General features: G+C 42.7%; 1 protein-coding gene across 2 annotated transcripts; it reads left to right on the forward strand.

Moving 5' to 3' along the window:
- The first annotated feature begins 21,712 nt into the window (after nt 1-21,712).
- Nucleotides 21,713-41,024, forward strand: LOC139568672 (E3 ubiquitin-protein ligase TRIM39-like). Of its 2 annotated transcripts, none has more exons than XM_071390668.1 (4): nt 21,713-26,936; nt 29,610-29,690; nt 32,542-32,628; nt 37,199-41,024. In XM_071390668.1, the coding sequence occupies exon 4, from the start codon at nt 37,201-37,203 to the stop codon at nt 38,875-38,877; it is 1,677 nt and encodes a 558-aa protein (XP_071246769.1). In that variant the 5' UTR covers nt 21,713-26,936; nt 29,610-29,690; nt 32,542-32,628; nt 37,199-37,200; the 3' UTR covers nt 38,878-41,024. The 2 variants fall into 2 exon arrangements, with proteins under 2 accessions (XP_071246769.1, XP_071246770.1); XM_071390669.1 differs by having other exon boundaries at nt 32,559-32,628.
- The last annotated feature ends 31,065 nt before the right edge of the window (nt 41,025-72,089 follow it).

Genomic DNA, 72,089 nt, shown 5'->3' on the forward strand with positions numbered 1-72,089 from the left:
AACAAACTGTTTTTATTTATCTTGAAACGGAAGAATATATATTTATTTTTGATCATGTTGACTGGTCCATTGCATTGTTCAATAGGAGGCCTGTCACAAATGTATCTCATATTGGTTGAGGTGTTCCCCCTCATTAACAGAAACCTTAGTAGTCTGGTAGTTGTGCTGTTTTAGGTATCCCTAGTCAGCATGTGTTCAATATACACTGGGTGTACTAAACATTAGGAACACCTGCTCTTTCCATGACATGGACTGAACAGGTGAAAGTTGTACGCACATATCGATCTCACTTGTTATACCCACTTCAATCAGTGTAGATGAAGGGGAGGAGACGGGTTAAAGGGTTTTTAAGGCTTGACACATGGATTGTGAATTGTGCCATTCAGAGGGTGAATGGGCATGACAAAATATTTAAGCGTCTTTGAATGGGGTATGGTAGTAGGTACCAGGCGCACCGGTTTGTGTCAAGAAGTGCAACGCTGCGGGGTTTTTTCATGCTCAGCAGTTTCCCGTGTGTATCAAGAATGGTCCACCACCCACCAGGACATCCAGCCAACTTGACACAACTGTGGAATGTTTTTAACGCCTTGTAGATTCCATGTCCTGATGAATTGAGTCTGTTCTGAGGGCAAAACGGGAGTGCTACTCAATATTAGGAAGCTGTCCCTAATGTTTGGTACACAGCATACTGCACAGGTGATATCTGAGCAAGGCTGGCTGTGCGTGCATACGATAAATGACCTTGTTTGCATCTTAGATCTAAAACACAATAGATGTTTAGGAGATACAGGATGTAAAATATTTTAGAATCAAAGAAACACGGGGAATACCACTGGGCAAACCAGACAACTGTGTTGAATGTTGATCTGTCTCTTGTTGCCAAATGCTGCCCTCTGCTGGAGTTTGTCTGCTGCTGCAATTGTGGCCAACCTCACTCTCAGTACGAGTGATCAAAATACGCTGACTAAATAAGAGTTTACTGTCAGAAGGGGAATAGATGCTCTGGGATATACCCCTAAATAAGAACCTCTCTCCATATCTCATCTGGCCCTTATGCCACGTTCACGTGCTAGTCGGAACTAGGAAACAAAAGAATTGTCAAATTGCTAACGGGTTGGATTTGTACACGTGCCTCGATCATCCAGTTAGCATGTTGAAAATGTCTGTGAACGCTCCATTAGTATGGGGTCCAAAAGTTATCTACACACCCATCTCACCCTCTTGGGCTAAGTGCATTGTTTCTCCTAACCTTTGGGGCCAAACATTTAAACAAGGTTTTTTGGGAGGCTTTTCCAGTCTGCCCACTTTTCTCAAATAGTCAATTTAAAGCCAGCGCTAGACGGGGTCTGTGCATTTAGTGAGACAGGTTAAAAATGCCCTCTGTCAAGACTGGAATATTACATACACACCACACCTTAGTCACTGAGGAACCTAATAGTTCCTCATGACAGGTGTACTTGGTTATAATTGGGGCTCCTGAGTGGCCGTGATTGGGAGTCCCATAGGGCGACGCACAATTGGCCCAGACTGACTCAATCTGAAATACATGTCAGCTATCAGTGTAATTCTCATATAGACATTAACACTCTGCATGCAAAATGCTTCAGTGGTCCCTGTATGTGGTTATTTGAAAGTCCACCTGATTTTTTTTAATGTACAGTCAATTTTTAAATGTTATTTAACCTTTTATTTAACTAGGCAAGTCAGTTAAGAACAAATTCTTATTTACAATGACGGCCTACACCGGCCAAACCCGGGGGACACTGGGTCAATTGTGGATTCTAACCAGGGTTTCTGTAGTGGCGCCCCTAGCACTGAGATGCAGTGCCTTAGCCTGCGCCACACGGGAGCCCCATTAATAACAATAATCATCATCCAATTCCATTAGTAACCGATGTTATCAATGTACATTAATGTCTGTGTGTTTTCGTTCTCAACTGTGGGAAAGACTTGGTGCTATCGAATTCAATGTTTCACATGCAATAAAACCCTAAGCTATTCAAATTAAGACACTATCATCATCATGATAAATGATGATTTACACTGCCGACTAAACTCCACGGTGAAGGAAGTTTCTGATGAACTTCACCAACGGCGTGGAGCTGAGACCAGGCTTTGTGGAATCCAGCTCCGTCAACACTTCAAAACGTTTCAATTAAGGAAACGCCCACCTCGTACCTATGTTTGTCGTCTTTGGTTGCTGAAATCTATACTTTTACGATAAATCAAATACCACCACTAACTGTTTCCTTGTTGAGATTCAATTGGCACGTGCATTTGCCCTGAGTTGCCATCTCAGAGCAAAAGCAACGTGCAAACAATAAATGGCTGTATTTGATTAACGTTTATTGAAAAAGTATGGATTTCAGCAAACAAAGAAACGCATGCAACTACAGAGGAAAAACATAGGTACAAGTTGGGCGTTGCGTCATTTAAGTATTGACCTTGGGCGAATCGATGTAGTCAGAGCTAGATTCCACAAAGCCTGGTCTCGGCTCCACACCGTTGGTGAAGTTCATAAACTTCCTTCACCACGGAGTGGAGTTTAGTCCACTACTACTGGAATGTTTGTCTTTGTGGTTAATTTCTGTTCAGAGTAGGAGCAGCATTTCACCCACTTCCCCTTTCCACCACAAGAGGGGGAGAGTGACACACTAACTATGAGAGATCGCGAGTATCGGTTTGCCTGAGAAAATTCAACCACACAGTGTACCAGTGTACCAGGACTGCAATCCTCTTACATATAGGCTACGTACCAAATGGCACCCTATTCCCTATAAAGTGCACTATGTAGTGCACTAGTGAATATTCACCATTTCATCTCTTAGCCGTGATTAGAAAATGCCTCAGGAGTGCAGGGAGAGATGGAAACTAACATACCACAGAGGAATCATTTCAGGCAGCATGTCACACACCCACATAATGGCCCCCCACCAGTGGTGGCTGGTGGGAGGGGCTATAGGAGGACAGGCTCCATTACAGCAATTACAATAAGCCTGTGCTCCTATAGCTCCTCCCACCAGCCTCCACTGATCCCCACAGTACCACGGGGGGGCCTATTCAATCAAAACTAGTAACTGGTTTCCAGGTTTCCAGGTTTAAAGAGAACGTCTTCTTGAGTGCGTGAGAACACCTTTGCAGCATGCTGTAAGAAGGATGACATGTTTGACTTGACATGGATACTTGTAAACAGAGATTTGGATACTTACAGAGTTTGATTGGAAAGAGCTCCTGTGGATGCATGTCATCCTACAGTACGTTACCATGACAAACCACTCACTGTGATTTGACACGGGGATAACCCCCTTCCTCACTATCGGAAATGTCTCGCTTGTCTTGTTACATCACCACACTAGAGTTTGTTTGAAGATGTTCCGGATCCCTCTCTTGAAAACGCTACAAACCCAAGCCAGCAGAAAAAAAGGTGGAGTGAGAGAGTTCAGAAGTGAAGTGGTTAGCCATAGGAACTCTGATCTCTGTCTCAAAACACGCACGCATACACACACACACACACACGCTCTATCTCCATCCCACACACACCCAACCCAGGGAACAAAGTGGGGAATGCAGCCCCGTTGCCATGGGGACCAGAAGCCCTCTGATGCCTCTCTGCCACACGCGCACACACACAGAGAGTGTTCCTCTCCCTGGCCAATTAGTCTAGCCACTGTTATCTCCCCTCAGAGTGGTTTACATTACAGCCTTGACAGCCTGCTGGCCAATGGTCAGGTGAGCTGTCCTATCCACAGCTGGCCATATCAACATGGTGAGGACGGCCATTCTGTCAACACAGGCCTGGGATTTATGTAAAGAACAGGTAAGTGGGTTACCTAACGCTAAAATGGCAGTTGGCTTTGGGACTAATTGCTTTGGGAATAAATAAAAGGGAGAAGTGACATTTATTTGTTATTGTAAATGGGCCTACATCATGACACAGTTTCTCTCCAGATTATTAACGCCTTCAAAGACAAAAAAGTCAAAGTTCAATAAAAGGGCATAATGGAAATGGGGAAGGTTTTATGTTGTGAACCTCATAGGGATAGATATACTTTATTATGTGTACTCTATGCAGACGGAATGAGAATTCGATATTCCGTGCTTATATAACGCTATAGCTCTGGAAATCAATAATGTGAATAACATGGCAGAACGGAGTCATGCGGGAGCTACTTTGATGTAAACAGCAAGGCGTTGAGGCTCTAGCTCTGCTTGACACCGGAGGTTGCAGTATAAGAATCGGGAGGAAAGTCTTCCATCAAAGCGAAAAGCTTCATTGTACTGAACCCTCCGTGCTCTGTTGACACCATTCTCCCTCTTATCGTTTGACATAATCCAGGACGAGCAAGATTGCAAAGTCTTTTGAAGATACAGAAACAAGACCAAAACAAGTGCGTAAGACTTGTGTAACAGACACAGATGGCTACATCTCCTCACCACAAGCGGCGCCACCAGCTTCCAGAGTGAGGACAGAGGAGAGGCGCGCAATACGCGAAGGGCAATTCTCTTTCACTTTCTCATTTCCGATGGGACAGTGGTTCATTTTACAGAAGAACCATCAGGCGCGACAATGTCCGAGCACCATGTAGCTGTACCATAGGGCCAGAAGCAGGAGACCTGCCTAATGAATACCACACAGAGGGACTGTCGACAACATTTGGCACAAGCTGTTTAAAATCCTGAATTTCACCTCCACTCAACTCCCAGAATAAGTTGATGTACCAGTGCACCAAGTCATACCTCAAACCCCCATTCACACCAAGCTGTCTGAGATTGTTCTCGTTCCCTCATTGGAACAGAGAGGTTTGTCCTAGTCTGGTTGCCACGCCCATTTGAACCCATCTATATAATTTGGATCAGAGTGTTAGGCGATAGAATTACAACTGGAGTTCCGTGGTGTGAGTGGGCTGTCAGGTTGTACAGTACATGTACAGCATGTACATTTGTGCTTTGTTGCCACGGGAGACAACACACGGTTGGCCAAACTGTAATGTGGGGTTGATGATACTGCTCTGTCTGCATTTTTCATCTGGTATGTAACATGCATATCCTTCTATAAGCATTTTTTGTCATGTGACGGTTTAAAGCACCCATGCAGTCTTTGTAATTGTATTTTTAAATCATGTCTAATAAACCACTGTGTGTCGATTTAATGAAAATTACTCAAAAATATATTTTGAATCATTTATTTCCCTGAGCCTCATTTGGCCATTGAAATGCTTTGTCTGATTGTGTGGGTGTTAGGAAACAAATGTGAAGATATTTACATATGCAGCCCTGGTTGGCTGATAGGATGATCTAGAGCCCATCCCCTTACCCAGATGAACAATCCTTCATCTATTATAATCAGATCACTTTGTGATGTGATGATGTGGGACAAAAGTTCCCTCCCACCTGAACAGGCTGAAATTCCAGGTATTTTTTTTCCAAACAGCTCTTACACAAAAAGGGCATTATCATCATTTTCACAATTTCATAGTGTTATTTCGACCTCATAGTGTGGAAATATCTTCTTCTTTTTTTACCAGAAAAATCACGTTTTAACTGAACTGCCCCTTTAAGAATGACGCAATTGAGATAACGCCAATGAATTGTCTGACTGTTGACAATATAGTGCATTAGCTAAAGTATAGTTCTAGGATTGTGTTATTACATTGAAGTTTCTCATCTACGGTGACTGACATGTCAACACCACAGCGTGCCTTGCAACGTGTTATGATTCATTTCTGCAGCAGCTGGGCACACATGGCATGATTCAGGTTAAGTGCCAGGCTGAAGGATGCCCATCATGCCAGGAGGTCAACACCAGTAGTATCCACACTGTCCACACACTAAAACACGGACAAAGTAGACTAAACACTGTCCAAACACTGTCCATAAAACAAGCACACCAACACAATAACACTCCCATGAGTGCAAGTAGGACAACACCAGTATACACAGTGTCCACACGGACGCTACCCCTAACATCACTAACAGTTACACTAACACTAACCTACTTACACAATAACACACTGGAAGACAGAAGCCCAGAATCCACTGCAGTTTACTGGGAGCAAGTCATCATTCAAATCTGTTTTTAGTTAAAGAATAGTTGTCTTGTGTAAGGAAATATGTATTTCTAAACGAAAGGATTTCCATCTGTTGTCCTTGGATACGGACCAAATTGTCATATACTCAAACCTTTTACGAGAGAATCATATCCAAATCTCTGTTTACAAGTCCAGCTGTATCATTCCACGTGTACCCCACCTGCTAATGCAATGAATGCTCCTGTCTTTTCTGTCGTCTATCAAACTGTTTTGATCAATGCGATACAGATCACAGGAGGTTGGCGGCACCTAAACTGGGGAGAACACGCTCGTGGTAATGACTGGGGAAGAATCAGTGGAATGGTATCCAATCCATCATTATGACACGCTGATGCAGATATATGATTTAATATAAATAATGAAGAAGCTTATTGCGTAATTGTGCAGAACGCGCATGGCAATGACTGAGTCCTGCTCGTTTGCACCAATAAACAGCAAGCCTCGTGGTTACAATCTCGACGTATGCATTAACCAAGGCGGAATCAAGCGCCATTCAAATCAAATACCTAGGCTGCATTGATCCCGTATGAATCGATACACCTGCTCTGCACACTAACACACAGACCCTTGAGAACACGGGCACACGGGCTCTCACAGCAAGATAGACAATTAATGAGCTCATATCAAACAGCATCTCGCTACCGCTCCATTGAAGAGCAAACTTATAGATTCATCTTGCCTCAACAATTCCTCGCTCCAAGAATAATTGACCAAACTATGAAGAATCTACAGTAATGTATGTCTGTGGCTTTCTGCTCCTTCAAATCAAAGTCCTCCTCATGTGGGCAGATGAGTCAATAGTCCTGCCGGTGCTGGCTTGAATGGGGACATGTGGCCAATGTATACACAGAGTACACAGAGAATAGGGCTGCAGATGGATCTCATTAGAGAAGACCCCCCCCCCCCCCCCCCCCCCACACCTTTCCCATGCACCACTGCTTCGGCCATTTCCTCCTCATCAAAGGGGGAGGCGGTTAAGTAACCTATGTTGCTGTGTTGATGTAACGCCTGGCAACCCAGCCCTCCTCCCCCTCCTCACATTCTAGGTTGTCTTGGGAGCACTGAGAGCATATTCCTCTGGTATTGTTGCATTTATACTCCAGAGTCTCCTCCATTAGGCCTGAGTGCTCTGCAGCACAACATAGGACTTTGAAGGGCGATAGGGTATGAGAGAGAGAGCGAGAGAGAGAGAGAGAGAGAGGACTGTGTCAGTCACTATTATAAAGAGTAAGTGTGACAGGCCTAGATAGATAGACTTCAGCCTGTTTAGAAACTGGGAAGCCAGTTATCAGACCGATGAGGCCAACCCTGCAGACTTTGGCCCAAGGGCTGAGGGCGATACACATGCACACACCCTCACACACAGTGTGTGTGGTGTTTGGTTACTACTGTAGGGCAAATACAGTGGGAGGCCCCTTTGAAGAGCAGAGAGTCCCTGAAATGGATTGGAAGGGCGTGAAGGGATTGGATGGGCGTTTACCCTCATATTCAACTCCTTATTAGGCATGGAGTCCTCTATCTTGCTGGGCAAATGGGGGGGAAGAGGCAGTAACAGTCACTTAGAGTTTCTCAACCTCTGAGTGCTCCAATGGTTGCATAATTTTGTTCCAGCCCAGCACCAATGCACATGATTCAATTAATCAAAGGCTTGAAGATTAGTTGAGTAGTATAGCCTACACTAGCAGCCAATGTGTGCTGTTCAATGTAGGCCTAAATTCCATGAGACTTTGGAAAAAAATATGCAGGACTTGACATTAACCTGTTTATCCACTTGTCCTTCAGACAAGGAGGTGACTGAAAATGTTTTTGTGTTGTTTGATGCAAAAAAAACACTTTACAAAATAAAATGCATTATTATTCGCATACCATTATTATAGAGAATCTGACAAATTATGCAAACCTCTGCCTATTGGCTACTTAGCTTATTCAAGCCTGTCTCAAAATACAACACTGCCCCTTTAAGACAAAAAAAGCTCTTTACCTGACTTACTTTTCAAAGATGTCTAGGAAGCAATTACTCCCCTATTGCTGACTACAAATGATATATAACTGGCCTAATAACTCACTAACTAGCAAAGGATATGAACAAAATGTGCACGCATCTATTCAGGACCACAGCTGTAAACACAGTCCAGTTCAAAATAAATGGCACAGATCCATATCTGGCAATGGTCTATTTGCATATAGGCCTACTGCAGCTCTGGTTTTGCCACACAGGTCTGTGTAGAGTAGGGGCTGAGTTATGCACAATAGAATCGTACTGCGATGCGTTCTGCCCACAACAAAATCTCTTGCATAGTTTGTTTTGTTTTGGTACGTTGCATTGAAATGTGCTAATATTGCGTTGATTCAGTCACATTTGCCACAGTAAAGCGACACGTTGATAGTGTTAACTAACAGGGAAAACTCTAGAAAGTTGAGGGAAGTTCAATCTCCTGCGTCTCTCAGTGGTCTGATAGTTCTTCTGTGCTCTGTGCAGAGTTACTTGGCAGTCTCAGGCTGCTGCTCGCCCGTTGGAAGCAACTGCCTGCTATGTACCCAGAACATGGACACACCGTCTGTTCCTTTTGACACTGGATTTGTGGAAACACAGACACTTTAAGCCTTCCTACTCTCTGCAAACACAGACTAAAAACGCACAATGCGTTTGGAAAGAGAGACAACACGAGCCAGCAAGGCGCCAGGAACCCAAATCTGGTTAAATCAATATTCCCACCGGACCAATGAGAACCAATCTAAATATTGATCCATCATTTCGGTTGTTGTCTCCTGTTCCAAATATGTACAGGACCGGGCACAGTGTCAATGCAAATCGACTTCCTCATGGTCAAATATCAAAAGTTGACATGAAGTAATATTGGTCCGGGTATGAGATAATACATGTCTTTAGGGAGACGGTGAAACCAACATCAGTCGTGAGTCTTCGTTTGATCCTTGGAAAGAGTGAACAGCTGAGAGAACAGCTGACGGCCTGTATCTCAAGCCTTTGTCTCAACTGTTATTCAGTTCCAGTGTTATTTTGTCATCTCACGTGCTGACTGAGAATACGTAGGCATGAGCATTGTACAGCAAAAGTAACATTTATAAATCAATAAATATGTTATTCCAAAAAGTGTGAATACATATTATTGATGGCTGAGCATAAACTGGATTAAAACAGATATCATAGATAGTGGATGTTGATAATACTAGTACCAAGGGTTGAGTAGCTATAGCTTAGCTTGTTTATTAACCATCTGTACTACAGTACCGGGCATTGTACTGGAAGTTAAAACGAAGGCACACAGTCAGGAAAATGACAGACTGCTTAATCCTGCATTAGTTGAAGCCTTACATGGATAGATACATTGGGTGTTTTTCAAGTGGCACCCTATTCGCTGGATAGTGCACTACTTTTGACCAGGACCCATAGGGACTAGGATGCCATTTAGGACCATCAATGTCCTAAAAGGACTAGAAGCAACAAGCCCCAATTGATTGGAACAAATAAGGACATACGGTGCCATTGGGAGCATTCAGCCTGTAGGCTGGGCGACAGCTAAGGACAGCTGAAGGAGAGCTGGGGGGGTTTCTGGTTAGTGGGTCGCAATGACCGTCTTCAAAAACGTTTGAGGCACAATCAATCAATCAGCACCCCGCTCCTCTTCCTCAAAATAGTTTGAAGCAATCAGATTGAATTAGAGAAAGGCATCGGATAGGAGAGCACACTCAAAAGATCGTAGCAACAACAAGCTGTTCTTTCAGCATTTTTTTAAGCGAGATCTCAGCAGTGCTCACTATTGAGTTTTATTGACAGTTGACGTTCAGCTCAGCAGTCAAATGTGACTGATCTTTTAGAAAATGCACAGTGATGGTGGGTGGATAGGGGTGTGCGAGTTTAAAAAAAATATATATTTCACCTTTATTTAACCCGGTAGGCTAGTTGAGAACAAGTTCTCATTTGCAACTGCGACCTGGCCAAGATAAAGAAAAGCAGTTTGACACACACAACAACACAGAGTTACACATGGAATAAACAAACATACAATCAATAATATGGTAGAAAAATCTATATACAGCATGTGCAAATGAGGTAGGATAAGAGAGGTAAGGCAATAAATAGGCCATGGTGGCGAAGTAATTGTCAGGAGGTCTATGTGTAGCTGGTGTATAGGAGTCAGGCGCAGGACAGCAGATATGAGTAAATAAACGTATTTACTCAACATATAATAAATGCAATACAAAAACAGAGCCCACAATAACGGACCTTCCTACATAGAAACAATCACTCACAAACAAACATGGGGGAACAGGGGGTTAAATAATGAACAGGTAATTGGGGGATTGAAACCAGGTAAGACAAAGACAAAACAAATGGAAAATGAAAAGTGGATCGGCGATGGCTAGAAGGCCGGTGACGTCGACCGCCGAACTCCGCCCGAACAAGGAGAGGGACCGACTTCGGCGGAAGTCGTGACAGTCATTACAATATAGCAATTAAACACTGGAATGGTAGAATGTGCAGAAGATTAATGTGCAAATGGAGATACTGGGGTGCAAAGGTACAAGATAAACAAGATAAATAAATTCAGTATGGTGATGAGGTAGATTTGATGGGCTAATTACAGATGAGCTATGTACAGGTGCAGTGATCTGTGAGCTGCTCTGACAGCTGGTGCTTAAAGCTAGTGAGGGAGGTAAGAGTCTCCAGCTTTAGTGACTTTTGCAGTTCGTTCCAGTCATTGGCAGCAGAGAACTGGAAGGAGAGGCGACCAAAAGAAGAATTGGCTTTGGGGGTGACCAGTGAGATATACCTGCTGGAGCGCGTGCTACGGGTGGGTGCCTCTATGGTGACCAGTGAGCTGAGATAAGGCGGGGCTTTACCTAGCAGAGACTTGTAGATGACCTGGAGCCAGTGGGTTTGGTGACGAGTATGAAGCGAGGGCCAGCCAACGAGAGCATACAGGTCGCAGTTGTCTTGTCTTTGGCATCATTAAACTGAAGACTGTTATTTTATCAAATCAATTCTCTAATTATTATTACGTGATTAAACTAATCACTAACCAAGGAAAATATTCAGATTACAAAGTTCTAATTTTCCTAATATAACTTTCAGATATCTGATCAATTAGTCTTCTAATTAATGAATTATTCTTTACCTCACGTTAATCTCATTCATTGTTGGCACGAACCCAGTCTTCACTATGAATCATCCATACATCAGTTGTCTCAATCATTTATTTATTAACTGACTAAATAATCACAGAAATGCATAAACAAACAGTAGTACACATGGTTACAAGGAAATGATAGGGGAGGTTCCCTAGTGGGATAAACCAATATTACGGCTTGGTGAACAAAAGGGAAGTGGGTGTAGACTGAGAAAGGCGGGAATTACGCAAATGAGTCACTACACACCTGATAATTATATTCATTGAAATGCTCGTCCTTTGGACGATCACTCATACGGGAATAATTGCAATCAATATATATATTTACGCTCAGTGTGCCGTCGTGATCTCGGTTGGAATCGTCCGTCCTTCTGTTGGAAAGTTATAGATGTTTAGACGTTAGATAGATAGATGTTTCGGCGGTTGTCGGTCCTCGCATTCACAGGTACATAATTTCTAGCTGCAGACTAGTAATTAGTGTCGAAGAGTAGCTCTTATTCTGTCGGATCGATAGTCTCAGAGTTTAACCACGTGGTATGGTTAAAAGATTCAGCAAACATTACAACCTTAGCTCCCTCGATGGTCGAGGTACGCATGGTCTCTACTCAAACCTTAGCTCCCTCTGTGATCGAGGTACTGGTTTGCTAGGAAATTCCCAAGGTGGGGGTTATATCCAGAACAGTATGAAAGGGTTGTCCCATGACGCCAGATCAATGTCTGTGCTCATGGGGCGGGCCTATGACTTAGTTAAACTCCAAAGGGAATTGGAGTTTCCTTCATTAAACAGTTTAAAATCACATTACATAATTTCACAAATAGTTTCATCTTTACTCATTCATTTTATACAACAATTAGATGCAAGCCTCACAACTGAGACTCTTGTATAAACAGAGTTATGGTAATGTAACTGTATTGTCTCATGAGTTTCACAAACATTAAACGAAATGGATGGGTCGTAGCTGGATTCTCCCCCGACCGTGTACACATTCTCACATTGTTCAGTTCTCAAGTTCTGTGATGTGGAAGATGTTCCTTTTGTTCTCCTGTGAAACTCTCTCTCTATATACTACATGGCCATGAGGAGAGAGACTCCTCTAGGAATGTATGGCCTGCTATAACAGAGCCTGGGTGTAGGGGGAAGAGAGAGGTGGTGAGAGGGAGAGAGAGAGGGGGATGGTGCTCGCTGTACCCAAAGAGGGCCACGTCATGACACAGTGGTGGGTAGTATATGGGGCTTTGGTGACAAAACGGATGGCACTGTGATAGACTGCATCCAATTTGTTGAGTAGAGTGTTGGAGGCTATTTTGTAAATGACATTGCCGAAGTTGAGGATTGGTAGGATGGTCAGTTTTACGAGGGTATGTTTGGCAGCATGAGTGAAGGATGCTTTGTTGCGAAATAGGAAGCCGATTCTAGATTTCATTTTGGATTGGAGATGTTTAATGTGAGTCTGGAAGGAGAGTTAGGTATTTGTAGTTGTCCACATATTCTAAGTCAGAACCGTCCAGAGTAGTGATGCTGGACGGGCGGGAAGGTGCGGGCAGCGATTGGTTGAAGAGCATGCATTTAGTTTTACTTGCATTTAAGAGCAGTTGGAGGCCATGGAAGGAGAGTTGTATGGCATTGAAGCTCATCTGGAGGTTATGGTGTCGTCTGCGTAGAGGTGGATCAAAGATTCACCAGCAGCAAGAGTGACATCATTGATGTATACAGAGAGAGAGTCGGCCCGAGAATTGAACCCTGTGGCACACCCATAGAGACTGCCAGAGGTCTGGACAACAGGCCCTCCGATTTGACATACTGAACTCTATAGAAGAAGTAGTTGGTGAACCTGGCGAGGCAATCATTTGAGAAACCAAGGCAGTTGAGTCTGCCAATAAGATTGTTGTGATTGACAGAGTTGAAAGCCTTAGCCAGGTCGATGAATACGGCTGCAAAGTAATGTCTCTTTTCGATGGCGGTTATGATATCGTTTAGGACCTTGAGCGTGGCTGAGGTGCACCCATGACAAGCTACGGTGGGATCCGAAATGGTCGGTAATCTGTTTGTTAACTTGGCCTTCGAAGACCTTAGAAAGGCAGGGTAGAATAGATATAAGTCTGTAGCAGTTAGGGTCTAGAGTGTCTCCCCTTTGAAGAGGGGGATTACTGCGGCAGCTTTCCAATCTATCGGAATCTCAGACGATACGAAAGAGAGGTTGAACAGGCTAGTAATAGGGGTTGCAACAATTTCGGCAGATAATTTTAGAAAGAGAGGGTCCAGATTGTCTAGCACGGCTGATTTGTAGGGGTCCAGATTTTGCAGCTCTTTCAGAACATCGGCTATCTGGATTTGGGTGAAGGAGAAATGGTTGTGTACATGTAACAGGGTGCATTCCGTTCTGCCCCGGGCAGGAATTGAACCCGCAACCTTCTACACAACAACTCAAAGCCAATTGCTTAGCCAGGAGAGCAAGATACTTGTCCATTACTTTGTGAGTGACCGTTGGCTTTAGATCACGTGAACACATACACTACCAGCTCTGACTTACCTACCGCACCACTCATGACTCGTTCTTTCTACGTGAGAGTCATGAACATAATTTATGACGTATGTTTACTAACTCAGAGGTCAACAGTGGTCAACCACAGGAGGTTGGTGGCACTTTAATTGGGGAGGATGGGCTCGTGGTAATGGCTGGAGAGGAATTAGTGGAATGGTATCAAATACATCAAACAAAAATGAAATAAATAAAAACACATAGTTTCAGCCTCCCGAGTGGCGCAGTGATCTAAGGCACTGCATCGCAGTGCTAGTTGTGCCACTAGAGATTCTGGGTTCGAATCCAGGCTCGGTCTACCGGCCGTGAACTGGGAGACCTATGGGGAGGCGCACAATTGGCCCAGCGTCGTCCAGGTTAGAGGAGAGTTTGGCCGGCACGGATGTCCTTGTGCCATCGCGCACTAGCGACTCCTGTGGCAGGCCGGGCGCAGTGCACACTGACATGGTGGCCAGGTGTACAGTGCTCCCTCTGACACATTGGTGCGGCTGGCTTCCGGGTTTTGTGGGCATTGTGTCAAGAAGCAGTGTGGCTTGGTTGGGTTGTGTTTCGGAGGATGCATGGCTCTTGTCCTTTGCCTCTCCCAAGTCCGTACGTGAGTTGCAGCAATGAGACAATACTGTAACTACCAATTGGATACCATGAAATTAGGGAGAAAAAGGGTTTTAAAAAAAGACATGGTTTCCATGTGTTTGATGCCATTTGTTCTGTTTCAAGCAATTTCATGAGCCGTCCTCCCCTCAGCAGCCTCCACTGTGGTCAACCCACACATGCTGATGGCCTTTCACCCTGGAGGAGGGATGGTATGGGGTGGATGATTAGTATGGACCTGCTTCAATACTCCATACACTCAATCTCCCTTGCATGGCATTGGGGACAGGTGGTAGAAGGGGAACAGGTGCAGCTACTGTAGATGGGCACGGTAGAGTGGTGGCAGGGCTTTTGTCTGTCTTCTGGGCCGATGACAGATGTGCAGTGTTTTTCACAAGGGAAGGGCAGGACAGACGCACTCTGAACCTCAACCCAGACTCACCCCTGACTCACCCCTGACTTTAACACAGATTAGTCCCACAGGGATTACAAACAAGCAGCACTATTACAACTGCTAAAAACTGTAGACGCCATTAGGCAACGATAGCATGAATGTGGATGGAAGGAGATGCACAATTAGCTTCAGGTACTGTCTCGGCCCAAACTTGGCATTGTAACCTTGGCATTGTAACCTTGGCATTGTAACCTCCTCTTAATGAAGGTTATTCCCAATGAAGCTCAGTTGGTAGAGCATGGCGCTTGCAATGCCAGGGTTGTGGGTTCGATTCCCATGGGGGACTGGTATGAAAAAAGAATGAAAATGCATCTGCTCACTACTGTAAGTTGGTCTGGATAAGAACGTCTGCTAAATGACTCAAATGTAAATGAGCCGTCAACTGGCTGGAGGTAGAAGTTGCCCCTAACCACATGTCTAAAAAACCCTCTAATAGAGATCACTGCTCTCACTGCAGCATAACAACCAGGCAATTACATGCAATTCTGGTAATAACATGGTGTGATGGCACAGCACGAGCAGCAAATATACAGAACAAATAAATGATAATCATTTGCAAACCCAGGCTGCTTTCAAAGGTCAAGTAAGGGAGGAGGACATATGAAAGTTGAAGCATAAGGGTTATTCCCTAGTCCATTTTCAGAGTGGTGCCCCAGTCAGCTATGCTCTGTACATAGAAACAGTGTTGTTTACCCTGCCTCTGCTCTCTGTTCAATCATCATTTGAGCTAATGAAGGGGTTGTACTCCAGGTTGACAACCTCTCTCTCTCCCTCTGGCCAGATGGGTTTGTGTTTCACTCTGCCAATTCACTTGCCCGTTTAAGGAGCTGGCTTGGTGCTCCTGGCATCGCCATGGAGACTGGCGAGAGAGGTGAGATGAAAGGATAAAGGAGGGAGAGTGTGCCAAATGATGTGTAAAAGCCTGTATCAAAACACGCATTGTCTTAGACACTATGAGCACAACCAAGACAGTGACGTGAACACTTTGAATTTTCATTGAAAACAATTCAAAACAAATCAAATCAAATGTTATTTGTTACATGCGCCGAATACAACAGGTGTAGACCTTACAGTGAAATGCTTACTTACAAGCCCTTAACCAACAATGCAGTTAAGAAAAAAAGTGATAAGAACGATTTACTAAAATAAACTGTCAAGTAAAAAAAAAGAAAAAGAAAATTACAATTTAGCGAGGGTACCAGTACAGAGTCAATGTGCGGGGGCACCGGTTAGTCGAGGTTATTGAGGTAATATGTACATGTAGGTAGAGGTAAAGTGACTATGCATAGATAATAACCAGAGAGTAGCAGCAGCGTAAAAATGGGGGTGGTGGGGGACAATGAAAATAGTCATTTGATTAGCTGTTCAGGAGTCTTATGGCTTAGGGGTAGAAATGTTAACAAGCCTTTTGGACCTCGGCGCTCCAGTATCGCTTGCCGTGCGGTAGCAGAGAGGACAGTCTATGACTAGGGTGGCGACACGGTCGCCAGTTGTACGGTGTTTCCTCTGACACATTGGTGTGGCTGGTTGCCGGGTTAAGCGAGCAGTGTGTCAAGAAGCAGTGATGCTTGGCAGGGTCATGTTTCAGAGGATGCATGGCTCTCGACCTTTGGCTCTCCCGAGTCCGTATGGGAGTTTTCAGCGATGGGACAAGACTGTAACTACCAATTGGATACCTCGAAAAAGGGGGAAAAAGTAATAATATATACTCTAGCATACAGTTGGGAATAACAATCCTGCACTTGCAATTCTGACACACAACTTCAATCCCATGAACAATTTATTGGATGTATGCCGTGGTGTGCTTTCCAATGACTATGTAGCTACAATATAGCTGAAATCAGCTATTTCTGAGGCCACAGTTCAAATATCCTCTGGTCAAGGACAGACAGAGAGCTATTCAAAGTCAACCGACATTCAGTTTGAAACTTCACCAGTATCCTTGAGCATCCACTACCTGCACTCATGACCCTCAGTTCAAAAGCCACTGTAATTCAAAAGACAGTTTTGAGTCTTCAGCGGAGGGTTTAAATGGGATTTCTCTTTGAAGGTGTCCCCTATTTGTCTCAAATCATCCCTGACCTGTCGGTATGGGTTATATGATATTATAAACTGGGTGAGCCCTGAATGCTGATTGGCTGACAGCCATGGTATATCAGACAGTATACCACGGGTATGACAAAACATGTATTTTTACTGCTCTAATTGCATTGGTAACCAGTTTATAATAGCAATAAGGCACCTCGGAGGTTTGTGGTATATGGCCAATATACCACGGCTCAGGGCTGTATCCAGGCAACCGCTTTGCGTCGTGAATAAGAACAGCCCTTAGCCGTAGTATATTGGTCAAATACCACACCCCCCCGTGCCTTACTGCTTAAATAAAAACTATCATTACCAAAAGTTTGTGGACACCTGCTCGTCGAACATCTCATTCCAAAATCCATTAATATGGAATTGGTCCCCCCTTTGCTGCTATAACAGCCTCCACTCTTCTGGGAAGGCTTTCCACTGGAACATTGCTGCAGGGACTTGCGTCCATTCAGCCACAAGAGCATTAGTGAGGTTGGGCACTGATGTTGTGCGATTAGGCCTGGCTCGCAGTCAGCGTTCCAATTCATCTCAAAGGTGTTCGATGTGGTTGAGGTCAGGGCCCTGTGCAGGCCGGGTCAAGTTCTTCCACACCGATCTCGACAAACCATTTCTGTATGGACCTTGCTTTGTGCACAGGGGCATTGTCATGTTGAAACAGGGAAGGGCCACCCCCAAACTGTTGCCACAAAGTTGGAAGCACAGAATCCTCTCGAATGTCATTGTGTGCTGTAGCATTAAGATTTCCCTTCACTGGAACTAAGGGGCCTAGCCCGAACCATGAAAAACGGATCCTGGAATCCGCCAAACCCAGATTTGGGCCGTCGGACTGTCAGATGGTAGAGCGTGATTTATCACTCCAGGGAACGCATTTCCACTGCTCCAGAGTCCAATGGCGGCGAGCTTTACATTACTCCAGCCAACCCTTGGCATTGCGCATAGTGATCTTAGGTTTGTGTGCGGCTGCTCGGCCATAGAAACCCATTTAATGAATCGCTTGTGCTGACATTGCTTCCAGTGTAACGGCTTTCTTCTTCCTCCTCTGATGAGGAGTAGTAGGAAGGATCGGAAGACCAATGCGCAGCGTGGTGCGTATCCATAATGACTTTTAATGAGAATGAAATACGACAAAATACAAACTAACAAAGTGAAACAAAAAGGAAAACCGAAACAGTCCTGTAACGTGAAACACACAAACACTAAACAGGAAATAGCCACCCACGAAACCCAGGTGGAAAAAGGCTACCTAAGTATGATTCTCAATCAGAGACAACTAACGACACCTGCCTCTGATTGAGAATCATACCAGGCCAAATGAAAAAACCAACATAGACAAACGAACATAGATTACCCACCCAACTCACGCCCTGACCACACTAAAACAAAGAAAATACAAAAGAACTATGGTCAGAACGTGACATCCAGAGGCAGTTTGGAACTCGGTAGTATCATGACACAATGCGAGACCAAGATACAGACACAGGAGGCAGTCTTACAATGTTGATTAATCCAATAGGAGTAGGCAAGAGAATGGTCGTGGACAGGCATAAGGTCAAAACCAGATCAGAGTCCAGGAGGTACAGAGTGGCAGACAGGCTCGTGGTTAAGGCAGGCAGAATGGTCAGGCAGGCGGATACAGAGTCCAGAAACAGGCAAGGGTCAAAACCTAGAAAAAGGAGAATAGCTAAAAGCAGGAGAACGGGGAAAATACTGGTTGACTTGGAAAAACATACAAGACGAATTGGCACAGAGAGACAGGAAACACAGGGATAAATACACTGGGGGAAATCAGCGACACCTGGAGGGGGTGGAGACAATCAGAAGGACAGGTGAAACAGGTCAAGGCGTGACAGGTAGTGAGTGTTGCAACCGAGGACAGACAATTTTTACGTGCTTCAGGACATTCTGTGACCTTGTGTGGCCTGCCACTTCGCGGCTGAGACATTTTTCTCCAAGATGTTTCCACTTCACAATAACAGCACTTACAGTTGACCGGGGCAGCTCTAGCAGGGCAAAAAAATTGACGAACTGACTTGTTGGAAAGACGGTGCCACGTTGAAAGTCACTGAGCTCTTCCGTAAAGCCATTCTACTGCCAATGTATGTCTATGGAGATCGCATGGCTGTGTGCTCGGTTTTATACACCTATCAGCAATGTTTGTGGCTGAAATAGCCGAATCCACTCATTTGAAGGGGTGTCCACATACTTTTGTACATATAGTGTAAATCATTTGCATTTAAATGTGTCTGGGATATGCGGCTGAGAATCAGTCGGTGTTTATAATTTATCAAATCAATTGTCGTCGCCCAGTGACACCTGCTTTTGTCATAGTGACTTGTTTTATATTCTCTCTCATACAGAGGGTTGGTGTGTGTGCCCGCGCACGCTCACGTTCATGTGTTACGGGAAGTGTGCACCTTCTGTGTGTGTGTGTTGTATTGATAAGGGGCTGGACAATGCAAGGCAACCACCGTTTGTCTGTATTGGCAGCAGCTGCAAGGACAAAGCTGACCATCTTCGCTACTGTAATCATGTGGAGCAGTACAATATATTTGAATTACTATCGAAGGAGGTTGGGGGGGAAATTACAGACAAACATACACACACACACACACACACAGAGATACTAAGGGAAATGATCTTCTACATCTGAGCACAAAAGCTCTGTCTTATGAAACAAGCTCTCTATAATTGGACATATGAATCTCACGCTTATCTCTGTCGTTACTGCATGAGAGATGTGGCAGTGTTATGGTAATTCACCAGTCACCAGTCTAACTATAGAGAGGCTTGTTGTGCTCTCTGCTGTGGACTTTGACAGTGGTGGAAAAAGTACCCAAATTGTCATACTCGAGTAAATGTAAAGATACCTTCATAGAAAATGACTCAAGTAAAAGTGATAGTCACCCAGTATAATACTACTTGAGTTAAACTCTGAAAGTATTTGGTTTTAAATATACTTAAGTATCAAAAGTAAATGTAATTGCTAAAATATACTTAAGTATTGAATGTAAAATTCCCTATATTAAGCAAACCAGATGGCCCCATTTTATTTATTTTGTATTTCTTGATAACCAGGGGCACACTCCAACACTGAGACATAATTTACAAAAGAAGCATTTGTGTTTAGTGAGTCCGCCAGATCAGGGGCACTAGGGATGACCAGGGATGTTCTCTTGATAAGTGCATGAGTTGGACCATTTTCTTGTCCTGCTAGCCATTCAAAATGTAACGAGTACTTTTGAGTGTCAGGGAAAATGTATGACGTAAAAAGTACATTATATTCTTTAGGAATGTAGTGAAGTAAAAGTAGAAGTTGTCCAAAAATTGAAATAGTAAAGTAAAGGACAGATACGAACGAAAACTACTTCAGTAGTACTACACCACTTGGTGTGTGTGTGGAAGATGGAGGATATCCCTCCCACTCCTCTGCTCCTTGGATCAAAGCCTGTTGAATTTGGAGTGGGCCAAAGTCGTGAGAACCTCAAGTAGGGCACAAGGGCCCTCTCCACAGAGCGAGAAACAGAAAGTAAGGCACTACGAGGAAGGCAGGGCACACGAGGGCCCACTACAGATGGAAAGACAGAAACGGGCCAAAGATATCCACCTATTAACCTTGGATATGCTGCTATCATTCCCTCCCTTTATTGCTCTCTCTTTTACTCCTGTGTTCATGCAATAAACCATAATACTTGGGTAGCAATTAGATATATTTTATGGAACAGAGATATTTAATTAGAAATTATATGGTAGAATGGTAATTACATAGTGATAACCTAATAATTACTTGATGGTTTATTTAAGATTCACTAAAACAGAAGTAAAAATGTAAATGTTAAGATTTAATGCATGGCTTCTTATGACTAATAGTCATTAGGCCTACACATCAGGTCCCGAAGTGCATCTTATGAAGGCTTCATAAAGCATTTATATAGGCTTCATAAGCACTACAAAATGGGTCACAAATCATCTAGAACCGTATTTCATGCTCTATAAAAGATGAATACATGTGAACAAATAAATGGATGGTTATGTCACACAGTTGTGCCACATTGTGAATCTTTATAGAGCATGATATACGTTGCAGATTATTGTAGTGCTTATGAAGTCTATATGAAGGCATCATAAGATACCCTTCAAATAAAGTGGGTGTCCCCGCTTTATTTGTCATATAGTCATATAGTCACTACATAGTCTAGGAACACCCGCAATAACATCAGCTAAATATGTCTATGTGACCAATACAATTTGATTTGACCCGTCATGCGTTATTATTTTGAGTTAGAAGCGTTGTTATCATTCATATCCAGTCTTAATGCTAACCTGTATTGAGTGAAGGACAGTTCTGTGGTTCTCCCCTCTATCTGTTTGACATGCAAATGTAGAGGCTCTCGGTGGACCTGTGTAGAACAGTGAATCGATGTGGCAATTAGTTTGTGTTGTAATACTCTTGAAAAGCCATGGAAACCAGTCACTGCACAGTAGAGCTCAATGTCTGTGTCCGAGATTGAGGAGAAGGAGAGAGAGAAAGAGGGAGACATACAAATCAAATCAAAGTTAATTGGTTACGTACACAGTTTAGCAGATGTTATAGCGGGTGCTCCTAACAATGCAGTAAAACGTCAGCAGAGAGAACAGTCTATAACTGGGGTGGCTGGGGTCTTTGACAATTTTTATGGCCTTCCTCTGACACCGCCTGGTGTAGAGGTCCTGGATGGCAGGCAGCTTAGCCCCAGTGATGTACTGGGCCATACTCACTACCCTCTGTAGTGCCAGTCAGGATGCTCTCGATGTTGCAGCTGTAGAACCTTTTGAGAATATGAAGACCCATGCCAAATTATTTCAGTCTCCTGAGAGGGAATAGGTTTTGTCGTGCCCTCTTCACGACTGTCTTGGTGTGTTTGGACCATTCTAGTTTGTTGGTGATGTGGACACCAAGGAACTTGAAGCTCTCAACCTGCTCCACCACAGACGAGAATGGGGGTGTGCTTGGTCCTCCTTTTCCTGTACTCCACAATCCTTTGTCTTGATACCGTTGAGGGATAGGTTGTTGTTCTGTCACCAACCGGCCAGATCTCAGACCTTCTCCATATAGGCTGCCTCGTCATTGTCGGTGATCAGGCCTACCACTGTTGTGTTGTCTGCAAACTTAATGGTGGTGTTGATGTCATACCTGGCTATGCAGTCGTGGGTGAACAGGGAGGATAGGAGGGGACTGAACAAACACCCCTGAGGGGCTCCAGCGTTGAGGATCAGCGTGGCAGATGTGTTGCTACCTACCCTCACCACCTGGGTGTGGCCGGTCAGGAAGTCCAGGATCCAGTTGCAGAGGGAGGTGTTTAGTCCCACAATCCTGAGCTTATTGATGAGCTTTGAGGGCACTATGGTGTTGAACGCTGAGCTGTAGTCAATGAATAACATTCTCACGTAGGTGTTCCTTTTGTCCAGGTGGGAAATGGCACTGTGGAGTGCAATAGAGATTGCATCATCTGTGGATCTGTTGGGGCGGTATGCAAATTGGAGTGGGTCTAGGGTTTCTGGGATAATGGTGTTAATGTGAGCCATTACCAGCCTTTCAAAGCACTTCATGGCTACGGACATGAGCGCTATGGGTCTGTAGCCATTTAGGCAGGTTACCTTAGTGTTCTTGGGCACAGGGGCTATGGTGGTCTGCTTGAAACATGTTGGTATTGCAGACTCAATCAGGGACATGCTGAAAATGTCAGTGAAGACACCTGCCAGTTGGTCAGCACATGCCCGGAGCACAAGTCCTGGTAATCCGTCTGGCCCAGCAGCCTTGTGAATGTTGATCAGTTTAAAGGTCTTACTCACGTCGGCTACGGAGAGAGTGACACACAGTCATCCGGAACAGCTGATGCTCTCATGCATGCCTCAGTGTTGCTTGCCTCGAAGCGAGCATAGAAGTGATTTAGCTCCTCTGGTAGGCTCGTGTCACTGGGCAGCTCGCGGCTGTGCTTCCCTTTGTAGTCTGTAATAGTTTGCAGGCCCTGACACATTACTGACGAACGTCGGAGCCGGTGTAGTACGATTCAATCTTAGTCCTGTATTGGCGCTTTGCCTGTTTGATGGTTTATCGGAGGGCATAGCAGGATTTCTTATAAGCTTCCGGGTTAGAGTCCCGCACCTTGAAAGCGGCAGCTCTACCCTTTAGCTCAGTGCGAATGCTGCCTGTAATCCATGGCTTCTGGTTGGGGTATATACGGACAGTCACTGTGGGGACGACGTCATCGATGCACTTATTGATGAAGCCAGTGACTGATGTGGTGTACTCCTCAATGCCATTGGAAGAATCCCAGAACATAATGCTGTCTGTGCTAGCAAAACAGTTTAGTAGTTTAGCATCTGCTTCATCTGACCACTTTTTTATAGACCGAGTCACTGGTGCTTCGTGCTTGAATTTTTGCTTGTAAGCGGGAATCAGGAGGATAGAATTATGGTCAGATTTGCCAAATGGAGGGCGAGGGAGAGCTTTGTACGCATCTATATGTGTGGAGTAAAAGTGATCTAGATTTTTTTCCCCCTCTGGTTGCATATTTAAGATGCTGATAGAAATTAGGTAAAACTGATTTAAGTTTCCCTGCATTAAAGTCCCTGGCCGCTAGGAGCGCCGCCTCTGGGTGAGCGGTTTCCTGTTTGCTTATTTCCTTATACAGCTGACTGAGTGCGGTCTTAGTGCCAGCATCCGTCTGTGGTGGTAAATAAACAGCCACGAAAAAAATTGATGAAAACTCTCTTGGCAAATAGTGTGGTCTACAGCTTATCATGAGATACTCTGCTTCAGGAGAGCAAAATCTAGAGGCTTCCTTAGAGTTTGTGCACCAGCTGTTGTTTACAAATATACACAGACCCCCTCGTCTTACCGGAGTGTGCTGTTCTATCTAGCCGGTGCAGTGTCTATCCCGCCAGCTGAATGTTATCCATGTCGTCATTCAGCCACGATTCGGTGAAATATAAAATATTACAGTTTTTGGATGTCCTGTTGGTAGGATATTTGTTATTATACCTCGTCTAATTTATTGTCCAAAGATTGTACATTGGCAAGTAAGATTGATGGTAAGTGCAGACTTGCAGACTTCCCACTCGCCGTCGGCGGATCCTTACGAGGCACCCCGCCTTGTGTCCTCTATACATGCGTCTCTGTTTGATCTGGTACCCAGCATGGTGCCTGTTAACCCTCTTCCCCCGCTGTGAGGACACACAGCCGCTGGTCGGCCAACTCTGTGGGGAGTGCAGAAAATCGTTGTAGATGTTTAATCTCTTTTTAAGCCTGGTTTAAGGCGTGCTGTTGGTGAACCTTGTTGTCAAAGACGATATGTTTCATAAGAGAATATGCTGTGTGACCTGAGTCTTACTCCCAATGGTGGTCCAAATTCGTCAGTATTTTGCAATCTACCTCACCTCTTTTGGGTTAGATCATTGGTTGCCAATTGCATCATTTAGAATGCATTTTCCTATGTATTTTCTTTCATTTAATTTGCGAAGCCAATGCACATATTTACAGTGCAATTCCATACAGCTGTAGTGTAAATTATGGGAACATTTAAAATGGGTCAAGAAGGAATTAAATTGTACTTCTTACAAATATTTCTGATTTTTCATTCCTTCCTGACAAATTATTCAATAGCACAAAGTCTGCTTCATGTGAAAGCCAGCTGAGTGTTGAGTACTGAGTGTGGGGGCACATTTAGTCAGCAGCAGGCTTTCATTAGCATGCATTACTCTGGGAATGGGTTGACTAGTCAAGCTGCTTTCTGGGTAAGAGGACACCTCTGCTCCACTTGGCATCCTCTTACCAAGTCTCTTCAGTCAGTGTGCCACCTACACACACACACACAAGCACAACCTTGGCACACCTCTATGTTCAAGGTGCACAAACTGCGGTTGGACTCGTCTATTCAGACAACACCATGCCCTTTATGTGATTGAGACCAGTTCACCTGACTTTCTTTTTGCCATTTTCTGATACCGCAGGGTTAATAAAGTGGCCCTGAAGAGGGAGGTGGGAGTCACTAATGACTTTTCAACCCGACAGGTCCCATTTCCCATCCTAACATATCAACAATAGAATATTTACAGATTATTGGCCTAAAATAATAAGCAGTCATTTTGACAATGTGGATTTTACTATGGCACGTGGCCAGTTGACAGTAATGATGATGAGACAAGGCATCTGGCTGTGTCTTTTTGTTCAACTCCAGGACTTTCAGTGGGATTGGATAAGGCTCTGGCCTATTGGAGAAGAACAATGGAGGAGGAACGAAGGTAATAGAATAGCGCAGTGTTCAGAGAAACTCAACTGTTGCCTTCGTAACAGCCATTGGGCGAGTCACAAATCCAACTCCGACGGTGACCTGTTGACCTAACAGTGGTTCGACTCGTGATCCAATGGACCAGACTAAGTCCAGACTAAGACCAGCACAGTACGACCAGAGCGAAAGAGACACAGCAGCATAGATTAGCATACACACACTGCCCATATTTTTTAGAACTGACGTTAGTTCCCGAAGCAACAGAGGGTTGTGTGTGTAAGCAACGTGACCATGCCAAAGTAATTCCTTAGTACGTGGGTGCCTGGATGTCACAGTTTCCCAGGCCTGTGCCCAACCTCTCCCTACCTACCTATCAGAGAATATACGTATACAGGACTGTGTGGGAAGGCTATATCGAAAGGATAGCACCCTTCAACTCAAAGCAGGGTAATATCTAAATCTGCATTTTTATTTGGGAACACACAATTTCACAATGACTTATTTTCTAGACAATTTGAGCCAGATACTGATTCATCTAGACAGGAGGTTTTGATTGAATGGTAGGGTGAGAAGGCGCAACATACCCACTGGGCACAGACATCAATTCAACTTCTATTCCACGTTGGTTCCACCATTTCATTGAAATGACGTAGAAACAGCGTTGATTCAACCAGTGTGTGAGTGAGTGACCCAATTATATCATTCTCTGCAAACACTTGGCCATTAGGCACCATTAGGCACCATTAGGCACTATTAGGCACCACTCATGTAATAAAATTTGAACTACAGTCTGCATGTTCCATACCAGTACATTTGAATAAATGGATTGCTATCCTATGATTGATCGTTGGTAGAATGTCTTTGGAATGAAAAAAACATGAGTAATTCACTCCTCAAAGACTGAGTATAGCCAGTGCTCAACTTAGGTTCCGGTACTCACTTTGGGTGCCGGTACTGTTTATATTTAGGTGCAGGAGCTCCACAAAACTTTCGAGGTAATATTCTATGAGGAACAGGAGCTCAAGCAGTAGAACATTTGAGGTGCCGGTACTCAGCTCCAGTGAGCTCCTGCCCAAGTCAAGCACTGACCGTAACATTTACACTGTGCACGTGCATGTAGAAGGTAGATGTTTCCATAGACTTGCATGGGATTCTTGGTCAAGAACACCAGTTCACAGGCATGTTCCAGTCATTGCCTAGACTGCTCCATCCTTGTCAGCTAATTATTTGCCTCTACCTCCTCTACCTGAACTCTTCATCGTGGTGTCTCTGCCCAACAGGACTATATCACTAAACCTTGTTCTTCAGGTCCTTTGCTGTTTTCTAGGTTTTCTCATTTAAAATGCTGTTGTTTAACCAGATTTGTTTTCCTATATTACAGTTTTGGTGTAAAAGGGTAGGCCTTCCCTCATCTTTTAAAGCTGGTTTTCATACCTGAAAGGTGAAGCCGTATTGTGATGGGTGCAAAAGGGTTTTTAAAGAACAGGTACATTGTTATGACATAATGGCATGAGATATGAATGGTTAACTTCACTAGCAGGAAACACAGACTTACAGTAAAGCATTGCAATGCCGGTATTCTGTCACTCGACTGACGGTACGGAAGTTCAGAGAGTTGATAGAAGTGGAATGTAACACATCTTGTCTCATTTTGTCTCATCTTCAGAGGTTTCCTACACAGCTGCACTAATGGACTCAGAGTTGCGGAGAGAGCAGTGTCCACACAGACACATTCATACACACAAGCGAAGGTGAGTAAAGAGTTAGTCACAGCCCTTTCTGTGTCCTGTTTTAACTTGTTTGTCTTTAGGCAAAAAAAATCATTTGTATACAAATTGCGGAAACATACCCTACCGTTTCAATATGTTCCACATCAGCTCAATGTGACTAACTACTCTAAATCTGAATGAATGTACAGTTATTACTACTTTATATACAGTGACTTCAGAAATAATTCACACCCCTTGACTTTTTCCAAATGTTGTTGTGTTACAGACAGCATTTTAAGTGGATGTCAAAGTGGAATAATGTTTATAGAATGTTTTACAAATGAATAAAAACTGAAAAGCTGAAATGTCTTGAGTCAATAAGCATTCAGGCCCTTTGTTATGGCAAGCCTAAATAAGTTCACGAGTAGAAATGTGCTTAACAAGTCATAAGTTACATGGACTCACTCTGTGTGCAATAATAGTGGGTAACATGACAGTTGAACGACTACCTCATCTCTGTACCCCACACACATTTAGGTTTTAGACATTTAGCAGAGCGACTGACAATTAGTGCATTCGATAGCTAAGCGAGACAACCACATATCACAGTCGTAGTAGTAAGTCAATTTTTCAAGATTTTTTTTCAGATCACCAATGTCTCCAGATGGGTAGGTGAGTGAGACATGGTCACCATTTCGACTGATACAGGGTGTCCTCGGGTAAATAACATTTACCCCTTTCTCACCTGGGCACACCAGCCATTAGGGAGCCTGGTTCACAACAGCACAGTGTTGTGTTGACCCCCTGTTCTGCTGGTCCACTGACCACTGCTCTTTTCACAGCATTAACACAGGGGGCTGCCTTCTATTCAGTGGAGCCGGAGTGTTAATTCCTCGTTAGATGAGGCGGGGAGGGTTGGAGGGCCTGTGTTGTGGCGGTGTTGAAAGTGGTTTCACCGTTCTCTGCCCTTGTACATCGGGTTCTTATTGTTGCGGCATTTTCAGGCCAGCAATGAGGTTTGGGAGTCAGGAATCAGGGATGCAGAGAACAAGTTGGAGCAGCTATTGATTTATTATATTTTATTTATTAGGATTAGTTGTCATGTCTCTTGCTTTTCGTGGATTTTTACAGAGAATTTCAGAAGTGGGGCCAACAACAGTACACGCACGCAAACACACACACACACATTTTTTGACGAAACTTCTTTAATTAATTTTTTTGTGCATGACAATTGTGATCACTTTCCCCCATAAGTACAACACTCTGACTGGTATGATTAATACTTTACAGTGTGAAGAACAACATATAATCATGACATCTGTTCACTGAGAAAAACCGATATTAATACACTACAATGCCAATGGACTGCAATAGTAACTCTATTCAAATGTCTCCTTGGACCGACTATTAAATTACTTAAATTCATTATCAGTAAATGGTCATCCATTGTATGGAAATCCACTATAACGTGGTGGTTCTGACTGCATAAAGGACTCCCGACAGCCTCGCCAAAATGCATCAAGCGTTTGTGGGTCAAGCACCTGTCAGTTTAAAAGCAAACTGACAACACCGTGCTGAAATACATCAGACTGTATGGTGATGGTAGAGTATAAAGGGGAAGGAGACTGGAGACTGGAGGTTTTATTATCTGAGGTGATGTCAAGCTGTGCATGAGCAGCAAACAAAGGAGAATTTCTGAGTCTTCTGAGAGTGGCCGGAGGATTGTATTCTTCCTTACAATCAGGTTAGGAGGACAGTGATGAACACTGTAGTGTAGTGCAGCTGTGCATGAAGCATTCCCACAACGGGGGAGGCCTACTGCAGAAAAAACATTTTTCTTGCACCTTTCATGAGGTAATCAAAACAGGCTTAGCCAGAAAATTCTAACTGACAATTGTAGCTATGTGGATCCTGTACAGCCTTGCAAGACTCAACTGACTGAAAACACATTTTTGCATAACAACAGCTACAAATGCAAAGAGGAAGTGTTTTCCACTAAACTGGGGGAAAAAATCAAAAACAGAATACTTCCTCCTTCCTCAGCGTCTCCTATTACTCAGCACTCAACTGGCTTTCCCCTTATTGATCAGGATCTTCACTCCTTCACCTCCAACCATGCTTCACCTCCAACTTCACCTCCAACCATGCTTCACCTCCAACTTCACCTCCAACCACATGGGTTACATGTTCAGGTCTGGAGTGATGCCAATGTCTCGTTAATCCAGAGAGCTGTTGATGACACACCATAACAATGAGCCTCCCCCACCTCATCTCCTCGAACAGCCTTGACACATCGATTACGGGTCAAAAATATTTTTATTTTTTTTAAAGTATTTTTATACTATGTCGTTATTTCCTGTTGTTTTACCCATAAACCACTTTATTTTTCTAAGACTGGGAAACTGTTGTTTAACCAGATTTTTTTCCAACATTACAGAAAGGGTAGGCCTTCCCTCATCTTTTAAAGCTGGTTTTCATACCTGAAAGATGAAGCTATATCGTGAATGGTGCAAAAGGGTTTTAAAGAACAGGTACATTGAAAAAGGGGCCAAAGGGTGGGCTGCCTTCTGAGAATTCGTTGGTGATCGAATAAACCCCCACTTCCCTCCATTCTGCTAGCAAACGTGCAATCTTTGGAAAATAAAATCAACGAGCTACACGGAAGATTAAACTACCTACGTGACATTAAAAACTGTAACATCTTATGCTTCACAGAGTCGTGGCTGAACGCCGACACTATCAACATACAGCTGGCTGGTTACACGCTATACCGGCAGGATAGAACAGCGGTGTCTGGTAAGACAAGGGGCGATGGACTATGTATTTTTGTAAATAACAGCTGATCAACGATATCTAAGGAAGTCTCGAGCTATTGCTCGCCTGAGGTAGAGTATCTCATGATAAGCTGTAGACCATACTATCTACCAAGAGACTTTTCATCTGTATTTTCCGTAGCTGTTTACATACCACCACAGTCAGAGGCTGACACTAAGACAGCATTGAATGAGCTGTATTTCGCCATAAGCAAACAAGAAAACGCTCACTCAGAGGTGGCGCTCCAAGTAGCCGGGGACTTTAATGCAGGGAAACTTAAATCCGTTTTACCAAATTTCTATCAGCATGTCACATGTGCAACCAGAGGGGAAAAAACTCTGGACAACCTTTACTCCACACACAGAGACACATACAAAGCTCTCCCTCGCCCTCCATTTGGCAAATCTGACCATAATTCTATCATCCTGATTCCTGCTTACAAGCAAAAATTCAAGCAGGAAGCCCCAGTGACTAGATCAATAAAAAAGTGGTCAGATGAAGCAGATGCTTAGCTACAGGACTGTTTTGCTAGCACAGATTGGAATATGTTCCGGGATTCCTCCGATAGCATTGAAGAGTACACCACATCAGTCAATGGCTTCATCAATAAGTGCATCGATGACGTCATCCCCACAGTGACAGTACATACATACCCCAACCAGAAGCCATGGATTACAGGCAGCATCCGCACTGAGCTAAAGGGTAGAGTTGCCGCTTTCAAGGAGCGGGACTCTAACCCGGAAGTGTATAAGAAATCACTCTATACCGTCCGATGAACCATCAAACAAGCAAAGCATCAATACAGGATTAAGATTGAATCATACTACACCGGCTCCAACACTCGTCGGATGCAGAAGGGCTTGCAAACCATTACAGACTACAAAGGAAGCACAGCCGAGAGCTGCCCAATGACACAAGCCTACCAGACGAGCTAAACTACTTCCATGCTTCAAGGAAAATAACACTGAAACATGCATGAGAGCACCAGCTGTTTTGGAAGACTGTGTGATCACGCTCTCCGCAGCAGATGTGAGTAAGACCTTTAAACAGGTCAATATTCACATGGCCACAGGGCCTGACGGATTACCAGGACGTGTACTGCGAGCATTCGCTGACCATCTGGCAGGTGTCTTCACTGACATTTTCAACCTCTCCCTGTCCGAGTCTGTAATACCAACATGTTTAAGCAGACCACCATAGTCCCTGTGCCCAAGAACACTAAGGTAACCTGCCTAAATGACTACCGACCCGTAGCACTCACGTCTGTAGCCATGGAGTGCTTTGAAAGGCTGGTCATGGTTCACATCAACACCATTATCCCAGAAACGCTAGACCCACTCCAATTTGCATACCGCCCAAACAGATCCACAGATGATGCAATCTCTATTGCACTCCACACTGCCCTTTCCCACCTGGATAAAAAAGAAAACCTATAAGAGAATGCTATTCATTGACTACAGCTCAGCGTTCAACACCATAGTGCCCTCAAAGCTCATCAATAAGCTGAGGACCCTGGGACTAAACACCTCCCTCTGCAGCTGGATCCTGGACTTCCTGACGGGCCTCCCCAGGTGGTAAGGGTAGGTAACAACACATCCGCCACGCGGATCCTCAACACAGGGGCCCCTCAGGGGTGCGTGCTCAGTCCCCTCCTGTACTCCCTGTTCACTCATGACTGTATGGCCAGGCACGACTCCAACACCATCATTAAATTTGTCGCTGACACAACAGTGGTAGGCCTGATCACCAACAGCGACGAGCCTATAGGGGAGGAGGTCAGAGACCTGTCCGTGTGGTGCCAGAACAACAACCTCTCCCTCAACGTGATAAAGACAAAGGAGATTATTGTGGAGTACTGGAAAAAGAGGACCGAGCACGCCCCCATTCTCATTGACAGGGTTGCAGAGGAGCAGATTGAGAGCTTCAAGTTCCTTGGTGTCCATATCACCAACCAACTAACATGGTCCAAGCACACCAAGACAGTCGTGAAGAGGGCACAACAAAACCTATTCCCCCTCAGGAGACTGAAAAAATTTGGTATGGGCCCTCAGATCCTCAAAAGTTTCTACAGCTGCACCATCGAGAGCATCCTGACTGGTTGCATCACTGCCTGGTATGGAAACTTCTCGGCCTCTGACCGCAAGGCACTACAGAGGGTAGTGCGAACCTCTATACCAGGCGGTGTCAAAGGAAGGCCCTAAAAATTGTCAAAGACTCCAGCCACCCTAGTCATAGACTGTTCTCTCTGCTACCGCACGGCAAGCGGTACCGGATCGCCAAGTCTAGGTCCAAGAGACTTCTAAACAGCTTCTACTCCCAAGCCATAAGACTCCTTAACATCTAATCAAATGGCTACCCAGACTATTTGCATTTCCCCCCCCTCCCCATCTTTACACCACTGCTAGTCTCTATGCATAGTCACTTCAATAACTCTACCTACTCAACTAACCGGTGCCCCCGCACATTGACTCTGTACTGGTACCCCTCTGTATATAGTCTCACTATTGTTATTTTACTGCTGCTCTTTAATTACTTGTTACGTTTATCTCTTATTCTTGTCCGTAATTTTTGAAACGGCATTGTTGGTTGGGGGCTCGTAAGTAAGCATTTCACTGTGAGGTCTACACCTGTTGTATTTGGCGCATGTGACTAATAAAGTTTGATTTGATTGAAATTACATAAGGGCATGATCTATGAATGGTTACCTTCGCTAGCAGGAAATACAGACTTCCAGTAAAGCATTGCAATGCAGGTATTCTGTCACTCGACTGATGGTAAGGAGCATCAGAGAGTTGATAGAAGTGGAATGTAACACATCTTGTCTTATCTTCAGAGGCTTTTTTTACACAGCTGCGCTACTAGGACCAGAGTGGCGGAGAGAGCAGTGTCCACACAGACACATTCATACACACAAGCGAAGGTGAGTAAAGAGATAATCACATCCCTTTCTGTTTCCAAACCTGTTTTTACTTGTTTGTCTTTAGCAAGAAAATATATTTCTATATAAAATCCTAAAACATACCCTACCGTTTCAATATGTTCCACATATTAACTACTCTAAATCGGAATGAATGTACAGTTATTACTACTCTATATACAGTCCCTTCAGAAAGTATTCACACCCCTTGACTTTTAAGTTGTGTTGCAGACAGAATATGCTTTTAGATTTTTTTTTTTACAAATCAATTACATATGAAAAGCTGAAATGTCTTGTATTCAACCCCTTTGTTATGGAAAGCCTACATCATTTCAGGAGTAAACATGTGCTTAACAAGTCACATAATAAATGACATGGACTCACTCTGTGTGCAATAATAAATGTCTCTGTACCCCACACACACAATTACTGTATCTGTAAGGTCACTCACTCCTGCAGTGAATTTCAAGCATAGATTCAACCACAAAGACCAGGGAGGTTTTCCAATGCCTCGCAAAGAAGGGTACATATTGGTAGATGGGTAAAAAAACAGACATTGAATATCCCTTTGAGCATGGTGAAGTTATTAAAATACACTTTGGATGGTGTACCAATACACCCAGTCACTAGAAAGATACAGGAATTCTTCCTAACTAACACAGTTGCCGGAGAGGAATGAAACCGCTCAGGGATTTCAACATGAGGCCAATGATGACTTTTAAACACAGAGTTTAATGGCTGTGAAAGGAGAAAATGACAGAGTGAAAAGAAGGAATTCATTTATTTTTACCTTAATTTATCCTGTTGAGGATGGGGGCGCTGTTGTGGCTATTTATGCTAATCGTGTAATTTTTTGAAACGGCTTCCCACAAAGTTCTTGATCGTACAATATGCATATTATTATTATTATTGGATAGAAAACAGTCTATAGTTTCTATAGGAGTTGAAATTTTGTCTCTAAGTGGAACAGAGCCCATTCTACAGCAATTTCCCTGACATGGAGTCTTATTTCAGAAATTTTGGCCACTGTTCTGGAGTCAGTTAAAAGGGCACTGTTATTGCTATGACTATACGGACACTGCTTACGTCTTCCCCTGGATGTCTTTACGTGATGACGATTTGAATGGGGTCGATTGCGCGTTCACAGGCACTATAAATTAAAAAACCCTGAGGCTAGTCACTCTTTTGGAGCTGCGTCATGCGCCTAGAGTACACCGACCCGCACCTGTTCCAAGCATTAGTGGAGGGAGTAATATTACTCTGGTCATGTTTCTACTCGTTATGGGAGTTAAAAACATCATAAGGTAGTTAATTTAAAGTGTTTTATAGCAATTTATATCCGTTTAGTGCGATTTTGGGACATTTATTTCTGCAACGCTGTGAATTGCTGGGCACGCTTCCAGTTCATCCCGAACGCAGTTGGCATTTCCACATGGCAAGAGGACAGCTTTCCACCAAAAGACGATTGGACCCAAGAAAGGATCCTTTGCCCAAGATACTGATGGAAGAACAGCTCAAAGTAGGACATTTTTATTATGATAAATCGTGTTTCTGTCGAAAAATGTTAGTGGCTTAGGACGCCATGTTTTTTGACGTAGCTTCGCTTGGCGCAAGCTGTATTGAAAAGTAAGGATAATTTAAAAAATGTAATTCCGCGATTGTATTAAGAATTAAATTGTCTATCAATCCCTGTCCACCCTATATTTTTTAGTCACGTTTATGAGTATTTATGTATAAGAGTAGATCACTGTCTAAGTGGCGCACAGACTTTTTCTGACCAGCTGAGCTACATTTCACATTGTCTAACCATGATTTTGGTGGCTAAATATAAACATTTTCGATCAAACTCTATATGGATTGTGTAATATGATGTTACAGGAGTGTCATCTGAAGAATTCTGAGAAGGTTAGTGAAAAAATTAATATATTTTGGCGATGTTTACTTTTATCGCTCACTTTGGCTAGAATCAATGCTGGGCTGCTATGTGCTATGTGCTATGCTAATATAACGATTTATTGTGTTTTCGCTGTAAGACACTTAGAAAATCTGAAATATTGTCTGTATTCACAGGATCTGTGTCTTTCGATTCGTGTATGCTGTGTATTTTTACGAAATGTTTGATGATTAGTAAGTAGGTAAACACGTTGCTCTAAGTAGTTTTTCTATTCCATTTGTGACGGTGGGTGCAATTGTAACCTATGCCATCTACCTGAAATATGCACTTTTCTCTAACAAAACCTATCCCATACCATAAATATGTTATCAGACTGTCATCTGATGAGTTTTTTTATTGGTTAGGGGCTATAAATATCTTAGTTTAGCCGAATTGGTGATAGCTACTGGTGTTGGTGGACAAATAAAAGATGGTGGATTATGCTAATGTGTTTTTAGGTAATAGATGTACATCTTTACATATTGTGTCTTCCCTGTAAAACATTTTAAAAATCGGACATGTTGACTGGATTCACAAGATCTGTGTCTTTCATTAGCTGTATTGGACTTTAATGTGTGAAAGTCCCCCCACCCCCAATTGGGGTGGGGGGGGAGTGCCGCTAGCGGCACTCTCATCCTAGACAGGTTAACTTGGCAAGTCTGTTAAGAACAAATTGTTATTTACAATGACGGCCTACCGCGGCTAAACCTGGACGACGCTGGGCCAATTGTGTGCCACCCTATGGGACTCCCAATCACAGCCAGATGTGATGCAGCCTGGATTTAAACCAGGTACTGCAGTGAAGCCTCTTGTACTGAGATGCAGTGTCTTAGACCACTGCGCCACCTGTACAGAATACAAATATTCCAAAACATGCATCCTGTTTGCAATAATGCACTAAAGTAAAACCGCAAATAAATTGGCATAGAAATTAACTTTATGTCCTGAATACAAAGTGTTATGTTTGGGGCAAATCCAACACAACACATCACTGAGTACCACTCTTCAAATGTTCAAGCATGGTGATGGCTGCATCATGTTATGTGTATGCTTGTCATCGGCAAGGGACTGGGGAGTTTTTGGGGATAAAAATAAACCTAATAGAGCTAAGCACATGCAAAAGCCTAGACAAAAACCTGGTTCAGTCGGTTTTCCAACAAACACTGGGAGACAAATTCACCTTTCAGCAGGACAATAACCTAAAACACACCAACGTTACCAAGATGACATTGAATGTTCCTGAGTGGGCTAGTTGTAGTTTTGACTTAAATTGGCTTGAAAATAATATGCCATGACACAGGGCAACTGTGGCATTGCATCCGTGACAGGAAGACGCATCCATCATGCATGATGATGTATACAGGTATGATAGTCTAGCGTTAGCTAGCTACATTTTCAGATAGTACACGTTTCTAATTTTGACAGAAAGTGGTTTCATTTCACACTAAAGTGTACTGTTAGCAAGCTAGCTAATGTTAGCTGGCTGGCTCCCTAGCTGACGTTATTATTCGTATCCCACAGCTGTTTGCTTTGCTAGTTAGACCCTAATGTTAGCTAGTTAACATTGAACCTGGATGGTTAGCTCCCAGCATATTCATGCAGGGTAGTAATGACATGATGTTCATTGTTGTTTAACTAGCTAATGTTAGCTGGCTGGCTCGTTAGCTAACGTTACATTCACAACATTCACAACGTTACATTCATTCTGGTTCATTGTTTACCTAGCTAGCTAGCTACATGTCTTAAGCTAAAATGTACAACACGCGTTGAATATGGCCGTTGTCAGTAAACGTCTGCAAAAAAGCGTAATGAAATTGTTGACAGCAGAGCTGGTTAGGCTGTTTTCATGTTATCCATAGGTAAACAAATCATCGGCCAGAGCGTCAAGTGTGCGCTCTGAGGGAGAAACGAGAGGGGTGGGGGTAAAGCTTAAGAGGGTGTGAACGATGCTAAATGGGTGTAGACAAAGAGGAGCGCTTCACTAGATACCAAAACATTTTCTCAAAAGTGAGTTTCAAGTTCATCAACTTTCAAAGCAGAATTACTTTCCCTTTGTTCCTCAACAATGCATATACCATTTTGTAGCTCTGAGTCTCTACTTTTATCCAATGTAAAAAACGCCATCTCAAATTTTGCTGCATAAGACCGAATCCAGGTAGTGAGTCACATATATGGCAAGACTTCAAAATGGCTGTATAGCATTGATCAACAACCAACTTGATAGAGCTTGAAAAATTTTGGTAATAATAATGTGCCAATATTGTACAATCCGGGTGTGCAAACCTCTTAGTGACTTACCTAGAAAGACTCACAGCTGTAATCGCTACCAAAGGTGATTCTAACATGTATTGACTCAGGGGTGTGATAATTGTGTATTTCATTTTCAATACATTTTCTAGAATGTCTAAAAACATGTTTTCACTTGGTCATTATGGGGTATTGTGTGTAGATGAGTGAGCAACAAATATATTGTGTCAGGCTGTAACGTAACAAAATGTGGAATACGTCAAGAGTTATGAATACTTTCTGAAGGGCACTGTATGTTTAGTAAGCAACGATATTGAAGTTGACTCATTCCAATAACTGATTTAGCCTATGTTTTGGGGGTTCTTTATAGTTTATATTCATTATGTGTTCCAGATATGGCATCCCCCAGCAGTCTCCTGTCTGAAGAGCAGTTCCAGTGCTCTATCTGTCTGGATGTGTTCACTGACCCAGTCTCCATCCCATGTGGACACAACTTCTGCAAGGCCTGTATCAAAGGGTACTGGGATAGCACGGCCCTGTTCCAGTGTCCCCTGTGTAAGCAGATATTCCTCATAAGACCTGAACCGAATGTCAACAGAACACTCAGAGGAGTTGCAGAACTTTTTAAGGGATTGATAGTGAGAGACAGAGAGGACTTCGCTACAGAGCCTGGAGAAGTGGTCTGTGATGTCTGCACTGGCAGGAAGCGCAAGGCTCTGAAGTCCTGCCTGGTTTGTCTGACCTCGTACTGTGAGTCTCATCTGGAGCCTCATCAGATAGCCCCAGCCCTGAAGAGACACCAACTGATCGACCCTGTAAAGAACCTTGAAGACAGGGTATGTAAGAAGCACAACAAACTCCTCAAGCTGTTCTGTAGGACTGACCAGACATGTGTGTGTCAGTTCTGCTCTGAGATTGACCACAAGACTCACAACAGCGTACCTCTGGAAGAAGAATGTGACCAAAGGAAGTCTCAGCTTGGGAAGACAGAGGCACAAGTGAAGCAGATGATTCAGGAGCGACTGCAGAAGGTTAAGGAGATCAAACACTCAGTAGATCTCAGCAAAAAACACACCGAGAGGGAGATGTCTGACAAAGTACAGATCTTCACCGCTCTAGTTCACTCTATTGATAAATGTAAGGCTGAGCTCATTTGTGTGATTGAGCAGAAGCAAGAAGCTACAGAGAAGTTGGCTGAAGGTATCATTGAAGAACTGGAGCAAGAAATCACTGAGCTGAAGAGGATAAGCTCTGAGCTGGGGCAGCTCACACACACCAAGGACCATCTCCAACTCCTCCAGAGCTCCCCATCCTGGTGTCTCCCAGTAAAGGCCAAGGACTGGTCGGAGATCAGTGTTGAAAGCCACCTGCACATGGGGTACATGAAGAGAGCTGTATCTCAGCTGGAAGACAAACTGACGAGTGAGGTAAAGAGATTTCATAATGAAATGGAGAATGAGCTGAAGAAGTTGTGTGAAGCTGAGATGAAGATTCCGCAGTATGCAGTGAATGTGACTCTGGACCCTGATACAGCATATCCTGAACTAATCCTGTCCGTGGATGGGAAACAAGTGAGGTGTGGGGACCAATCACAGAATCTCTCAAATAACCCAAAGAGGTTTACTTATATATACAGTGTCCTGGGGAAGGAGGGCTTCTCCTCAGGGAAATCTTACTATGAGGTACAGGTGAAGGGCAAGACTGAATGGGATGTAGGAGTGGCCACAGAATCCATCAATAGGCAGGGGTGGTTACCACTGAGCCATGAGGATGGAGTGTGGACTTTGGGGCTGAGTACAAATAATTACTATGAGGCTAATGACCCCAAAGTACAGCTGAGCCTGAAAAAGAAGCCCCAGAAGGTGGGGGTGTTTGTGGATTATGAGGAGGGTCGGGTCTCCATTTATGATGTGGATGCCACTGCCAGATCTCACATCTGCTCTTTCACTGGCCACAAATTCACAGAGAAACTCTATCCATACTTCCACTGTGGGTATCCTGATGGTGAAAGAAACATAGCCCCACTGGTCATCTCTCCTGTCAGTCAGATGACTGGCCCAGTGCTACATTAGGGCTGTTTGTCATTAAAAACATGTGTTGCTTTGTTTTCTTCCCATTAGGATGAAGATGCATAGATTTAGTAATATTGTTCTTCGTTCCTGTGTATTTTGTGTATTCTAATATACAGTGCATTCGAAAAGTATTCAGACCCCTTGACCTTTTCCAGATTTTGTTACGTTACAGATTTATTCTAAAATAGATTTTTTTTTTATTAACCTCATCAATCTACACACAATACCCCATAATGACAAAGCGAAAAACAGGTTTGAGATTCTAAATTGAGCTCAGATGCATCCTGTTTCCATTGATCATCCTTGAAATGTTTCTACAACTTGATTGGAGTCCACCTGTGGTGAATTCAATTGATTGGACATGATTTGAAAAAGGCACACACCTGTCTATATAAGGTCTCGCAGTTGACAGTGCATGTCAGAGCAGAAACCAAGCCATGAGGTTATAATTATTGTCCAAAGAGCTCCGAGACAGAATTGAGTCGAGGCACAGATCTGGGGAAGTGTACCAAAACATTTCTGCAGCATTGAAGGTCCCCAAGAAGACAGTGGCCTCCATCATTCTTAAATGGAAGTTTGGAACCACCAAGACTCTTCCTAGAGCTGGCCGCCCGGCCAAACTGAGCAATCGGGGGAGAAGGGCCTTGGTCAGGGAGGTGACCAGGAACCTGATGGTCACTCTGACAGAGCTCCAGAGTTCCTCTGTGGAGATGGGAGAAACTTCCAGAAGGACAACCATCTCTACAGCAATCCACCAATCAGGCATTTATGGTACAGTGGCCAGACGGAAGCCACTCCTCAGTAAAAGTGACATGAAATCCTGCTTGGAGTTTGCCAAAAGACACCTAAAGACTCTCAGATCATGAGAAACAAGATTCTCTGGTCTGATGAAACCAAGATTGAACTCTTTGGCCTGAATGTCAAGTCACATCTGGAGGAAACCTGGCACCATCCCTACGGTGAAGCATGGTGGTGGTTGCATCATGCTGTGGGGATTTTTTTTCAGTGGCAGGGACTGGGAGACTAGTCAGGATCGAGGAAAAGATGTACAGAGCAAAGTACAAAGAGATTATGGATGAAAACCTGCTCTTGAGTGCTCAGGACCACAGACTGGGGTGAAGGTTCACCTTCCAACAGGACAACGACCCTAAGCACACAGCCAAGACAACACAGGAGTGGCTTCAGGATAAGTCGATGAATGTTCTTGAGTGGCCCAGCCAGGCTCCCCATCCAACCTGACAGAGCTTGAGAGGATCTGCAGAGGAGAACGGGAGAAACTCCCCAAATACAGGTGTACCAAGCTTGTAGCGTCAGACTCGAAGCTGTAATCGCTGACAAATGTGCTACAACAAAGTACAGAGTAAAGGGTCTGAATACTTATGTAAATGGGATATTTCAATTTTTGTTTTGTTTTTACATTTGCAAAACATTTTTTTTTTAAATAATAAAAAATTGCTTTGTCATTATGGGTTATTGTGTGTAGATTGATGAGGGAAAAATCAATTTAATCAATTTTAGAATAAGGCTGTAACGTAACAAAATGTGGAAAAAGTAAAGGGGTCTGAATACTTTCCGAATGCACTGAATACTCAGAGGTGGAAAAAGAGCCCAATTGTCGTACTTGAGTAAAAGTAAAGATACCTTAATAGAAAATGTCTCAAGTAAAAGTGAAAGTCACCCAGTAAAATACTAATTGAGTAAAAGTCTAAAAGTATTTGGTTTGAAATATACTTAAGTATCAAAAGTAAAAGTATAAATCATTTCAAATATTTCAAATTTAGTGAGTCTGCCAGATCAGATGCAGTAGGGATGACCAGGGTGACGTTCTCTTGATAAATGTATACATTTTTCCTGTCCTGCTAAGCATTCAAAATGTAACAAGTAATTTTGGGTGTCAAGGAAAATGTATGAAGTAAAAGGTTAATTATTTTCTTTAGGAATGTAGTGAAGTAAAAGTCAAAGTTGTCAAAAATAGAAATAGTAAAGTTAAGTACAGATACCCCCAAAAACGATTTAAGTAGTACTTTAAAGTATTTTTACTTAAGTACTGTATACCACTGTATAGTAGCTAATCGCCTGGTATAAATGTATGATTACAACTTACTCTAACTTATTGTGTGAAAATAAAGAACAAGTACTTCCCTAAACTGTGTGTGTTGATCTCTGTATGTTGGATCAATGGCTGTAATAGAAAACGCCAAAGGAGTGTGGGGAACAGCATTCCTGGCATTGTTAATTGAACTAATCTGATCTTGTCTGACAGGAACAACAGGCTGGTAGGTGTGTGTTCCAGCAAACACCTTTTCACATCCAGTAATTCAGGCAGACTATTCGAACACATTTTGTGATGAAATGCATAGGCCTAAGTGATTTATTTAATGTAGATTCTGAGCTCTTTTTTGTAAACATGATAATCTCAGGTCATATGCAGGTAGTACAAACCTGGGTCAAATGTACATTTGCTATTTCAAATACTTGAGGTGCATTTTAGCCTTCCCGACACAATGGAACCAATAGGAATAGTTCCAAAAGTGCAAAACTGCCCACCTGACACACTGAATGTTAGCTAAATCAATCATGCCTCAAGTATTTGAAAGAAAATAAATATGCAGGTTATTGACTCAGGCCTAATGTGGCTTTGTGCCAGGCTCAAGAGTATATATGACTACTCTGACCACACCTCATCTAACTTAACCCATAATTTAACATAACAACGCCTCCTACTGAACCGGACGTATCAATGCACAATGTGCCCACGCTATACAGTAGAATGTCCTAGATGCGGTTGTTTGCAGTAATGACAAAGCTAAATAGCAGTGCACCAATTACTAATAATTCCACACACATTAGAATGATAACGGTTCACCTCCACCACAAAGTGAACTGCGGTGAAGGTGACGCATCTGTCAAGCCCACTTAATAAGGCAAATGTAATTAGAATTCTGCACCTGTTAAGGGTTGGGTGACAAAGACATTAGATGTGCGTGTCTGGGTCAGAGCTTACATGTTCTTGCTGTTAATTGGGATCTTATGTAGGTCACTGAAACACTGGTGGAGATTGGACCAAGTTCTGTTACCTGAATCAGGGGGCACTGCAGAAGAAGAGAAGGACTTCCGCTGAGGAATTGATTTTTGGGGTCTTGTGTGTCGGAGTTTGACTCTGAAAAATGATATTCATATAAGCTAGGTTACTGTAACAGTGGTTGAGATCTGCCCAAGATTCTGTTATCTGAGTCAGAGGGCACGGACTGCAGAAATGGAGCAGCATTTTCAAGGAATTGAGTTGTTGTGGTTGTGTATCTGGGTTTGAGTATGAACATGTTTTTTAAAGGTAAGGCTGAACAGCAATGGTGTTCTTTTTGTTATTGGACTAGGTGGAATATAATAAAAGGTGGGTCAGCAATGTAGGGCGAATTGCACAATATCACCTACACAGAGATGACTTGCTACACTCACACCTACAAGAGGGCTCTTACAGCCATGCTGTAAGTGGGCTCTCCTACTGCTTGCCGTATAGATGATTTCACTGCATAATGGCCCTTACAAGGATGTCCTGTTGAATGTTAAACAAATCCTTTCCTGGTGTACAAAAACACACACCGCCACGTACTGTGATACTTAGTAAGCGTGGGACTGTGTAATTATGAGTCAAAACAGACAAACAAATAATCCAGTTATTTCAGCTTCAGAAAACATTTTGGCAGTATCTGTTGACCAATGAATGGCTATTCCTATAACACGTCTGTCCTTCTCTTTCCCATGTCGTCAGTGCACTAGAGGACGTTAGTCTCCTAGAGGTCGTTAGTCTCCTAGAGGTCGTAAACACTGGCTGAATGTCTGCTGTCATAGCCGGTTAACATTAAAGAGTGTGTCTATGGCAAATGCTTGCCTGGAGAGGAGAGCCCAACAACATTTGCATTAGACTCTCAAGGATTTCATCAGAAACAACAGATTGAGGTGGCTCATCCTCGCTCGGTGATGAAGCTGCTGTGACTAAACGCAGCACCTGTGCATGAGGAGAATTGGGACCGAGGCTGAGCAGTAGTGAGGAGGATAAACCTCTTCTTTCCGGGAATGTTCTGGCTGTTTCCGAGCCAATCTGACATGGCAGCTCGTCATGCGTGCCCTTGGCAGAGATGTGACGGGCCCAATAAGACGTGGCATTACGGATCTGTCCCTGTCATACACCATTAGGGCCAACGCAGACTGGCAGCCAGGCCATCTGTGTGCTGCAGTAGAGTCACAGAAACGCATACACGCACACACACACACACACACACACACAGAAACGCATATAGAAATAGGCACGTGCATACACCAACACTGACTCAAGCACACAAACACACACAGACAAAAAACAGGAGTTGAATGCATAGCACGCATCGCCACCGACACACTCACATGCAGGCAAACTAAAGGAATTCAGACACACACACAAACACTCTTGTCCTCTCAGTGGTGTAGTAGCGTGTGTGTCCAATGCCCACGCCCCACAGGCTCACAGTGCCTTGGCCTTTGAGAGTCTTATGTCTGTAAATATCTGAGACTGGCTCCGTTCCAGAGCTAAATCGATTGTAAACAGCATACATTAATCGATCAGATCTTCATTTGAATTCCCTCCAACACCAACGTGAGTCACGAAGGTTATCTGTCAGGGTGCTGAGAGTGTTGTTTTGCTTGCTGCTTATTCCCTGTTAGCACAGCGAGTCATACAATCAAATGTATTTATAAAGCCCTTTTTACTTCAGCCGATGTCACAAAGTGCTTATACAGAAACCCAGCCTAAAACCCCAAACAGCAAGCAATGCAGATGTAGACGCACGGTGGCTAGGAAAAAATTCCCTAGGAAAGCCTCCTAAGTCTCCGACCACTACCTTGTATCCTTTTCCCTCTCGCTCTCATCCAACACTTCCCACACTGCCCTACTCGGATGGTATCGCGCCGTCCCAACCTTCGCTCTCTCTCCCCCGCTACTCTCTCCTCTTCCATCCTATCATCTCTTCCCTCTGCTCAAACCTTCTCCAACCTATCTCCTGATTCTGCCTCCTCAACCCTCCTCTCCTCCCTTTCTGCATCCTTTGACTCTCTATGTCCCCTATCCTCCAGGCCGGCTCGGTCCTCCCCTCCTGCTCCGTGGCTCGACGACTCATTGCGAGCTCACAGAACAGGGCTCCGGGCAGCCGAGCGGAAATGGAGGAAAACTCGCCTCCCTGCGGACCTGGCATCCTTTCACTCCCTCCTCTCTACATTCTCCTCTTCTGTCTCTGCTGCTAAAGCCAATTTCTACCACTCTAAATTCCAAGCATCTGCCTCTAACCCTAGGAAGCTCTTTGCCACCTTCTCCTCCCTCCTGAATCCTCCTCCCCCTCCTCCCCCCTCCTCCCTCTCTGCTGATGACTTCGTCAACCATTTTGAAAAGAAGGTCGACGACATCCGATCCTCGTTTGCTAAGTCAAACGACACCGCTGGTTCTGCTCACACTGCCCTACCCTGTGCTTTGACCTCTTTCTCCCCTCTCTCTCCAGATGAAATCTCGCGTCTTGTGACGGCCGGCCGCCCAACAACCTGCCCGCTTGACCCTATCCCCTCCTCTCTTCTCCAGACCATTTCTGGAGACCTTCTCCCTTACCTCACCTCGCTCATCAACTCATCCTTGACCGCCGGCTACGTCCCTTCCGTCTTCAAGAGAGCGAGAGTTGCACCCCTTCTGAAAAAACCTACACTCGATCCCTCCGATGTCAACAACTACAGACCAGTATCCCTTCTTTCTTTTCTCTCCAAAACTCTTGAACGTGCCGTCCTTGGCCAGCTCTCCTGCTATCTCTCTCAGAATGACCTTCTTGATCCAAATCAGTCAGGTTTCAAGACTAGTCATTCAACTGAGACTGCTCTTCTCTGTGTCACGGAGGCGCTCCGCACTGCTAAAGCTAACTCTCTCTCCTCTGCTCTCATCCTTCTAGACCTATCGGCTGCCTTTGATACTGTGAACCATCAGATCCTCCTCTCCACCCTCTCCGAGCTGGGCATCTCCGGCGCGGCCCACGCTTGGATTGCGTCCTACCTGACAGGTCGCTCCTACCAGGTGGCGTGGCGAGAATCTGTCTCCGCACCACGTGCTCTCACCACTGGTGTCCCCCAGGGCTCTGTTCTAGGCCCTCTCCTATTCTCGCTATACACCAAGTCACTTGGCTCTGTCATATCCTCACATGGTCTCTCCTATCATTGCTATGCAGACGACACACAATTAATCTTCTCCTTTCCCCCCTCTGATAACCAGGTGGTGAATCGCATCTCTGCATGTCTGGCAGACATATCAGTGTGGATGACGGATCACCACCTCAAGCTGAACCTCGGCAAGACGGAGCTGCTCTTCCTCCCGGGGAAGGACTGCCCGTTCCATGATCTCGCCATCACGGTTGACAACTCCATTGTGTCCTCCTCCCAGAGTGCTAAGAACCTTGGCGTGATCCTGGACAACACCCTGTCGTTCTCAACTAACATCAAGGCGGTGACCCGTTCCTGTAGGTTCATGCTCTACAACATTCGCAGAGTACGACCCTGCCTCACGCAGGAAGCGGCGCAGGTCCTAATCCAGGCACTTGTCATCTCCCGTCTGGATTACTGCAACTCGCTGTTGGCTGGGCTCCCTGCCTGTGCCATTAAACCCCTACAACTCATCCAGAACGCCGCAGCCCGTCTGGTGTTCAACTTTCCCAAGTTCTCTCACGTCACCCCGCTCCTCCGCTCTCTCCACTGGCTTCCAGTTGAAGCTCGCATCCGCTACAAGACCATGGTGCTTGCCTACGGAGCTGTGAGGGGAACGGCACCTCCGTACCTTCAGGCTCTGATCAGGCCCTACACCCAAACAAGGGCACTGCGTTCATCCACCTCTGGCCTGCTCGCCTCCCTACCTCTGAGGAAGTACAGTTCCCGCTCAGCCCAGTCAAAACTGTTCGCTGCTCTGGCACCCCAATGGTGGAACAAACTCCCTCACGACGCCAGGTCAGCGGAGTCAATCACCACCTTCCGGAGACACCTGAAACCCCACCTCTTTAAGGAATACCTAGGATAGGATAAAGTAATCCTTCTAACCCCCCCCCTTAAAAGAGTTAGATGCACTATTGTAAAGTGGTTGTTCCACTGGATATCATAAGGTGAATGCACCAATTTGTAAGTCGCTCTGGATAAGAGCGTCTGCTAAATGACTTAAATGTAAATGTAAATGTAAAGCAGGAATCTAGGAAGAAATCTAGAGAGGAATCAGGCTCTGAGGGGTGGCCAGTCCTCTTTTGGCAGTGCCAGGTGGAGATTATAAGAGTACATTGCCATTAAGGCCAGATCGTTCTTAAAGATGTTCAAACGATCATATATGACCAGCAGGGTCAAATAATAATCACAGTGGTTGTAGAGGATGCAACAAGTCAGCACCTCATGAGTAAATGTCAGTTCGATTTTCATATGCGAGCATTCAGAGGTCGAGACAGCAGGTGCGGTAGAGAGAGAGAGAGAAAAGGAGGGAGAGAGAGAGGGAGGGAGAGGGAGAGAGAGGGTCGAAAACATCAGGTCCAGGACAAGGTACCGCGTCCGGTGAACAGGTCAGGGTTCCGTAGCCACATGCAAAACAGCAGAAACTGGATCAGCATCAAGACCAGGTTGACTGGGGATGGGAACAGCCAGGAGTCATCAGGCCAGGTAGTCCTGAGGCATGGTCCTTGGACTCAGGTACTCCAGGAGGGGAGCAAGAAAGAGCGAAAGAGAGAATTATGAGAGAATTAGAGGGAGCATACTTAAGTTCACACAGGATACCAAATAAGAGGAGAATTTCACCAGATAGGACAGACTGACCCTAGCCCCCTAGCACAGACTATTGCAGCATAGATACTGGAGGCTGAGACGCGGGGGAGGTTGGAGGATACTGTGGCCCTGTCCGGCAGGATATAACCTCACCCACTTTGCCAAAGCACAGCCCCCACACCACTAAAAGGATATCAACAGACCACCAACTTACTGCCCTGAGACTGGCTGAGTATAGCCCACGAAGATCTCCTCCATTGCACGACCCCGAGGGTCCGTAAGACCGGACAGGAAGATCACGTCAGTGACTCAACCCACTGACGTCGAGTACAGCGAAAAAAGGCACGACGTGAGTCATCCCTCCTAGGAACAGCATGGAAGAGCACTAGTAAGCCAGTGACTCAGCCCCCATAATAAGGTCAGGCCCCGTAACAGGAGCATGTGTACATGGTGATGATGCCGCTGTAGCCCTATACCAAGAACAGGGACTATAGTCTGATAGCTATGCCACTGCCATGTTAAACATCCCCGCCGTCATGTCATCTCAGCACCTGGGGCAACATTTGTCTTCTGATAAGGAATGAATTTCAGATACTATTCTGCCTTTTGGCATCTCCATCTTGCAATTTCATTTTCTCTGCAAATAAAACTTGTCTGAACCGATTTGTATATCACTGAGTAGGTTAGTGGAGGGGCATCCAAGATAAACATTCAATATTCATACTCCATATCTATTCCATATCTTCCTGGAAAAACTCCTGGCCTTGGGGAGGATGAAAACCCTGTGAAACTGCAGCAACCTTGTACATGTTCATATGAATTATATTTTAAAGAAGGACTAGGGGGTTTCCTATACACAGAAAAAGCAAAACGATTGGACAATAAAACCTTTACTCACAGTCTATGTCAGCTATTGTGTTAATTGATTGATTCCAGTTAATAATTTTGGTTTGAAAAAATCTAGTTCACCTAGTCAGCTCAAGTTTGAATATAAACCAAATTTGATCGCATTCATATTTTCTCACAAACAAATGGGCTATAAATACACAACGTTACAGCTTTGTTTACCCTTGCCAGAGATACAGGGCGCATAGTAGGCTAGACTATGCAGCTGCTGTTGTTAGTAGCCTACAGTTGATCAGACTGAAAAAAATTGTCTTGTTTCCATGCTTGAGTTTTTGCTTGTGTCTGTCGGGAGTAAAGTGATGTGTTCTCACACATAAATAAAGGAGGAAAGGGATGTGTTCTCACACATAAATAAAGGAGGAAAGTGATGTGTTCTCACACATAAATAAAGGAGGAAAGTGATGTGTTCTCACACATAAATAAAGGAGGAAAGTGATGTGTTCTCATCATAAATAAAGGAGGAAAGTGATGTGTTCTCATCATAAATAAAGGAGGAAAGTGATGTGTTCTCACACATAAATAAAGGAGGAAAGTGATGTGTTCTCACACATAAATAAAGGAGGAAAGTGATGTGTTCTCGCACATAAATAAAGGAGGAAAGTGATGTGTTCTCACACATAAATAAAGGAGGAAAGTGATGTGTTCTCACACATAAATAAAGGAGGAAAGTGATGTGTTCTCACACATAAATAAAGGAGGAAAGTGATGTGTTCTCACACATAAATAAAGGAGGAAAGGGATGTGTTCTCGCACATAAATAAAGGAGGAAAGTGATGTGTTCTCACACATAAATAAAGGAGGAAAGGGATGTGTTCTCGCACATAAATAAAGGAGGGAAGTGATGTGTTCTCACACATAAATAAAGGAGGAAAGTGATGTGTTCTCACACATAAATAAAGGAGGAAAGTGATGTGTTCTCACACATAAATAAAGGAGGAAAGTGATGTGTTCTCACACATAAATAAAGGAGGAAAGTGATGTGTTCTCACACATAAATAAAGGAGGAAAGTGATGTGTTCTCACACATAAATAAAGGAGGAAAGGGATGTGTTCTCGCACATAAATAAAGGAGGAAAGTGATGTGTTCTCACACATAAATAAAGGAGGAAGGTGATGTGTTCTCACACATAAATAAAGGAGGAAAGTGATGTGTTCTCACATAAATAAAGGAGGAAGGTGATGTTTTCTCACACATAAATAAAGGAGGAAAGTGATGTGTTCTCACACATAAATAAAGGAGGAAAGTGATGTGTTCTCATCATAAATAAAGGAGGAAAGTGATGTGTTCTCATCATAAATAAAGGAGGAAAGTGATGTGTTCTCACACATAAATAAAGGAGGAAAGTGATGTGTTCTCACACATAAATAAAGGAGGAAAGTGATGTGTTCTCACACATAAATAAAGGAGGAAAGTGATGTGTTCTCACACATAAATAAAGGAGGAAAGTGATGTGTTCTCACACATAAATAAAGGAGGAAAGGGATGTGTTCTCACACATAAATAAAGGAGGAAAGGGATGTGTTCTCGCACATAAATAAAGGAGGAAAGTGATGTGTTCTCACACATAAATAAAGGAGGAAAGTGATGTGTTCTCACACATAAATAAAGGAGGAAAGTGATGTGTTCTCACACATAAATAAAGGAGGAAAGTGATGTGTTCTCACACATAAATAAAGGAGGAAAGGGATGTGTTCTCGCACATAAATAAAGGAGGAAAGTGATGTGTTCTCACACATAAATAAAGGAGGAAAGTGATGTGTTCTCACACATAAATAAAGGAGGAAAGTGATGTGTTCTCACACATAAATAAAGGAGGAAAGTGATGTGTTCTCACACATAAATAAAGGAGGAAAGTGATGTGTTCTCACACATAAATAAAGGAGGAAAGTGATGTGTTCTCACACATAAATAAAGGAGGAAAGGGATGTGTTCTCGCACATAAATAAAGGAGGAAAGTGATGTGTTCTCACACATATATAAAGGAGGAAGGTGATGTGTTCTCACACATAAATAAAGGAGGAAAGTGATGTGTTCTGACACATAAATAAAGGAGGAAGGTGATGTGTTCTCACACATAAATAAAGGAGGAAAGTGATGTGTTCTCACACATAAATAAAGGAGGAAAGTGATGTGTTCTCGAACATAAATAAAGGAGGAAAGTGATGTGTTCTCACACATAAATAAAGGAGTAAAGTGATGTGTTCTCACATAAATAAAGGAGGAAAGTGATGTGTTCTCACACATAAATAAAGGAGGAAAGTGATGTGTTCTCACACATAAATAAAGGAGGAAAGGGATGTGTTCTCACACATAAATAAAGGAGGAAAGTGATGTGTTCTCACACATAAATAAAGGAGGAAAGTGATGTGTTCTCACACATAAATAAAGGAGGAAAGTGATGTGTTCTCACACATAAATAAAGGAGGAAAGGGATGTGTTCTCGCACATAAATAAAGGAGGAAAGTGATGTGTTCTCACACATAAATAAAGGAGGAAGGTGATGTGTTCTCACACATAAATAAAGGAGGAAAGTGATGTGTTCTCACATAAATAAAGGAGGAAGGTGATGTGTTCTCACACATAAATAAAGGAGGAAAGTGATGTGTTCTCACACATAAATAAAGGAGGAAAGTGATGTGTTCTCACACATAAATAAAGGAGGAAAGTGATGTGTTCTCATCATAAATAAAGGAGGAAAGTGATGTGTTCTCATCATAAATAAAGGAGGAAAGTGATGTGTTCTCACACATAAATAAAGGAGGAAAGTGATGTGTTCTCGCACATAAATAAAGGAGGAAAGTGATGTGTTCTCACACATAAATAAAGGAGGAAAGTGATGTGTTCTCACACATAAATAAAGGAGGAAAGTGATGTGTTCTCACACATAAATAAAGGAGGAAAGGGATGTGTTCTCGCACATAAATAAAGGAGGAAAGTGATGTGTTCTCACACATAAATAAAGGAGGAAAGTGATGTGTTCTCACACATAAATAAAGGAGGAAAGTGATGTGTTCTCACACATAAATAAAGGAGGAAAGTGATGTGTTCTCACACATAAATAAAGGAGGAAAGTGATGTGTTCTCACACATAAATAAAGGAGGAAAGGGATGTGTTCTCGCACATAAATAAAGGAGGAAAGTGATGTGTTCTCACACATAAATAAAGGAGGAAAGTGATGTGTTCTCACACATAAATAAAGGAGGAAAGTGATGTGTTCTCACACATAAATAAAGGAGGAAAGTGATGTGTTCTCACACATAAATAAAGGAGGAAAGTGATGTGTTCTCACACATAAATAAAGGAGGAAAGTGATGTGTTCTCACACATAAATAAAGGAGGAAAGGGATGTGTTCTCGCACATAAATAAAGGAGGAAAGTGATGTGTTCTCACACATATATAAAGGAGGAAGGTGATGTGTTCTCACACATAAATAAAGGAGGAAAGTGATGTGTTCTGACACATAAATAAAGGAGGAAGGTGATGTGTTCTCACACATAAATAAAGGAGGAAAGTGATGTGTTCTCACACATAAATAAAGGAGGAAAGTGATGTGTTCTCGAACATAAATAAAGGAGGAAAGTGATGTGTTCTCACACATAAATAAAGGAGTAAAGTGATGTGTTCTCACATAAATAAAGGAGGAAAGTGATGTGTTCTCACACATAAATAAAGGAGGAAAGTGATGTGTTCTCACACATAAATAAAGGAGGAAAGGGATGTGTTCTCACACATAAATAAAGGAGGAAAGTGATGTGTTCTCACACATAAATAAAGGAGGAAAGTGATGTGTTCTCACACATAAATAAAGGAGGAAAGTGATGTGTTCTCACACATAAATAAAGGAGGAAAGGGATGTGTTCTCGCACATAAATAAAGGAGGAAAGTGATGTGTTCTCACACATAAATAAAGGAGGAAGGTGATGTGTTCTCACACATAAATAAAGGAGGAAAGTGATGTGTTCTCACATAAATAAAGGAGGAAGGTGATGTGTTCTCACACATAAATAAAGGAGGAAAGTGATGTGTTCTCACACATAAATAAAGGAGGAAAGTGATGTGTTCTCGCACATAAATAAAGGAGGAAAGTGATGTGTTCTCACACATAAATAAAGGAGTAAAGTGATGTGTTCTCACATAAATAAAGGAGGAAGGTGATGTGTTCTCACACATAAATAAAGGAGGAAAGTGATGTGTTCTCACACATAAATAAAGGAGGAAAGTGATGTGTTCTCACACATAAATAAAGGAGGAAAGTGATGTGTTCTCACACATAAATAAAGGAGGAAAGTGATGTGTTCTCACACATAAATAAAGGAGGAAAGTGATGTGTTCTCACACATAAATAAAGGAGGAAAGTGATGTGTTCTCACACATAAATAAAGGAGGAAAGGGATGTGTTCTCACACATAAATAAAGGAGGAAAGTGATGTGTTCTCACACATAAATAAAGGAGGAAAGTGATGTGTTCTCACACATAAATAAAGGAGGAAAGTGATGTGTTCTCACACATAAATAAAGGAGGAAAGGGATGTGTTCTCGCACATAAATAAAGGAGGAAAGTGATGTGTTCTCACACATAAATAAAGGAGGAAGGTGATGTGTTCTCACACATAAATAAAGGAGGAAAGTGATGTGTTTTCACATAAATAAAGGAGGAAGGTGATGTGTTCTCACACATAAATAAAGGAGGAAAGGGATGTGTTCTCGCACATAAATAAAGGAGGGAAGTGATGTGTTCTCACACATAAATAAAGGAGGAAAGTGATGTGTTCTCACATAAATAAAGGAGGAAGGTGATGTTTTCTCACACATAAATAAAGGAGGAAAGTGATGTGTTCTCACACATAAATAAAGGAGGAAAGTGATGTGTTCTCATCATAAATAAAGGAGGAAAGTGATGTGTTCTCATCATAAATAAAGGAGGAAAGTGATGTGTTCTCACACATAAATAAAGGAGGAAAGTGATGTGTTCTCACACATAAATAAAGGAGGAAAGTGATGTGTTCTCACACATAAATAAAGGAGGAAAGTGATGTGTTCTCACACATAAATAAAGGAGGAAAGTGATGTGTTCTCACACATAAATAAAGGAGGAAAGGGATGTGTTCTCACACATAAATAAAGGAGGAAAGGGATGTGTTCTCGCACATAAATAAAGGAGGAAAGTGATGTGTTCTCACACATAAATAAAGGAGGAAAGTGATGTGTTCTCACACATAAATAAAGGAGGAAAGTGATGTGTTCTCACACATAAATAAAGGAGGAAAGTGATGTGTTCTCACACATAAATAAAGGAGGAAAGTGATGTGTTCTCACACATAAATAAAGGAGGAAAGGGATGTGTTCTCGCACATAAATAAAGGAGGAAAGTGATGTGTTCTCACACATAAATAAAGGAGTAAAGTGATGTGTTCTCACATAAATAAAGGAGGAAAGTGATGTGTTCTCACACATAAATAAAGGAGGAAAGTGATGTGTTCTCACACATAAATAAAGGAGGAAAGGGATGTGTTCTCACACATAAATAAAGGAGGAAAGTGATGTGTTCTCACACATAAATAAAGGAGGAAAGTGATGTGTTCTCACACATAAATAAAGGAGGAAAGTGATGTGTTCTCACACATAAATAAAGGAGGAAAGGGATGTGTTCTCGCACATAAATAAAGGAGGAAAGTGATGTGTTCTCACACATAAATAAAGGAGGAAGGTGATGTGTTCTCACACATAAATAAAGGAGGAAAGTGATGTGTTCTCACATAAATAAAGGAGGAAGGTGATGTGTTCTCACACATAAATAAAGGAGGAAAGTGATGTGTTCTCACACATAAATAAAGGAGGAAAGTGATGTGTTCTCGCACATAAATAAAGGAGGAAAGTGATGTGTTCTCACACATAAATAAAGGAGTAAAGTGATGTGTTCTCACATAAATAAAGGAGGAAGGTGATGTGTTCTCACACATAAATAAAGGAGGAAAGTGATGTGTTCTCACACATAAATAAAGGAGGAAAGTGATGTGTTCTCACACATAAATAAAGGAGGAAAGTGATGTGTTCTCACACATAAATAAAGGAGGAAAGTGATGTGTTCTCACACATAAATAAAGGAGGAAAGTGATGTGTTCTCACACATAAATAAAGGAGGAAAGTGATGTGTTCTCACACATAAATAAAGGAGGAAAGGGATGTGTTCTCACACATAAATAAAGGAGGAAAGTGATGTGTTCTCACACATAAATAAAGGAGGAAAGTGATGTGTTCTCACACATAAATAAAGGAGGAAAGTGATGTGTTCTCACACATAAATAAAGGAGGAAAGGGATGTGTTCTCGCACATAAATAAAGGAGGAAAGTGATGTGTTCTCACACATAAATAAAGGAGGAAGGTGATGTGTTCTCACACATAAATAAAGGAGGAAAGTGATGTGTTTTCACATAAATAAAGGAGGAAGGTGATGTGTTCTCACACATAAATAAAGGAGGAAAGGGATGTGTTCTCGCACATAAATAAAGGAGGGAAGTGATGTGTTCTCACACATAAATAAAGGAGGAAAGTGATGTGTTCTCACATAAATAAAGGAGGAAGGTGATGTTTTCTCACACATAAATAAAGGAGGAAAGTGATGTGTTCTCACACATAAATAAAGGAGGAAAGTGATGTGTTCTCATCATAAATAAAGGAGGAAAGTGATGTGTTCTCATCATAAATAAAGGAGGAAAGTGATGTGTTCTCACACATAAATAAAGGAGGAAAGTGATGTGTTCTCACACATAAATAAAGGAGGAAAGTGATGTGTTCTCACACATAAATAAAGGAGGAAAGTGATGTGTTCTCACACATAAATAAAGGAGGAAAGTGATGTGTTCTCACACATAAATAAAGGAGGAAAGGGATGTGTTCTCACACATAAATAAAGGAGGAAAGGGATGTGTTCTCGCACATAAATAAAGGAGGAAAGTGATGTGTTCTCACACATAAATAAAGGAGGAAAGTGATGTGTTCTCACACATAAATAAAGGAGGAAAGTGATGTGTTCTCACACATAAATAAAGGAGGAAAGTGATGTGTTCTCACACATAAATAAAGGAGGAAAGTGATGTGTTCTCACACATAAATAAAGGAGGAAAGGGATGTGTTCTCGCACATAAATAAAGGAGGAAAGTGATGTGTTCTCACACATAAATAAAGGAGGAAAGTGATGTGTTCTCACACATAAATAAAGGAGGAAAGTGATGTGTTCTCACACATAAATAAAGGAGGAAAGTGATGTGTTCTCACACATAAATAAAGGAGGAAAGTGATGTGTTCTCACACATAAATAAAGGAGGAAAGTGATGTGTTCTCACACATAAATAAAGGAGGAAAGGGATGTGTTCTCGCACATAAATAAAGGAGGAAAGTGATGTGTTCTCACACATATATAAAGGAGGAAGGTGATGTGTTCTCACACATAAATAAAGGAGGAAAGTGATGTGTTCTGACACATAAATAAAGGAGGAAGGTGATGTGTTCTCACACATAAATAAAGGAGGAAAGTGATGTGTTCTCACACATAAATAAAGGAGGAAAGTGATGTGTTCTCGAACATAAATAAAGGAGGAAAGTGATGTGTTCTCACACATAAATAAAGGAGTAAAGTGATGTGTTCTCACATAAATAAAGGAGGAAAGTGATGTGTTCTCACACATAAATAAAGGAGGAAAGTGATGTGTTCTCACACATAAATAAAGGAGGAAAGGGATGTGTTCTCACACATAAATAAAGGAGGAAAGTGATGTGTTCTCACACATAAATAAAGGAGGAAAGTGATGTGTTCTCACACATAAATAAAGGAGGAAAGGGATGTGTTCTCGCACATAAATAAAGGAGGAAAGTGATGTGTTCTCACACGTAAATAAAGGAGGAAGGTGATGTGTTCTCACACATAAATAAAGGAGGAAAGTGATGTGTTCTCACATAAATAAAGGAGGAAGGTGATGTGTTCTCACACATAAATAAAGGAGGAAAGTGATGTGTTCTCACACATAAATAAAGGAGGAAAGTGATGTGTTCTCACACATAAATAAAGGAGGAAAGTGATGTGTTCTCATCATAAATAAAGGAGGAAAGTGATGTGTTCTCATCATAAATAAAGGAGGAAAGTGATGTGTTCTCACACATAAATAAAGGAGGAAAGTGATGTGTTCTCGCACATAAATAAAGGAGGAAAGTGATGTGTTCTCACACATAAATAAAGGAGGAAAGTGATGTGTTCTCACACATAAATAAAGGAGGAAAGTGATGTGTTCTCACACATAAATAAAGGAGGAAAGGGATGTGTTCTCGCACATAAATAAAGGAGGAAAGTGATGTGTTCTCACACATAAATAAAGGAGGAAAGTGATGTGTTCTCACACATAAATAAAGGAGGAAAGTGATGTGTTCTCACACATAAATAAAGGAGGAAAGTGATGTGTTCTCACACATAAATAAAGGAGGAAAGTGATGTGTTCTCACACATAAATAAAGGAGGAAAGGGATGTGTTCTCGCACATAAATAAAGGAGGAAAGTGATGTGTTCTCACACATAAATAAAGGAGGAAAGTGATGTGTTCTCACACATAAATAAAGGAGGAAAGTGATGTGTTCTCACACATAAATAAAGGAGGAAAGTGATGTGTTCTCACACATAAATAAAGGAGGAAAGTGATGTGTTCTCACACATAAATAAAGGAGGAAAGTGATGTGTTCTCACACATAAATAAAGGAGGAAAGGGATGTGTTCTCGCACATAAATAAAGGAGGAAAGTGATGTGTTCTCACACATATATAAAGGAGGAAGGTGATGTGTTCTCACACATAAATAAAGGAGGAAAGTGATGTGTTCTGACACATAAATAAAGGAGGAAGGTGATGTGTTCTCACACATAAATAAAGGAGGAAAGTGATGTGTTCTCACACATAAATAAAGGAGGAAAGTGATGTGTTCTCGAACATAAATAAAGGAGGAAAGTGATGTGTTCTCACACATAAATAAAGGAGTAAAGTGATGTGTTCTCACATAAATAAAGGAGGAAAGTGATGTGTTCTCACACATAAATAAAGGAGGAAAGTGATGTGTTCTCACACATAAATAAAGGAGGAAAGGGATGTGTTCTCACACATACATAAAGGAGGAAAGTGATGTGTTCTCACACATAAATAAAGGAGGAAAGTGATGTGTTCTCACACATAAATAAAGGAGGAAAGTGATGTGTTCTCACACATAAATAAAGGAGGAAAGGGATGTGTTCTCGCACATAAATAAAGGAGGAAAGTGATGTGTTCTCACACATAAATAAAGGAGGAAGGTGATGTGTTCTCACACATAAATAAAGGAGGAAAGTGATGTGTTCTCACATAAATAAAGGAGGAAGGTGATGTGTTCTCACACATAAATAAAGGAGGAAAGTGATGTGTTCTCACACATAAATAAAGGAGGAAAGTGATGTGTTCTCGCACATAAATAAAGGAGGAAAGTGATGTGTTCTCACACATAAATAAAGGAGTAAAGTGATGTGTTCTCACATAAATAAAGGAGGAAAGTGATGTGTTCTCACACATAAATAAAGGAGGAAAGTGATGTGTTCTCACACATAAATAAAGGAGGAAAGGGATGTGTTCTCACACATAAATAAAGGAGGAAAGTGATGTGTTCTCACACATAAATAAAGGAGGAAAGTGATGTGTTCTCACACATAAATAAAGGAGGAAAGTGATGTGTTCTCACACATAAATAAAGGAGGAAAGGGATGTGTTCTCGCACATAAATAAAGGAGGAAAGTGATGTGTTCTCACACATAAATAAAGGAGGAAGGTGATGTTTTCTCACACATAAATAAAGGAGGAAAGTGATGTGTTCTCACATAAATAAAGGAGGAAGGTGATGTGTTCTCACACATAAATAAAGGAGGAAAGTGATGTGTTCTCACACATAAATAAAGGAGGAAAGTGATGTGTTCTCACACATAAATAAAGGAGGAAAGTGATGTGTTCTCATCATAAATAAAGGAGGAAAGTGATGTGTTCTCATCATAAATAAAGGAGGAAAGTGATGTGTTCTCACACATAAATAAAGGAGGAAAGTGATGTGTTCTCGCACATAAATAAAGGAGGAAAGTGATGTGTTCTCACACATAAATAAAGGAGGAAAGTGATGTGTTCTCACACATAAATAAAGGAGGAAAGTGATGTGTTCTCACACATAAATAAAGGAGGAAAGGGATGTGTTCTCGCACATAAATAAAGGAGGAAAGTGATGTGTTCTCACACATAAATAAAGGAGGAAAGTGATGTGTTCTCACACATAAATAAAGGAGGAAAGTGATGTGTTCTCACACATAAATAAAGGAGGAAAGTGATGTGTTCTCACACATAAATAAAGGAGGAAAGTGATGTGTTCTCACACATAAATAAAGGAGGAAAGGGATGTGTTCTCGCACATAAATAAAGGAGGAAAGTGATGTGTTCTCACACATAAATAAAGGAGGAAAGTGATGTGTTCTCACACATAAATAAAGGAGGAAAGTGATGTGTTCTCACACATAAATAAAGGAGGAAAGTGATGTGTTCTCACACATAAATAAAGGAGGAAAGGGATGTGTTCTCGCACATAAATAAAGGAGGAAAGTGATGTGTTCTCACACATATATAAAGGAGGAAGGTGATGTGTTCTCACACATAAATAAAGGAGGAAAGTGATGTGTTCTGACACATAAATAAAGGAGGAAGGTGATGTGTTCTCACACATAAATAAAGGAGGAAAGTGATGTGTTCTCACACATAAATAAAGGAGGAAAGTGATGTGTTCTCGAACATAAATAAAGGAGGAAAGTGATGTGTTCTCACACATAAATAAAGGAGTAAAGTGATGTGTTCTCACATAAATAAAGGAGGAAAGTGATGTGTTCTCACACATAAATAAAGGAGGAAAGTGATGTGTTCTCACACATAAATAAAGGAGGAAAGGGATGTGTTCTCACACATAAATAAAGGAGGAAAGTGATGTGTTCTCACACATAAATAAAGGAGGAAAGTGATGTGTTCTCACACATAAATAAAGGAGGAAAGTGATGTGTTCTCACACATAAATAAAGGAGGAAAGGGATGTGTTCTCGCACATAAATAAAGGAGGAAAGTGATGTGTTCTCACACATAAATAAAGGAGGAAGGTGATGTGTTCTCACACATAAATAAAGGAGGAAAGTGATGTGTTCTCACATAAATAAAGGAGGAAGGTGATGTGTTCTCACACATAAATAAAGGAGGAAAGTGATGTGTTCTCACACATAAATAAAGGAGGAAAGTGATGTGTTCTCGCACATAAATAAAGGAGGAAAGTGATGTGTTCTCACACATAAATAAAGGAGTAAAGTGATGTGTTCTCACATAAATAAAGGAGGAAAGTGATGTGTTCTCACACATAAATAAAGGAGGAAAGTGATGTGTTCTCACACATAAATAAAGGAGGAAAGGGATGTGTTCTCACACATAAATAAAGGAGGAAAGTGATGTGTTCTCACACATAAATAAAGGAGGAAAGTGATGTGTTCTCACACATAAATAAAGGAGGAAAGTGATGTGTTCTCACACATAAATAAAGGAGGAAAGGGATGTGTTCTCGCACATAAATAAAGGAGGAAAGTGATGTGTTCTCACACATAAATAAAGGAGGAAGGTGATGTGTTCTCACACATAAATAAAGGAGGAAAGTGATGTGTTCTCACATAAATAAAGGAGGAAGGTGATGTGTTCTCACACATAAATAAAGGAGGAAAGTGATGTGTTCTCACACATAAATAAAGGAGGAAAGTGATGTGTTCTCACACATAAATAAAGGAGGAAAGTGATGTGTTCTCATCATAAATAAAGGAGGAAAGTGATGTGTTCTCATCATAAATAAAGGAGGAAAGTGATGTGTTCTCACACATAAATAAAGGAGGAAAGTGATGTGTTCTCGCACATAAATAAAGGAGGAAAGTGATGTGTTCTCACACATAAATAAAGGAGGAAAGTGATGTGTTCTCACACATAAATAAAGGAGGAAAGTGATGTGTTCTCACACATAAATAAAGGAGGAAAGGGATGTGTTCTCGCACATAAATAAAGGAGGAAAGTGATGTGTTCTCACACATAAATAAAGGAGGAAAGTGATGTGTTCTCACACATAAATAAAGGAGGAAAGTGATGTGTTCTCACACATAAATAAAGGAGGAAAGTGATGTGTTCTCACACATAAATAAAGGAGGAAAGTGATGTGTTCTCACACATAAATAAAGGAGGAAAGGGATGTGTTCTCGCACATAAATAAAGGAGGAAAGTGATGTGTTCTCACACATAAATAAAGGAGGAAAGTGATGTGTTCTCACACATAAATAAAGGAGGAAAGTGATGTGTTCTCACACATAAATAAAGGAGGAAAGTGATGTGTTCTCACACATAAATAAAGGAGGAAAGTGATGTGTTCTCACACATAAATAAAGGAGGAAAGTGATGTGTTCTCACACATAAATAAAGGAGGAAAGGGATGTGTTCTCGCACATAAATAAAGGAGGAAAGTGATGTGTTCTCACACATATATAAAGGAGGAAGGTGATGTGTTCTCACACATAAATAAAGGAGGAAAGTGATGTGTTCTGACACATAAATAAAGGAGGAAGGTGATGTGTTCTCACACATAAATAAAGGAGGAAAGTGATGTGTTCTCACACATAAATAAAGGAGGAAAGTGATGTGTTCTCGAACATAAATAAAGGAGGAAAGTGATGTGTTCTCACACATAAATAAAGGAGTAAAGTGATGTGTTCTCACATAAATAAAGGAGGAAAGTGATGTGTTCTCACACATAAATAAAGGAGGAAAGTGATGTGTTCTCACACATAAATAAAGGAGGAAAGGGATGTGTTCTCACACATAAATAAAGGAGGAAAGTGATGTGTTCTCACACATAAATAAAGGAGGAAAGTGATGTGTTCTCACACATAAATAAAGGAGGAAAGTGATGTGTTCTCACACATAAATAAAGGAGGAAAGGGATGTGTTCTCGCACATAAATAAAGGAGGAAAGTGATGTGTTCTCACACATAAATAAAGGAGGAAGGTGATGTGTTCTCACACATAAATAAAGAAGGAAAGTGATGTGTTCTCACATAAATAAAGGAGGAAGGTGATGTGTTCTCACACATAAATAAAGGAGGAAAGTGATGTGTTCTCACACATAAATAAAGGAGGAAAGTGATGTGTTCTCGCACATAAATAAAGGAGGAAAGTGATGTGTTCTCACACATAAATAAAGGAGTAAAGTGATGTGTTCTCACATAAATAAAGGAGGAAGGTGATGTGTTCTCACACATAAATAAAGGAGGAAAGTGATGTGTTCTCACACATAAATAAAGGAGGAAAGTGATGTGTTCTCACACATAAATAAAGGAGGAAAGTGATGTGTTCTCACACATAAATAAAGGAGGAAAGTGATGTGTTCTCACACATAAATAAAGGAGGAAAGTGATGTGTTCTCACACATAAATAAAGGAGGAAAGTGATGTGTTCTCACACATAAATAAAGGAGGAAAGTGATGTGTTCTCGCACATAAATAAAGGAGGAAAGTGATGTGTTCTCACACATAAATAAAGGAGGAAAGTGATGTGTTCTCGCACATAAATAAAGGAGGAAAGTGATGTGTTCTGACACATAAATAAAGGAGGAAAGTGATGTGTTCTCACACATAAATAAAGGAGTAAAGTGATGTGTTCTCACATAAATAAAGGAGGAAAGTGATGTGTTCTCACATAAATAAAGGAGGAAAGTGATGTGTTCTCACACATAAATAAAGGAGGAAAGTGATGTGTTCTCACACATAAATAAAGGAGGAAAGTGATGTGTTCTCACACATAAATAAAGGAGGAAAGTGATGTGTTCTCACACATAAATAAAGGAGGAAAGTGATGTGTTCTCGCACATAAATAAAGGAGGAAAGTGATGTGTTCTCACACATAAATAAAGGAGGAAAGTGATGTGTTCTCGCACATAAATAAAGGAGGAAAGTGATGTGTTCTGACACATAAATAAAGGAGGAAAGTGATGTGTTCTCACACATAAATAAAGGAGTAAAGTGATGTGTTCTCACATAAATAAAGGAGGAAAGGGATGTGTTCTCGCACATAAATAAAGGAGGAAAGTGGAGAGCGTGTCTTGAGCTTAATGCACTGTACTTTGTGCCCGGCCTGTGAGACCTGCGATTTCCGTGAATCTGATTGGTCAAGACATGTCTGCAGCAGAACTCTGATGTGTAGGACAGAGAAATTGTGCACGTGTCGACAAATCACGATTCAAATTATTCCAAAAACAGCACTTTGACCCTCTTTTGAACGCCTTCGTCGATCGTGTTTGAAAAGTGCTGTGTCAAATGCTGCCTCGCCACACGTTTTCCATCAGCCCTGTTACAGACATCTCATGCAGTGGGCAACCCGTCATTCAGGGCAGGTGGGGCAGCTAAAAAGAAAAAAGTACAAATATATATATAATATTTTTGTTCATGTTTTGCATGTCATTTTGGCATAAAAACGTGTCACATATCAGTTTGCAAACAATGTAAAAAAAAAATCATTGAGTTAATAGTGCCGCATACAAACATGGTCTCTTTTTTGCTTTCTTGAATGAGGCACCTCCAAAATGCAGGTGTTTCAGTCTAGTTCAGTGCTGTCTGTGGTGGTGGGGCAGCCAGTGGGAATTACGGAGCGTTAGAGTGGGTAATGTCAAATCAAATCAAATTTTATTGGTCACATACACGTGGTTAACAGATGTTATTGCGAGTGTAGGGAAATGCTTGTGCTTCTAGTTCCGACAGTGTTCTCTAGTGCTGTGATTGGCTCAGTGTTCTGTCACTCATGGGGACACTACGTCACCGCGAAATATACGGGGAGAGCTCAAAAATTCAAGCCCCTTGGGTGCTACCATAGAGTTACATTAGGAGTGCCCATCCAAAAAGGCTCAAGGTCATTGGCCACAGATAAAATTACATCAAATCAAGTTATATCTACCATAGCTTTGATTGGATTGATCATGTCAACATCCTACTTTCAAAATCTTAGCTAGCAGGCTAGCAGTCATCATCATGAATGGGGTGGCAGGTAGCCTAGTGGTTGGAGCGTTGAACTAGTAACCGAAAGGTTGCAAGATCGAGTCCCCGATCTAACAAGGTAAAAGAAAAAAAAAGAAAACATCTGTCGTTCGACCCCTGAACAAGGCAGTTAACCCACTGTTCCTAGGCCGTCATTGAAAATAAGAATTTGTTCTTAACTGTCTTGCCTAGTTAAATAAGGAATAAAATCTACTTGCAAATCTTTTTCAACCCCTGACATATGAAGAGAAATTATACAGTGCAGAAGTATTCATCCCACTTGGCGTTTTTCCTATTTTGTTGTCTTACAACCTGTAATTTAAATTGATTTTTATTTGGATTTCATGTAATGGACATACACAAAATAGTCCAAATTGGTGAAGTGAATTTTTTTTTTTTAAAGAAACATTTAAATGTCTTGGAATGACCTAGTCAAAGCTCAGACCTCAATCCAATTGAGAATCTGTGGTATGACTTAAAGATTGCTGTACACCAGCGGAACCCATCCAACTTGAAGGAGCTGGAGTAGTTTTGCCTTGAAGAATGGGCAAATATCCCAGTGGCTCGATGTGCCATGCTTAGAGACGCACCCCAATAGACTTGCAGCTGTAATTGCTGCAAAAGGTGGCTCTACAAAGTATTGACTTTGTGGGGGGGTTTTGTTTTTTTGTCTTATTTCTTGTTTGTTTCACAATAAAAAATATTTAGCATCTTCAAAGTGGTAGACATGTTGTGTAAATCAAAAGATACAAATCCTCAACAAAAGAGGAAAATTGCCAAGGGGAGTGAGTACTTTCGCAAGCCACTGTAGATAAAATGTATTGGTGCTCATCGGCCATTGGACATAAACATTACACAACAAGTTGGAAATCGCAAATTCAACAACGAGTGGTTTGGAAGGAATCAGTGGCTAACTGCAAGCATTGCAAAGCAATCACTAACCTGCTATTCAGTGGAGTGGCTGTGTGGTCCAAGTCTGGGTTTAAGGGTCTCTTTTCCAAGCTTAAAAGGATAAACATTCAACATTGGCCATGCTGTCAATCCAGCATGAATTCTGCCACATTCAAAACAACTGTAAACTCAGAACTGGGAAATATCAGACTTCAGTGAGTTCAAGACAACTGGGAACTCTGAAAAAAATAGCTCTGACTGGGAAAATACGTTTTGAAAGGTCATCCAACTCAGAATTACAAGTCGGGAATTCGGGCCTCTTTCTAGAGCTCCGACCTGAAGATCACTGACAACATGATTCAAAGTCGTTTTTTTAAGAGTTCCCAGTTGTCTTGAAAGCACCATAAATCCAGAGATTGCCAGGCTTTGATGACAAAATCTGCCAACGAAGGACCGCCACACCACCTTCCAGTTCAAGTGAAAACAGCACAACAAGGTAAGTCCAAAAATGTCTTGCATGCTGCTGCATAAGTGATGTAATATGCCAGGGAGATATGTATACTGTTGCTAAGAAAGTAATACTAAATGTATGTTATGTAGAAAGCTGTTAGTAGCCCATGCCTCACCCTAATAATAGTAGTTAGTAGCCCTTGCCTCACCCTAATAATTTGGTCCCTTTTCCCTGTTTCCTTTGCGACTTGCGGTAACTCTCCGTGGTTCTAAATCAATAGTTGTTTAGTGGTCCAAAAATGTCGGAAACATTAACTTGCTTGACCATGCTGTAGGTCATGTAACTGTCTGTTACTGTTGGCTTCCCCAGTGATTTCACCCATGCGCCGCTGCTGGTTGCTTGTTGAGTATGCACAACAGTGTCTCCATCCCTGCTTTCTATTACAGCTGCCTTGGCCTGCACTGCCCTCCATGCATTTCTCTCTGTCACCTCGCAGGGGGTATTGGCCAATTAAGTCTGTGCATTGAACAGCACTTCAGCACAGCTTCTCACCTGCCTTGGTTGTGTTAGGAGAGGGGAAATGTTGTGCTGACATAACCTCCGGTTAACTAGTCTATTTACAACATGGGCCCATGAAAGAACCAGGAGTTTGTCATTGTTTATTGTTTGTCACCAATAAGACCTATTTGCCACACGCTGATAAAGGCTCTTCAGCCGAAACATTGGTCAAATAAATCCACAGCAAGGAGAGGAGCGGGGGACTTTGTTTTAAACGAAGACATCATCCATTGGACCGAGCGCATATACGAAAGGATAGAGGCTCAGGAGCAACTATTTTAGCACAAAGCTATTTCGACAGGCCTAAATATGGAACAGAGAAAGTAGAGGGGACCTGGGTCCGGCAGCCTTCCGGACAAAACCTAATCCGTTTTAGAGAGCCTCTTGGAAGAGGACAGGGACAGTCAACCCATGTCACAAATCAAACACGAGTGACACACGTGTTGAAACCCAAAGAAAGGAGAAGTGGCTCAACCCAAACCAACCCCGCAGGACATGGATAAGATTTAGAAAATAGCCTTGTTTCTCTGTCTTGAGTCAGCCAAGGTCAAAAAGCAGCAGAGGATAACAAAGGGAAAGAATGACATCAATACTGGCGTGTTGGTGTGGAACGAGCCAAAAGAGACGTACAGTGTTTATGGCGGAAGGCAACATTAGGTACAGTAGGATAGGTAGTGGATACCCTATGACTTACTGTACTACCCATCTTTGCAAACATCCGATGAGCCATGATAAGAATGCCATAATGTTGAGAAGATATGGACCTGGCTAGAGTTGGATTACCGGATCAAATGATAGTGTTTGTTTTCTCAGGTAATTGTGCATATGATGCTGCTGTCTGGAATTCTAACATACGAGGAAGGGGAAACACTAAGTGATGATTGGACTGTACTTAGGGAAGTCATATGGTGTAAATGACAGGACTTTGGTCAACAACAGCACATGTGACACAAATTACCAAAACATTGGTTTAATGACATTTCCATATCAACAGTTACTACTATACTACGATGAGGGAAGAGTGGAAACCATGGTGAGGACAAGTGAATACAGTATAATAACCATTTGGAATCAGTCCAAGCATTAAACCTACAGTAAGCCCATGGAGAATGGATTTTCCACCCGTCTAGGTAGATTTACCAAACCCATCATAGCAGATGCGTGACCAAATGAGTTGAAAAACTGGAAACCTTGTCAATGGAAAATGCTACGGTCTAGATCGTGTTCCACTCCATGCATGCCTGGATCTTTGATTACAAAATCATTTTTCATTGAGGGAATTAAAGTCAAAAGTATTTACTCGTTTTGGTGGAACCGTTACATCCGTTTGATATATTACAATGACAAATATGAACACTTTCCCCCCCCTACGAACATCATTACACGTGCGAAAGAACAGCAGCTTTTTTACGAAGCTCATCCCCACTCCTCTCCTCCACGTTCCTCCATTTCATCAACAAAAACAATAACAAAGGTGCTGCCGTGAACGAGGCGCTGTTTCCCTAAATGCGGATTCAATCTTTAACTGGTGCAGGCTAATTCAATGCCTCACATACACAATATAATATAGGTCTATATATTTTGGGCCAAATATCACTGTTGTCATCTCCACCGTCTTTTCACAGGTTTATGTTGTGTTCAGGTGAGGCTGCTGAGGGGAGGACGGCTCATAATAATGGCTGGAACGGAGCGAATGGAATGGCATCAAACACATGATGAAACCGTGATGTATTTGATACCATTCCACTTATTCCGCTCTAGCCATTATCACGAGCCCGTCCTCCCCAATTAAGGTGCCACCAACCTCCTGTGGTTGTGTTCCTCTCAGGGCTACAGACATAGACAGGGAATAGGGAATCATGGCACTGAACACGTCCACAGTATACAAGGGCTTTGAGCCTGAATACAGCACTTGGCCATATACCACAAACCCCCGAGGTGCTTCAGTGCTATTATAAACTGTTTACCAATTAAATTAGAACAGTAAACAAGTCATTTTGCGTCATATCCGTGGTATATTGTGTGATTTACCACAGCTTTCAGCCAATCAGCATCCAGGAGTCAAACTACCCAGTTTATAATGATTGTTAATTAATGTCCAAGTAATGACTGATGATTAAAAATGATTAGAAAGTCTGTCGAAGGTTTTAGGTGATTGCAAATGAATGTTGCTGTGATCTTGATAATGATTGTAAATGAATTCTTGTGTAATTACCGTAGTAAATGGATGTCTGTCCGGCACTCGCACATGTAATGTCGGAGCTGAAGGAGCGATAGAGCTTGGCACACCTGGGTGCGTGTGCAGCCTAATTGGGCTCTCCTACGCGGGGGGAGACCCACAATGGTGGAGGGGCTTTGTCTTGGGAACATTAAACAGTCAAGGAGAAGAAGGGCACGAGCAATTAGAGAAGAAGTGGACTGCATGAGTGCACATGATCGCCCCCCTTCGCCCAAACATCTCCATCACTGCCGCCATGACAACACAAAAGACACCTGTTGTCACGCAAGCTCCCGCTCTTCCCCACTGGCACTCGAGGGCGCCAGGCTCCCCAGCAGTACGCACTCCTGCCACCATCATTACGCACACCTGCCTTCCCCCATCACGCGCATCAGCGATTATTGGACTCACCTGGAGTCAGTCACCTCTGTCATTACGTCCCCTATATCTGTCTGTTCCCCCGCTCTGTTCCCCGCTTCAGCATTGATTGTCTTATGTCCTTGTATACCCGTGTGCTGATCAAATCAAATTTTATTTGTCACACACATGGTTAGCAGATGTTAATGCGAGTGTAGCGAAATGCTTGTGCTTCTAGTTCCGACAATGCAGTAATAACCAACGAGTAATCTAACCTAACAATTTCACAACTACCATATACACACAAGTGTAAAGGGATGAAGAATATGTACATAAAAATATATGAATGAGTGATGGTACAGAACGGCATAGGCAAGATGCAGTAGATGGTATAGAGTACAGTATATACATATGAGATGAGTAATGTAGGGTATGTAAACATATAAAAGTGCCATTGTTTAAAGTGTCTAGTGATACATGTATTACATAAAGATGGCAAGATGCAGTAGATGGTATAGTGTACAGTATATACATATGAGATGAGTAATGTAGGGTATGTAAACATTATATTAAGTGGCATTGTTTAAAGTGGCTAGTGATACATTTTTAAATACATTTTTCCATTATTAAAGTGGCTGGAGTTGAGTCAGTATGTTGGCAGCAGCCACTCAATGTTAGTGGTGGCTGTTTAACAGTCTGATGGCCTTGAGATAGAAGCTGTTTTTCAGTCTCTCGGTCCCTGCTTTGATGCACCTGTACTGTCCTCGCTTTCTGGATGATAGCGGGGTGAACAGACAGTAGCTCGGGTGGTTGTTGTCCTTGATGATCTTTATGGCCTTCCTGTGACATCGGGTGGTGTAGGTGTCCTGGAGGGCAGGTAGTTTGCCCACGGTGATGCGTGCAGACCTCAAAACCCTCTGGAGAGCCTTACGGTTGTGGGCGGAGCAGTTGCCGTACCAGGCGGTGATACAGCCCAACAGGATGCTCTCGATTGTGCATCTGTAAAAGTCTGTGAGTGCTTTTGGTGACCAGCCGAATTTCTTCAGCCTCCTGAGGTTCAGTTTGTCAATTCAGTTTGTCCGTGATGTGTACGCCGAGGAACTTGAAACTTACTACCCTCTCCACTACTGTCCCGTCGATGTGGATAGGGGGGTGCTCCCTCTGCTGTTTCCTGAAGTCCACGATCATCTCCTTTGTTTTGTTGACGTTGAGTGGGAGGTTATGCATGGCCACACAGTCGTGGGTGAACAGGGAGTACAGGAGAGGGCTCAGAAAGCACCCTTGTGGGGCCCCAGTGTTGAGGATCAGTGGGGTGGAGATGTTGTTACCTACCCTCACCACCTGGGGGAGGCCTGTCAGGAAGTCCAGTACCCAGTTGCACAGGGAGGGGTCGAGACCCTGGGTCTCGAGCTTGATGACGAGTTTGCAGGGTACTATGGTGTTAAATGCTGAGCTGTAGTCGATGAACAGCATTCTCACATAGGTATTCCTCTTGTCCAGATGGGTTAGGGCAGTGTGCAGTGTGGTTGCGATTGCGTCGTCTGTGGACATATTGGGGCGGTAAGCAAATTGGAGTAGGTCTAGGATGTCAGGTAGGGTGGAGGTGATATGGTCCTTGACTAGTCTCTCAAAGCACTTCATGATGACGGAAGTGAGTGCTACAGGGCGGTAGTCGTTTAGCTCAGTTACCTTAGCTTTCTTGGGAACAGGAACAATGGTGGCCCTCTTGAAGCATGTTGGAACAGCAGACTGGGATAGGGATTGATTGAATATGTCCGTAAACACACCAGCCAGCTGGTCTGCGCATGCTCTGAGGACGCGGCTGGGGATGCCGTCTGGGCCTGCAGCCTTGCGAGGGTTAACACGTTTAAATGTTTTACTCACGTCGGCTGCAGTGAAGGAGAGTCCACAGGCTTTGGTAGCGGGCCGTGTCAGTGGCACTGTATTGTCCTGAAAGCGAATAAAGAAGTTGTTTAGTCTGTCTGGGAGTGAGACATCCTGGTCCGCGACGGGGCTGGTTTTCTTTTTGTAATCCGTGATTGTCTGTAGACCCTGCCACATACCTCTTGTGTCTGAGCCGTTGAATTGCGACTCTACTTTGTCGCTATACTGACGCTTAGCTTGTTTGATTGCCTTGCGGAGGGAATAGCTACACTGTTTGTATTCGGTCATGTTTCTGGTCACCTTGCCCTGGTTAAAAGCAGTGGTTTGCGCTTTCAGTTTCGCGCGAATGCTGCCATCAATCCACGGTTTCTGGTTTGTGAATGTTTTAATAGTTGCTGTGGGTACGACATCGCCGATGCACTTGCTAATAAACTCGCTCACCGAATCAGCGTATTCGTCAATGTTGCTGTTTGATGCAGTGCGGAACATATCCCAATCCACGTGATCGAAGCAATCTTGAAGCGTGGAATCAGATTGGTCGGACCAGCGTTGAACAAACTCGTTTCATGTCTGTTCCTGATTAAATGCTTGACTCCCCTGTTACGCACGCCTCTATGAACGCACGCCTCTCTGCTTCTCTATTCCAGGGTCGGTCCTTACAGAATGCTGAAGCCACCAAATTAAGGGGAGTACTGGCTTTCCGGGTAAGCCAGCTCGTCGGGCTGTCATGCCCTAGCTGGCTCGAGAGGTTTCTTGCCTCGGATGGCTCGGAAGGTGCCCATTGCACGTCAGGCCTCAGCCGGATCGTCAGGTTTTTACGCCCAGCTGGCTCAGGCAGCTATGCCTCCGCCGGATCATCGGGCTCCCACGCCTCAGCGGTATCGACAGGCCTCGCCAGGCTCTCCCACCTCTGAGGAGGGGGGGGGGGGGGGTACTGTCACGCCTGCCCCCGCTTTTCCCCCCTGGCACTCGAGGGCGCCAGGCTCCCCAGCATTACGCACTCCTGACACCATCATTACGCACACCTCACATCCCCGTCACGCGCATCAGCGATTATTGGACTCACCTGGACTCAATCACCTCTGTCATTACGTCCCCTATATCTGTCTGTTCCCTCGCTCTGTTCCCCGCTTCAGCATTGATTGTCTTGTGTCCTTGTATTCCCATGTGCTGACGCTGTTCCTGTCTCGTTTCAATCAGAGGACTCATCTGTGATGTAGAGGAGCACAGGGATAGAACCTTTTCCTGAGATCAACAGCAGGACAGGGAGAACCAGTGTCTTGCCTGGTGATGGGACATTGGCAGCTTTTGGACAGACTGTACTATAATATACTATCTACAGCACTACGAGGATTCCCCATTATGCCCACGTCACAAGGGAAGAAAGAGGTACACTAATAAATGCAATGGAAGATAGGCCTATTTACTGGAAATTAGTTGTTCTGGACACTTGACATGCTCCCAAATGAGCCCACTAATGTCTCAGGTCATGTCAGAGTGGACATAACATTGTGAATGAATAAGAATGGTAGAACACTGGTTAAAATTCCAGAGTTGTGAGTGCATACAGCCTTGTAGTATACGAGTGCATGGCAGTCTTGGAACATAGATTGTATAGATGATATTTCCCAGGCTGCTCTGCTGCCTATCACACAGCCAGTGGTCCAGAGAAGATAACTGAGATCGGGTACACACCGTGGAGGGGAGGGAGTCCCTCCGTGGAGCTCCCGATGGTTCCATGCTGTCACTAGCCTGACGAGGCAGGGACAGGGACAGTCACAGTCCATCAAACGCTGCAGATCCCAGGGGAAATTTAAGAAGGAAATGGGCTCCCTTCAGTAAAGCATTTGGCTCTCACACAGGAGCGACGTGATTCCGTACATATCACTCAAAGGCTATGAAATGCTTTAGCCTACACCTAATTGGATGCTGAGGAAAGAGATTGTATTAAAGATTCAGGCAATAAGGACAAATGTGCCTCAAGACATATTCAATTTGTGGAAGCATTACTGGAGTCGAAAACCAGATGCTCAGCAAACACCGTTCTTTTTCTCAGTGAAATAAGATTATGAGGACCATATTGGATTTGGCAGGATTTCTTAAAGAGGTGCCACTAATACATAATTTCATTGAGTCAGCGTGTTACAGCTGAATAACAATAACCACCTATTCCAATGTCTACCTGGCTGAACTACTCGCGGAATACCAAAACACCACCTTTGTTGCCAACGGTGGACCCTCCCATCAGGTACAGTTTCCTCCTGGTAATAACGCAGTAGTGGCATCTCCCTCAGAATGCATTGAGGGCTTTTGAAATGTCATCAGAGCGGACCTTGTGGCGGTAGAGTTGTTTCACTCATCAGCAACGCAGACCCCTGGTGTGGAAAGGTCAACTGGAATTAGTTCCTGTGAACACATACCTGTACATGTCATTTACACTGACTGTCCATAAAAAATACATGAATAGGTGTTGTGGTTAAGTTAATCTGATATTATATTCAGTGTTGTGATTAAGTTAATCTGATATAATATTCAGTGTTGTGATTAAGTTCATCTGATATAATATGCAGTGTGTTGTGATTAAATTCATCTGATATAATATTCAGAGTGTTGTGATTAAATTCATCAGATATAACATTCAGCTCACTAATTGCCTTCTTAAATAATCAGGCCAACACTGCCAAAGGGTTTATTTATGTCACGCTAATCATCTATGTCATACATTATTTGCGTGACCTATAGACATTACCATGATCGTCATGTGAGGTGAACGGTTTACTTAACCAGGAGGACCATAGCAAACCAGACAAGCTGTCCTTGCACTGGCAAAGAGTTGTTTATGTAGAAGAAAATGACAAGCATGAGTCATAAAGTGGGATGTCATCATTTGATTCTAAACGTATTATCAACATATTTAGATGTGGACTGAGAGACTTCAACCATGAGGAAATACAGAGCAAGAGCAAGCAGCAAGCTATAGTCTCCTTGATGGAATCTTTTGCTGTTGTAATCACT

The sequence above is a fragment of the Salvelinus alpinus genome, chromosome 2 (assembly GCF_045679555.1).
Source record: "Salvelinus alpinus chromosome 2, SLU_Salpinus.1, whole genome shotgun sequence".
NCBI lineage: Eukaryota > Metazoa > Chordata > Actinopteri > Salmoniformes > Salmonidae > Salvelinus > Salvelinus alpinus.

Excerpts from the sequence above, each read along its gene's own strand:
- LOC139568672 (XM_071390668.1), top strand. The coding sequence starts at position 37,201 with ATGGCATCCCCCAGCAGTCTCCTGTCTGAAGAGCAGTTCCAGTGCTCT.